Raw genomic sequence first — 72089 nt, 5'->3', positions numbered from 1 at the left:
TATTTAAATTACCATTTTATTGTAAGTTCAGTCAGGTTCTGAATGTTCATTTATTGTAAGGTTCAGATACCTTATCATAAGATAAGGATCATAAGTCAGGAACTTGTGAAGAAAGAAAAGAGGAAACTTCTGAGGTCATTTTTGCCCATGCGTGGTACTCTTGAAACAATTCAGCAAATTGGGCACGTTTCATTCCATCTGTTGTCACTTTTCAACTAGTTGTTACTAGGAAAATGGGAGTTAGGATTCTGTTGTGGGTTGCATCCTGGGGAAGGTCTGTTGTGGGCCTGTTATAAATTGTTAGGTTTAGAGCCATACGTTTATCAGCATTAAGCTGCATCTCTAGTCCTTTCTCCAGTTTAAAAGGCCATCTAAGTAGTCTTTTAGCAATTTGGATTTTTCAGAGTTTATTTTCTGCCATATTTTAGTGTCATCGGTAATTTTTTTAATGTTGCTATTCAGTTCTGTATGTAAATAGTTCATTTATGCATATTTGATTCACTAAGAATCTGAATGCAAGCTCTTAAAACTTGTCTGTAAATATATTTTTAATGAGTTTAAGAGATTTATCAGTGCTCAAATATGAATGGAGAATTAAGTAGTGTTTATAGTACTACACGTACAAGTGCTTATATAAATATTAATGGAGCTAAAAAATCTGATTCACCAAAGCACTGACACTTTATATTTCCTTAATCTAAACTATATGATATATTTCACAAATAACAATCACTTCTTGCAGGATCTTGAGGAATGGGTTCAAGGTGCTGGCGACGATGGCTTCATATACTTCAGTCTTGGTTCAGTTGTCCCAGGATCCACTATGCCAGAAGAGTGAGTATGTTGTTTCAGAGCTCTTTATATTCCACTTGAATTTATGGCCTGGTCGGCACAGGCGACGACCTTGCTTCGTGCAGGGTCGCTGTTCGATCCCCGATGAACCAAGTGGTTGGGCATAGCTCCCTCACTCCGTTCTCAAATTCCAACTCATTGTTCGTATATTCCCTAAGAGAGCGGTAGTTTATTGAGTACCCTATTATACAAACAAAAAATTCAGTAAAGTTCTTTTGCGTTGACTTCTTAAAGTTATTTAGTACATATCCTACAATACTAACAAATTGCCCAGAAAATACAAGATACATTGATTCAATGAGAAAATCTAAAGGACGAAGTGTGGCTAAAAATGTAGAATGCAAAGAGTTGTCATAAACAGGGAAGAATATGACTGCAATTACGTTTTGAACGAAGTTCCTCAACATGTACTTGTACGTTCATAGCAAACGGCGCCATCCATTTGAATGCCGCTGCGTTTCATACGCCATCTGTATGTAAACAGAGAGAACGTGCAGGACGCCCACCATGCTTGGTGGACTCTTCGTTCAACCTTGATGACGAGCGGACGTCTGGACAACTCCTCCGTCTGGGAGCCGCCGGATTACGTTCTGTTTTTGCGATTTTGGATTTGATACTGCCGTTTGGCATCCCTCTTCAACGGTCCGTACGAATAAGGATGCCTATTCCGTGTAAACCATTCAACGATTTGTACGACGCCTGGCCCACATATCGCCTTGGGTCACAGGAGTGTTGATAGAATTTGAACGTTTTCTGGCTGTTATCTGGCGGGGTGACGCCAGATAACAGCCAACTCCCGGCGCCGGCTTGGCCGAGAGGTGGTGGGAGTTGGTGGGGCTCCTGGTGCGCAGTAAGCCGTGGTGGGCGTCTGCTCTGCCAGGGGCGCACTGGATGACTTTTGCGTTTTAGTTGGTGGCCGAGTATTTGGTTTTGCTACCCAGAGTTCTCTGTGAGAGGTGGGACCGGTGCATGTCGCCCTGAGGTACTCCTGGGGGCTCCCCAATCATCTGCCTGTCATTCGGTTTTGCGATTAACCCTATACGGGTACGCCGGGGCGCATCCGATCCCACGATCGTCGTCGCCCCTAAATCAACACCACCATGCTTGCTGCACTGCTAGTCATGTATTATAAGTATCATTAAAGTCAGTAAGCAAGCAATGGCTTTATGCCCACCCAAGACCCACGACCATCCACAGCAACGCAAAATACCACCGTACCCATGTTAGATCCATCGATGTTTTGAGAAGTTCTTCAACAGGTACCCATGCAGCTTGTCCTTCTAAGGTTTCCCAACGTTAAGAAAACAGTCAGTTTAAAGTGTCCTCTCCTAACCTACCAGAGGATCCAAAACAGAGAACAGGACAGTACGTCACTTTCGCGAGCCGCTTCCATTTTCTATTACAACAATTTTTGGCCTTATGTAACGCATACGATCGAAATGCGACGTTCTTTGTAAGACGCATCAATCCTTGAGAAAGTGGACGGGAGGGGGGCTTGCTTTTTGATGCTGAGAAAAAAAAGAGACCTGGGGTGGTAGTGGTGCAGAGATAGTGACAGGGAGCTGGAGGGGGTAGTGGTGCTGAGACAAATGGAAAGGGTAGGGTGGAAGTGATGTTAAGATAGAAAGGGTTGGGAAAGGGGGTGGCCGAATTGGGGCTGAGAGACAGAGGAGGGTGGGGATGAAGTACTGTAGTAGCAAGACGGAGAGAGTGGTGGGGTGGGGGAAGAGAGCCGATCTATTAATAGGGAACAGTGACATAGAATATTAAAAAATATTATGTTGACAGGAGGCAGTGTGAAACGGTATGTAGTAACTAATCTGTTGACAGGAGAGAGAGTGATATAGCACGTTAGTAACTAAACTGTTGACAGAAGACAATGTGATACAGTATGTTAGTAATTTAGATGTTGATAGGTGACAGTGTGATACAGTATGTCTTTAACTAATCAATTGAAAGGAAACAATGTTAACATGCTGAAAGTACATCTTTCGCAATGCACAAACAGGTACCGGAAAGTGTTCGTTGAAGTGTTTGGATCCCTGAAGCAGAGAGTGTTGTGGAAGTGGGACCAGGACACTATGGAAGACCTGCCCCCAAATGTGCGCATCAGCAAATGGCTCCCTCAACAGGACATCCTCGGTCAGTCAGCATCTGTTATGTTCACTACTTTGTGCATTGTATCAAACTGTGAACGCTGAATGTTATTGGTATTTATATTCTAGTTTTGAAATGCTTGCTTTAATATGTGTTCAAATTGTTTCCATGACTAAGAATTTTAGGCAATTCTTATATTTTAGTATTACAGTATTAGGCAGAAGGTGCAGCAGTGATTATCACAAGCTACAAGAACTATTATGACGAAAGGCGAAGAAATTTATTTAATTGATTTTCATTTTTATTTAGTTGCAAAATATTGATGTTTGTTTACAGTGTACTTAGTCAGCCCATCCTCCTGTTTTGGTAGTACTTATAGGAAGGATGAGGACCATAGTACATATACCGACGTACAACGCAATTAGAAAGTAGAAATCGGTACTATTGAATTTGGAGAAACCGGAAAACTATTTTTCAGTTTTGTTGCAAAGACAAACTAAACTAACCTTGCCTAACCTAACCTTCCTAGGCCTAATACACGCTATCTGAGGCTTAATATAGAACATATGTGTGCTATACTAGGCCTAGGAATATTTTAGTTTATTTTTTACCTTAATTTTTTCGGACTATAAATTGAATAGTATAACGTTCTAATATCTAATTGCTTAGTACGTCAATGTTTGTACTATGGTGCACATAGTTATCTAAATAGGAGAATAGATTGACTTAGTACAGTTCAACCAGAATTGTTCGTTATAACCCTTTTACAGGTGATCGCCGTCTGCGTTTCTTCATCACACACGGTGGTCTACTCAGCACCCTGGAGTCCATGTACCATGGTGTACCCGTGGTGGGCATGCCTGTGTTTGCGGACCAACATGCCAACATGGCCAAGGTGGAGAGAGATGGCCGGGGACGTGTGTTGTTATGGGATCAGCTCACCTCCGAGTCTTTTAGAGACACGATAAACAAAGTTTTGAATGACTCCAGGTATAATATTACAGCCCCAAGTGTCGTGTAGTGTAGCTTAGTTTTAATGAATAACATTTTAACATCAATATCAAGGAGACTCCAGCTAACATCTACAATCCAAAGATTTCGCATTTTATAACATTTCTAGTTAGAATATTACAGGATGTGATTAATTTAAATGTTCATAAGGAACTTGGCTTGACTGTAGTCCTTGTTTGAGAAAGGCAGACAAGATTAATCCTACAGTTCTGGATAAAGGGTGAATGGGGTGAAATGAATTGGCATACAGGTCGCTGCGTTCCTTCAACCTATAATTGGAGTCGATATATGCATAATAATAATGAAAGTTATATAAATGAACCAGAAAATTCTACTGGTTCATTTAATAAATGCAAGTTTTACAAATTAGTACACTATTGTCACAAGGAAACCTGATTACTTCAACATTCCTCATCTAAGATTTGATGTTTTGCCGCAAAATCGGAGGAACAAAAGGTTCCTAGAAGTACCATCACTTTCCTTTGAAAATATGAAGTCTTGTGTGTCCTCCAGGACGCCGTCTTATAACTTCGAGGTATAGTAAATGGAACAGATAGAACGTGATAAAGAATTTAGTCAGACCCTGTGGCGCGTCTGCTGTCCTGCCCGAGGGAGTGGTGGAGACAGCGGCCCCAAACGCCACAGGATTGACAGTTCCACCTAATATGAAACTAATTAATATTACTATGGCATTAGCCTCGCTCATTTTTTACTAATAATTAAATGGAACAGGTAGCTCTTTATTGTTAAATAATATCGTTACGCTCCAACAGATTCTTGTTAGCGCGTATCGCGTAACTTCACTTTTACTCGAAGCCTATTTTTGATAAGTGTCGATTAATGGAACAGAATAAATTATTTTAATCAACTTCATTCGTTATCAATTTCTCTGTATATTCAGTGCCAACCGCACCAGATAATATTTCTGGTGATGAACATTTATAGATTTAAATAATAACATAAATCATTGACAATTAGTGAGGAATATTAGACACCTTACGTACAAATCTGAAATGAAGAATTGACGTTTCGGTCCGTCCAGGACAATTATCAAGTCAAATATAAATAGTGTAACAAGACTCATCACATAATCTTTCCAAGACACTTCACTAAATCTTGAAAATTCAGTTTGATTTTCCTCTTGAATTGGATGAGCCAGTCAACCGACACTGAGGTAAGCCCCAGACTCGTATTTTGAGGTCCGGCTTCCTAAACTGACGACTATTCCATCTTATAAGGGACACCTTACAACGAACACCCATCCTCAGTGAGCTCTGAGACAGGAATGGGGTCTCTTAAGTCCAATCGGAAGCTTCCTAGCCTCTCCTCGGACTCCGGTGACCTCGATTCACGACAAGTCTGTAACAGCATGTATATATAACGAACACTAATAGGTATATATAGGCACCTATGGGAAGGAATAGCTACTTGTAAAGTTCTATAAGAGACGACACAAGTTCACAAGTATTGGTAAACTTATACATCACGGTTAGGTGCTTAAACAAGACAAGAGGCTCGCGAGATAGTCTGTCTTCCTAAAGGACAACAGCTGTTGAAATATTTATCTCCACAAGAGACAATCTTGTGGAGCTACGCTACCTTTCTGGTGGTATCTTAGCATTTCAATATTATTTTTTATTTTCATTGACAAATTAAGTACACAACAGTGTGACAGAACACTGATCAAGAGCTACTTATAAGTTGATCTAATATCCCCATCTCACAGGATGGTTAGTCATACGTGAAATCAGGGAAAAGCATGAAATGAATATTATCCAACTTACACCAATAGAAAGGTTATTCAGATTATATCACTAAATGCAATACTCTGTATTAATCGAGTAACGAGATTGAGAACATTGAGTTATTAGATTAAAATTAGTTTTACAAAAATGGTGTTTCTATTTTTGCACATATAACATCAGATTTAAACACAGCATAGTATGAGATAAACTTAGTATAATTTCAATTCCCATTAACTAATGTTATATTTTGACCCAATCCCTGCTTGGCACTTGTGGACGAGTCAGCATGAAAGCCGAGGTTGAAGCAAGCTCAAAAGTAATGAAGGACCAGCCACAGGATCCTGCTCAAGTGGCACTCTATTGGATCAAGTATGCCATGAGGCACAACGGTGCCCCTCATCTCCGCTGCCCTTCTGTCGACTTGCCCTGGTCAGTATCATTCACTCACTCACTGTTCCATTTATTTTATGTGGTAGTTGACCTGTAGTAGGTTTCGAGAGTTTTCAACTTCCCTTTCGAGAGTTCTTCTGCTCCCGAAACCCAGTCTGGGGCTAGGATTGCCTGGTGTTAACTTGATCGTCTAAGTTGTTACTATTGGTAGCCCGCAGGCCTATATATCCATTGCAAGCTGGTTGATATGGCATTTCTGGCGGAAATTTATCCAATTACCTCTTGAAAGCTATCCGTTTTGTTCCACTTTCTTGTTCGGTTCTCTTAAATTTAAAATTAAACTGGAAAAAGTCCTCGGGAATTATGGTGGGACCTTTGAGAAGCCATTCCCATCCTGTGGCCTTCGAGCCCACTAGAACATAATCAGTTATGGAAATGAGAATTGCGGAAGTAATTTACCTTATTTGTTGTAAATGCTTATTGACAGTTTTTTTGGAGAGGAAACATTCAATTAACGGTTTTCAGACATTTTGAAACCTTATGAGAACCTCCTGCCCTCCTAACCTACCAGAGGACCCTTAACTTGCTGTTTTGGAAAACAAAACAAAAAAAATGCAATATTTATTTTAAATTATTTTTCATTTTCAAATTACATCTATTTTCGGTCATACGGGCAAACGGCAAAATTCAGACGTAATTTATAAGAGGACTGGTTGAGTAAACTGTTTTCATGAGTAAAGCTTCAACTCCTAGGCCTCTCAGCTGCCAGTCGACTGGTATGCTTGTTTATTAATCCTTTTAGGCTTTCACATACTTGCCTTTTTGACTCCAAGTGTCTCTCTCAAAGTCTGTCTCTGGCTTTGCCTCGACTTTAGTTTCTTAATGCTGAAGAAACTTCTAATAAATAATAATGGAAACAACATTGTAATAACGTCAAGAACTTTGTGGTTATTTTGTCACAATGATGTAATAATGCTAACACCGTTGTGTTGCATTGTAATAACATTAACAAACTTGTAATTGCATTAAAACGTTAACAATGTTGTAATACCGTTAAAACGTTAAGAACCTTACAACGTTGGGGTTACGTTGAATATGTGCTGGGAAATTAATAGCTATCCATTTATCTTGAATTAAATGTTCCTTCACTTGTCACTTTACTTCAGCCTTACTTTCCTATCAAATGTTGAGAGTTATGTTGCTTGTCTTAGTGTCAATATTGTGTTTCTTGCCTCACTAACAATGTTTTCATTACAGGTACAAGCTGTACAATGTGGACGTCTGGGCAACTGTGCTTGTAATTGAGCTCTTCTCTCTCTACATCTTCTTACGTCTAGTAATAGCCTGCTATTCTTGCCTCTTTTCCTCCAAATCAAAATCCAAAACTGATTAAATAGTTTAGCACCAAGTTACTTGATGTAGAGCAAGTTTACAATCATCAGGACACTCTACGAGGTGGTATGTGACTGTTGGTGGATACACAGTCTGAATCCAGGAGGTTTATTCTAATGATTTGGGCAACACATGATATTAAGTGCCAAAATAGTTAATAAACTTGATAATGATCCCTATTAATATTCTATAAAATGTTACGGGTTGAATTCAGAATGCAATTTGGTGAAGTAATCTGGCAGGTGGAAATTAGTTTTAATTGGTTTATTTTATATTGATAAGAACGGATAAGTTATGTACTATGAACCTGATCCTATCTTATCTGTTCTTCTCAATACTATAATGGGTTCGGGACCCCACAGTGGGTTCAGGATACCACAGTGGGGTCTGGACACTAGTGGGTACAGGATTCCAAGGTAAGTTCAGCATACCAGAATGGATTCTGCATGCCAGAGTGGGTACAGACACCATAGAGGGTTCAGGATACCTCAGTAGGCCCTGGATACAGCTCTCTACATGTGAAACTGTTATTATACTGGGTTTAGGTGTTACCAATACCATGTAAACACTAAACTACTATGACGACTATTTGAGTGATACAGCTAATACATGGAAATTCAAAAAATTTAATGGAAATAACACCAAAATGTTAATGAAGTAAAAAATTATTTGCATTGCGTATAAAATGTGATGTTATTACATATTACACAATTGTTTTGAGTTACAAACTAGACAAATATCAGAGTAAAAATACAAATATACGAGTAAAGTTGTTGGATATGATTATAAATGCGGCTATTAAAAAATAAAAGAAAGAAATATGCGAAAAAAATGAAGAAATAATACATGAAATTTGTAATTCGTTCATGTCCTAGGTTACATATTTAAATATATCTTGTGTTAACAGTGCAACACAAAAATTTACATCTTATCACACTTAATAGAATTGATAGTACAGGGATATGTTCACCGAGAGGTGAACCCTAGCTGCTTCTCGATGTATATACTGTATACTTAGTTTACTTTGGCTCTGGACTATGTCCTGATCCAAAGTAAACTCTTGCTGGTTGGCCAGTAAACTATTGCATTAGTAACCCTCCAGAGGTTAATTGGTCTTAAGCCCAGTACCAAACCAAATAATTTTTTATCATAAAGACCATAAATATACCCAATACATCCTCGACACGCAACCGAGGGACCCAGGTTCAGTCCCCAGGAAGAACAGAAACGGTTGGGTACGATTTCTTTCACCTGATGCCTCTGTTCACCTAGAAGTAAAACAGGAGTGTTGGAGTTAAGCAATTGTTGTGGATTGCATCCTGGGGAAGGTCAGCAGTTGACCTGAGCCTAAGTACAAATTTCCTGTCCCCCGTAATGGGAATTATTAATGTGGATATTTGATGTGCCATACATTTTAAATAAAGCTAAATACAACACTTTTTTCATTTGCTGTAGTCAACAACCACTTGGGCTGGACGGTAGAGCGACGGTCTCGCATCATGCAGGTCGGCGTTCAATCCCCGACCGTCCACGTGGTTGGGCATCATTCCTTTCCCACCGTCCCATCCCAAATCCTTATCCTGATCCCTTCCAAGTGCCATATAGTCGTAATGACTTGGCGCTTTCCCTTGATAGTTCCCTTCCCTTGCTATAGTCAAATTCCCTGTACATATAAATTCTTACGGGACACGATGTGGATCCAGGACCAAAGGGATGAGGCTTTTATGATGGTAGAGCCTCGTTATTTATATTTACGTGTTTTCGCCCCTTTATGGCCATAGTATAATGAATAAAATAGTTGTTAATTTTCCCTATTCAGTACATAATGTGTTAAATATAAAATAAATTTTAGATTTTGTCAAAGTGTATAAGGAAACGGGTGCTGGTGCCACTGGTAAAATAACATCCTGGGGGTATGTGATCGTATTACACTTCCCTCTCAAAATTCTGGCGACCCCGACCCAACCTCATTGGGCACTGGGCAGGTAGGTACCAGACAGGACTTGGGGTGCAAATTTGGCCGACTAGCACCAAGCATTTGGGCTCAAATCTAGGACAGAATCACTTGAGTTATAGGTATAAATGTATATAAATCAACAAGAGAATGAGTATTTCCTAGTCAAATAATATACAGTATACCACTGGCATAGGCTACAACAAATGCCTTTCACAAAGCAATTAGTCAGAATTAATGTGGAAACTCTACACACATCTCATACAATTATGAATGCACTACCCATAAGCCTTATAATTAACCGTAAATTTCTGCCGTTATCGTACCACACTATCAAGCTTGACAGGAAGCCCTAGAGCATCAGTGATAAGTAATCTCATGCAAGACGGTCACCTCCACCCAGCAATGTATACTGTAATAAGGTTTTATACCGTGCTGGTATTAGGTAATTAGAGTTCTGCAGTTACTTTTTTTTATCTACTGTTAAAATACAAGATATGTAAGACAAATGTAAGGTTTTGAGGCTAAGTAACGAAGATAGTTACAAGATACGAGCCAGGTGGTGTTGAGATTGCAAAAGGGATTATGATAAGAACTTAAGCCAAAAAATCAATGCATAAATGTTCGCAAATGAGACTGGGATTTATTTCTCGAAAAGTTAACAATAAAATACGCTTTCTAGTTCTTTATTTTTTAAATTAAGACCAGGGAGGCTGTCTAACGAAGCTGCAAGCTAAAACACCGTTATCCTATAATGTTCATCTGTAGCTTGACCCTAAATACTCGTTTATTAAACGAATTTATTGTTAGAGTTCATTAGGGGAATTAACTTTGTTGAAGGCAGAGTTTCCAACAAATACCTTCCTGTGATTGGCTATTGCGGGGAATGCCAACGCTTATATGAATAAAATGCAAAATAAGAAATACGTCCTTTTGCTCAATAACGTTGTTGTTGTACAAAAGAACAACAATTTCTGTTTTATACAAGACAGAAATTTCCATCTAACTGAATAATGTAGACCAATAAGAGGGCGGAGGCATTGTATCGCCGATATGTTTTGCGTGAGGCAACTCCCACTGATGACGTCACAAGTTAGGTAGCCAGCCCGTTTCCCTACCCGAGCACAACAACCCGCCTTATGGGTTGCTGTTTGGCTATTTATAGTGCGTTGGAAAAAAACTAGATGGCGTTAGTGGTATTTTGTAGGGTAATTTGTTATAGGTGTAATTTGATGTCAACAGATGGCGTAAGCTGTATCTTATGGCCACTGTTGACCAGCCAGTTGATAGTGTTCTCGTCTGCCGACAGATGGCATCAGCTGTGTTATTATTACTTCCGAATTCCCTTTAAACACTGATCTACAAATCCCTTGGCTTATGATAAGGTTTTATACCATTTATGATAAGTATTAGATAACTGGAGTTCCGCAATTACTTTTATTTATCAACTGTTCAGGATATCATCATATAATGTCTGGTTAGGACATACTGCTCTCGATTGATGAAGATTAAGCCACCCAAGAGGTGGCACGGGCATGAATAGCCCGTAAATACTGCTCTCGTAATATTATTCAGGGGGTGGGGGAACTATCAAGTGAAAGCGCCAAGCCATTACGACTATATAGCACTCGGAAGGGGTCAGGATACGGATTTCGGATTGAACGGGGGAAAGGAATTTTGCCCAACCTCTTGGGCGGTCGGGGATTGAACGCGGACCTGTAGGAAACGAGACCGTCGCTCTACCGTCCAGCCCAAGTGGTTAAGCGTAATATTATTAAAACAACAATTTATGCATATAATAACAGCATTTCACACTAAAAATACTTGGATATATCGAAATTTGGTAGTGAATTCCAATCTAGGAATCTCCTATGACTAAACTGTACTTTTTAATTATTTTTATGTACTTACTACTTATTGTTAAATTATTAAGTACTTACTATAATAATTAAATTATTTTATTTAATATTTAAATTAAATGATAAAATAATAGGTAATAATAAATCATTGTGTAGGGGGACAGGCAGCCAGTGTGTATATATACATGTTAGGCTTATACCAAGGTCCCTTCAAAGGTGCCACAAAGGTGCCAAATTAAAGACTGGGTGCTGCCGGGGCGGGCCCAAGGGCTGCTGGCGGCCCTGGCCAGGCTGAACTTCCGCGCCCTTATAATCACCATTGTTTAATAATCTTCACAGGAAGAAACAACTGTAAATATAGGAATAGTTTATTACAACATACACGGTAAAGAAAACAGCTCGGAAACTAAAGAAATAAAGCTGCCGAAAAAAACATTGAAGTTCATTTCAAGTTCAAGTATGTTTATTGTCGGTTCGTTCATGCTAGGCTTGCAGTTACACAACTGGTCGGGGTCCGCTTACACAAGTGGTCGGAGTTCGGGGTGCACAATAAACCACCACTCACTGGTTGAATGGGGAATGAACTATCCACCTCTGGCGGCAAAAAATCAATGTGTGTAGATGTGCAGAAATAATATTAATAAAACAATTAACATCGTGTAGTGTACTCTATATATCAAAATATATTGCTTTGAAACCCATATCATTCACTAAAAAAAAATTGGGCTACTCAAATTACAAATTCGCTACTTTTTGACCGTCAGCTCGCTACTTTCAGCAATTTAGATCTGGCAGCCCTGGGATGTACTTGCTCGCTGGCAGTGGCGGGGTGTGGTCATGGCCGGAGTGGCTGGTGTGGCCCTTTTCCTCTAGCTAAGTACTCTTAATTAATGTTGAGTATCTGGGTTAGTTAGCAATAGCTTCACTCCTCACTTGTAACTATAGTCTCGGGCCGTCGCACAGGTTACACATATTTTATTTTCTCTTTTATTAAATAATATACAGTACGAATGTCATATATACATTAATTATATTTTATTTTCTCTTTATTAAATAATATACAGTACGAATATCATATATACATTAATTTACAAAAGAATTGCTTCGCCAAGACTAGGCTAGAGAGATGTAGAGCGTGTCACTGGTTCAAAGTCGGGAGAGTAAGTGTCTTGTTACTCCCGTAGCCAATGAGACGGGCTGACCTACATAACTTCATGCTTGTTTGGCAGTTCTCACTGGCCAACGTCGTCTCGTAAACTTTTTCAAGGCTACTCGAATCCGTTTGAATACGCGTTACCAATAGCGACCTGCGAAACAACACTCTGCCTGTCTGAAAACTATCCTATACATGGATAAGATGGGAAATAACTCTCACAGGTGATGTTTCTCTTATGAAGAACATTTAATAATTAACAAATCATTTATTACATCAATGGTGAGTCGCACAGTTACTAGTCTTGCTGCACACCCACCCAACATGTAAAGCTGCAGCATCCTGGGCGGCAGCTTTACATGTCGTGTGCATGCATTACCTACTGTAAGCAAATTTTGGATACTTCGCTAAGATTCCCGGCAGCACATTATGAATGAAGTACTTACACATTTCTTGGACACCATTGATGGTGTTATCTCTGAATTCTGCGATTTTTTCACATTCCATTATATAATGACGCAAGGCATGAGAATAGTTCTGCTGACAGAGTTTACATTTAGTCAAATCTACATCAGCAGATGTTACAAACTCCCAGAGGTACTTGTAGCCGAGCCTAAGCCTAGCAGTGGTAACATCTAGAAGTCTACTAACTTTATTGGATGACCAATAGACGTGCGGTTCTTCTTACATAATAGAATGATGATAGATAGAACTGGTGTGAATTTCACATTGCCTCAAGTCTACGAGACTTTGTTGATGTTACCGGAATATTACTGCCCTCAGACTGCTCAAAGGCAGTCCAAGATGGTAATCAATTCTCTCTTTATGAACAAAAGTCTTGGCTAACTCATCAGTTCTATCATGCATTCGGAGACCAACATGGGAAGGAATCCACAGGAGACAAACTCTGACTCCATCATTGATTATTTCATTATATCTGTGTCTAGCTTCAGAGATAAGCCCGTCACAGTTATGCCCTGGGAAGCTGAGGATGATCCGACTCTGAATAGGAGCAGTCTCTCGTCACAACTGTACTTAGGCAGCACCAATTGAGTGGTGGAGGCCTTGTGTAGGGACTCATGGGTACCCGAAAATGGAACAGCCTTACAGCAAAACAAATTAGAAATAGAGTTGAACTGGGCTTAATATATATTTTATAATATATAAAACACAATAATCACATTGAACTTCAAAAATCTGCACTACATCGTATCCTTAATGTTCATGATAAAATTCTCGTTGTCGAGGTCACGTTTAGGCTTATTAAGGTCCTCCGAAGCCAACTACCGACCTACGCCAGGATGCAATCCACAGCACTTGTCTAATTTCATGATACCAATTATACTGCTTGGTGAACAGAGGCATCAGATGAAGAAAACAGAACGTCTTCCAACTGTTTCTGTCCAGCACGGAGATTGAGCCCAAGTTGCTGGGTTGTGAGTCGAGGATGTATCCTACTGTGATTCAGGACCTATTTTGTAACTAAGGCCTATAAACGGAAACTAATTTCCTAGTATATATGAGAGACTGTGACAAACCGCTGGTTTCCTGTCCCCGTCGAAGCCACTAGGAAGATGTTGACCCTCAGGTAAATGTGTCTTTCCTAATTCATAAGCTTATGTCTTTTCAACCATGTGGAGGGTTATTAAGGCCACGACAATAGCTTACTGGCCAACCAGCAAGAATACTTAACTCCTGAACATTATCCAGAACTAAACTAAACTCTCAAGCGTACATATATACACCCAGAAGCAGAATACATCTCTGGAATTATATATTCCCGAGAAAAGTGAGGTACACCTCCCTATGTACATACCGTATGCATTCCATCATATCTCCAAAGTGTAGTATGTAAACTTACCTATTGCACTACCTCCAATTTGTTTTTATATATTCGACTAAAAACATAAGCAAATTACTCATTTTATGTTCGAGCTCTTCAATTTATAAACATACTTATTGTCTCTCTATCGCCACATTTATCCTCATATCCAAACAACTTTGCTCCTGTTTGTGTTTTTATTCTGATATTTATCTAACTTGTAATTCAAAATAATTATGTAATATGTAGTATATAACACATTTTATGTGCCATGCACATGCATGAGTTTAATTCATTAAAATTATGTTATTTCATGTAAAAAGATAATAATTTCCATGTATTGGCAGTATATTTTCATGTATTGGCAGTATCACTCAAATGTCCAGATATACCCAAACACAAATATTCGTTATAGCAGTTTAGTGTTTATAGGTTATTAGTAGCGCCTTAACACGTTAAAATTTGTTTTATTTGTAAATGGCTGTATCTAGAACTCAGTGTGGTAATAAGAATAACAATAGGCAGCATTATTAAATTTATTAACTTTTTTGGTATCGTCCAAATTACAATAAGTCTCTCGGGTTTAGACTATCCACCAACAGGCGCATACTGCCTCGTAGAGCGTCCTGATGATCGTTAACTGCTCTACATAAAATAATTCGCTTGGTGCTAAACTGTTTAATCAGTTTTGGATTTTGATTTGGAGGAAAAGAGGCAAGAATAGCAGGCTATTACTAGACGTAAGAAGATGTAGAGAGAGAAGAGCTCAATTACAAGCACAGTTGCCCAGACGTCCACATTGTACAGCTTGTACCTGTAATGAAAACATTGTTAGTGAGACAAGAAACACAATATTGACACTAAGACAAGTAAATTAACAAGTGAAGGAACATTTTATTAAAATGATAAATGGATAATTATTAATTATCAAGACACATGCAAAGTAACCACAGCGTTGGTTATGTTTTCACAACGTAAACGCAAAGTTGTTAACGTTTTAATGGTATTACAACATAATCACAGCATTGTTAACGTTATTACAATGTTGCTACAACAAAACCACAACATTGTTAATGTTTATTGCAACGTTGTTACAACGCGTTGCTAACAGTATTACAACATAACCCCAACGTTGGATGCATTATCACAACATAACCTCAATGTTCGAAACTGTATCACAACTTTGTTATCGTTATTACATCATTAATGTTATTACAGCGTTGTAATAATGTAAAAATCACATCAATAACATTTTGGTTTTGTTGTGTGTTTGCTGGGTTAGTGAGTTATACACCCCATTGGGTATTAGAGGGAACCCCATTGGGTATTCTTCAGTGTTAGATCTGCTAACACACAATGTAACAGTCTCTAGGATTCCCTTGTTATAACGTTTTTATGATGTATTAGAACGTTGTTATAATTGTTAGAAAGTGTTAAACCTTGTAGCAATGTCGTAGTTTCGTCGTGTGTTTGGCGGGAGGAAACTAAAGTTGAGAAAAAAGATAGAGACGAACTCCATACTTGGACTCGAATGAAAGTACGAGAAAACGAAGGGTTAGTGAACAAGCATACCTAACGACTGAGAGGTGGGACCTAGGAGCTGAAGCTCTACTCATGCAAGCACACACAAGCATATTTTGCCAGAGAACCCCACGACTCAGGACACTACAGTATGATGACATGACAGAAGAGGTGATGATGTACTGCAGGGAGCATAACCAAAATCTAAGTTTTTTGTTTCCCGTTGTCAGGGAACGAAAGCCAGATGTTAGGCTTATTGAGGTCCTCCTCTAATCCAACGACTGATCTTACCCAGAATGCAAACCACAACAGTTATCAAACTCCAAGTCGAATCTGGAACTTTATGTAATGCTGACCACTGCATTACAGATCACTTATTGTTATAATACATACAGGGAAGTGCTTCAAATTAATGTACGTTTATGAAATGTTGAAATTTAATACATTTTTGCCAAAAATCTTGCAAAGTTCTTCAACTGAGTTTTATAAGCTAAATAAAGTTACCATTCATAAACATTTTCAGTGATCGAACCTTACTTTCACCTTTGGACTCTGAAGAACTAGACTGCAGCCAAAAGGAAGCTGCTAATGAGGAGCTAACAACAAATCACTTCCATTATAAGGTAAAATATTTCTGTAATTCCTATTTTTTCTACACCTGATTATGCTTCGCTCCTTATATTTACCTAAATTTATCTAAGGGCCACAATCTCCAGTGGGGACTGTTTCATGGTATTTTACGCTAATACCATGACATCATGCTCCTGGACACAGTTTTATGTGAAATAATATACTCCTCTTTGCTGGACCACACGTGGATGTTTTCGTGATGTACTTTGACAAACTTCTGCAAGAAGATCTGCAATCAGCCTGGCAGTAATGGATATGTGGGCCACTAAGAGCAACAACCAATGTGATATGATCAAGCTATATGATCAGAGTAGAACAACTTTAAAAGAAATAGAAGAACTCTCGGAACCTACTACAGGTAAACTATCACATAAAATAAATGGAACAGTGAGTGATCGAATGATACTGACCAGGACATTTCGCCAGCAGGGCAGCGGAGATGAGGGGCACCGTTGTGCCTTATAGCATACTTGAGCCAATAGAGTGCCACTTGAGCAGGATCCTGTGGCTGGTCCTTCATTACCTTTGAGCTTTCTTTAACCTCGGCTTTCATGCTGACTCGTTCACAAGCGCCAAGCAGGGATTGGGTCAAAATATAATATTACTTAATGGGAATTGAAATTATACTAAGTTTATATCATACTATGCACTGCACTATTTAAATCTGATATTATATGTGTAAACATAGAAACACTGCATGTACTATGTAAAACTAATTGCAGTGTAATGGCTCAATATTCTCAACTTTGTTATTCGATAAATACAGAGTATTGCATTTATTAATACAAATTTATATAATTTCCTTTTATCTTTATGTATATCATTAAGGTTTAGTTCCTATAGTAATTCCCCTGGAGAAGAAAGGTTTCCAGACATCCTTGTCTAAATTATCTGAATAACCTTTCTACTAGTATTAGCTGGACAATACATATCTCAAGTTTTCCCTGATTCCATGTACGACTAACCATGCTGAGATGAAATTAGGTGAACTTATAGCTAGATCTATGCTCTTTAATCTCCCATACACAATAGCATAGCAGCACGCTGCTGTGTACCAAAGTTTGTTGATAACAAATAGACAATGCCTAAGTCACCACTTGAAAACTATGATTGTTTTCAATGGGCATAAAATCTTTGATTTGATCGTCCAAGTTACCGATTGCAGCTGGTGTTAAACTTTAAGAAGACAGACTATCTTGCCAGCATCTGTCTTGTTTTACAATCTAAAAGCAACATATCAATTCACAAGTGTTTTCTACAGGCGCTTATTTATTCGATTACAATATTCTTATATATATGTACTGTTATGGGCCTGCCGTTCATCTTTAATTTTTTTTCCTCTTCCTACTTCACAAGACATCCTCTCGCATTATAGATGTGTCAGACGACCCAGAATAACTTTAGATAAAATTAGGAGTATGTAAGTAATGTATTGATCCATTTTTTATTTATGTTGAATTTACGGGGGAGAGGGAAGGAGCCTATCCATTAAGGATCAAAGTCGAATTGGGCGCCTCTGTAGAGGTACTGGAATCTCTTTGGTATTGTTGCTAAAATGTTATTCATTAAAGCTAAGCTTCAATACTCAACACTTGGAGGTGTAATATTATACCTAGAGTCATTCATAATCTTGTTGATCGTGTCTCTGAGAGACTCAGAGGTGAGCTGTTCCCATAACAACACACGTCCCCGGCCGTCTCTCTCCACCTTGGCCATGTTGCCTTGCTGGTCCCCGAACACAGGCATGCCCAGCACGGGTACACCATGGTACATGGACTCCAGGGTGCTGAGTAGACCACCGTGGGTGATGAACAAATGCAGGCGGCGATCACCTGTAGAAGGGTGATAACGAGATAGATCGTTCGTTATGATACCATACATGAATACTTAACTAAATTCCCAATTTAAGTAATAATATGAATACATAATTTATCAGAATCAGAAACTTTATTCAAAACAACTTATACAGATCGTTACAATTCTGGTTGGACAGAACAAGTATACAGCAATGTAAATCAAACTTACATTTTTGTTTGCATTGTGCAAACTCATACTGTTGTTGCTGTCCTTTTTTACCTGGAAAAGGCATACGACACCACCTGGAGGTTCCATATTCTGTCCCAACTCCGTTCTTTTGGTCTTCGTGGTAATTTTCCTCTCTTCCTGCAAGGCTTCCTCTCTGGTCGTTTCTTTAGAGTGAGGCTTGGTACCACTCTCTCTACCTCTTTTCGGCAATACGAAGGTGTGCCCCAATGTAGTGTTCTTAGCACTACTGTTTTCCTGGTTGCCCACAATGGTCTTCTTTCCTCTCTTTATTCTCGCATCTTCTCAGCTCTCTATGTTGACGATCTAACCCTTTGCTGTCAAAGTGATGATTCGCCTTTCCTTTAACAGCGGCTTCAATTTGCGATTGATGCCGTGTCGTCTTGGGCCACCAATCATGGCTTCAAGTTCTCATCAACCAAAACTTGTGCTATGACTTTTTCTCGGAAGCAGGTCGTTCTTCGTCCCCCTTTGTCGTTTTATGGTCATCCCCTTTTGTACAAAGATTCTGCTAAGCTTTTGGGGTTAATCTTTGACACTCGTTTGTCTTGAGAGATCACATCTCTTACCTCCTAGTTTAATGCTCTAAGGCCCTTAACTTACTTAAGGTCTTGTCTCATACTTTTTGGGGAGCTGATTGGCGCATGCTCTTCTCTTTACATTCCTCTCTCGTGCTGTCTAAACTTGATTATGGTTGCCCTGCTTATTCGTCTGCCTCTCATTCTACTCTTCGCCATCTTGATGCTCTGCACCATACTGGGTTACGCCTCAACTCTGGTGCCTTTTCATTCAACTCCTACCCTAAGGTTGAAAATGGCGTCCTGTCTCTACAGGATCGCCGTGATCGCTACCGTCTTCGCTATCTTGCACAGTCCTTCCAACTCCCTCACTCTCGCTTATGTCGTGCTTTGACCTTTACCCCTCCTGTGGTCCCTGTTCCCCTTCACCACATACCTCTGTCTATACGGTTGTCTAGCTTACAAGATTCTCTTTCGGTTCGTGTTACCAATATTTCTCCTCGTGTCGTTCCGTCCTTGTCCCCATGGAGGGTCCCCCTTTCGAAGTTTTGTAAAACCTTGATCCATGTGACTAGAGCTTTTACCCCTCCTACAGTTCTGAAACGCTTTTTCCTTGAACACTTTTCTTCACACTCCCGCTCCATTTCCGTCTTCACCGATGGGTCTAAGTCTGCAGGTGTAGGCTATTTTGTTGTTTTCCCTAACCACACCTGTATGTGTCGCCTGCATCCAGAGACTAGCATCTTCACGGCAGAACTTTATGCTATTTTGTATGCTCTTCATCAACTGCTTTCTCGCTGTCAATCCTCCTTTGTTGTTGTAGTTGACTCTCGTAGTGCCCTCATGGCCCTAGAGTCCTTTAATCCAATCCATCCTGTGTTAGTCGAAATTCAACATTGGTTGTTTCTTATCTCCAGGAGATTTAAGACAGTGGAGTTTTGCTGGGTTCCCAGCAATATTGGTGTCCTTAAACGAGCATGCGGACGCTGCTGCTGAGGAGGCTATCCGCACTTGTCCCATTTCCCGTAAAGGTGTTCCTTATTCCGACTTCTACTCGGTTATTAATTCCTCAATCCTTGCCCGTTGGCAGGGTCGTTGATCTTCTGTTACTGGTAACAAACTGCAAGCTCTTAAGGGTAGAGTGTCCCCATGGCCTTCCTCCTACCACCGAAACCGGCGGTGGGAAACGGTTCTGGCGAGGTTACGTATTGGCCATACACGTTTAACTCTCGGACAGTTAATGGAGCACCGTGCTACTCCTCATTGTCCAAATCGCATTGTCCTTATTACGGTCATGCATATTCTTGTGTGTCCGGACTTTCAGGTCGTGCGTGTGTCTAGCTTCCCGACCGTCCCTCACGGTCACTTGTCCCTCGATGGAATTTTTGGTGAATCAGATACTTTGATATCGTTTCCCTTATGGGCTTTTGTTATCGTATTGGCATCCTTAGTGATATTTAGCGCCCTATAAATATCCCACACATTTGATAGTGCTACATAGCCTTCCCAGCTTGGTGCCTTCTTTTGATAATTACTTTTTAAATACTAGAATATTAATACCAATAACATTCAGCGTTCACAGTTTGATACAATGCACACAGTAGTGAACACAACAGATGCTGACTGACCGAGGATGTCTTGTTGAGGGAGCCATTTGCTGATGCGCACATTTGGGGGCAGGTCTTCCATAGTGTCCTGGTCCCACTTCCACAACACTCTCTGCTTGAGGGATCCAAACACTTCAATGAACGCTCTCCTGTACCTGTGCATTGTGAAAGATGTACTTTCATAAGTCTCCAAACTCGATACATTAATTGTAAGTGACTTTATCATCCTTAATTGCTCTCAACTCTTTAAGACTTAACTGTAACATGCTCGTGTCTGAAGCTAGACACACAACAAGATTATTAATGATGGAAACAGTCCATTCCGTGTGGACTCCATCTCATGTTGGCCTTCGAATACATGACAGAGCTGATAAGTTAGCCAAAGAATCTGCCTTTAAAGGAGAAATTGAGTATAACCTTGGATTGTCAATAAGCAGTCTGAGAGCAATAGTTCACCAAGATCTTGTAAATCCGAGGCAAAGTGAAATCGACACCAGTAATTCCATCTATCATCATACTATCATGCAAGAGGAGCCACACATCTATGGATTATCCAATAAAATCAGCAGACTTATAGATGTTACTACTGCTCGGCTTAGACTCGGTTACAAGTATCTCTGGGAATTTAAGGATACTCAATAAACTACCGCTATCGTAAATGAGTATAATAACAATTAGGATTTGAGAACGGAGTGACTGAGCTATGCCCAACCACTTGGTTCATCGGGGATCGAACAGCGACCCTGCACGAAGCAAGGTCGTCGCCTGTGCCGACCAGGCCATAAATTCAAGTGGAATATAAAGAGCTCTGAAACAACATACTCACTCTTCTGGCATAGTGGATCCTGGGACAACTGAGCCAAGACTGAAGTATATGAAGCCATCGTCGCCAGCACCTTGAACCCATTCCTCAAGATCCTGCAAGAAGCGATTGTTATTTGTGAAATATATTTTATAGCTTATATCTGTATCTATAAAATATAATTGTCCATGGGTGGAGGCCAGACGCCTGGGGCCAATCTCATCCAACTCTTCTAGATGACATATGGGTGGTGTGGGACTGTCATAGGCTGGTCGAAAGTCGGCCATAGTGTTCCCATCCTCATTTATGAATGATCAGCTACTATATCGAGTCCCAGCTACTCCTACGAAGTCTGAAATAGGGGTGATGTAGTGTGGGATATCATGTCGCAGTTCCTGCTCAATGAGTTTGCAACTGGAGTGCTCAGGATAGGGAGATCCGTCACCTACAGCCACCTGCCACAGGTAACGGTAACCCAACCTGATCCTTGCAACCACTGTGTCGCACAGTCTAGTGGACGTTTTGTGCTGCCCATAGATATAGGTTTCAGATCTGAACAAATCATAGCTTTTTATACTGCTTACCTAGCACCAAGCAGCTACCTGGCAGTTAAGGGACTGGTGAGGGTCTGTCTGTTACCTAGAGGGAACCACTAGAAGCCTAACATCTGTTTTTGACAATGGCAGATCATAATATTTCCTATATTTTTTCTGCTCCTGTATTTTTCACCTCACCGTATGAAGCAACTAAACTGTAACCCACCTACCTGTGGCAGAGGCTTTGCTGGATGGATGTGGATTCCCCCACAATACACCACGTTAGGCACGATTGGCCGCGCTGGGTATTCCATAGTTTGTACACTGCAAATTTGTTTTCTTTATGAAATAATATACAATATAAAGATCATAGTTACATCAATTTACAGCCTTTACGGTATTTTTAAGTGGAAATAGATATTGCAAACCCAAAGCACGTTGCCACTGTGCATATATTCAGTCTAAGGCACCAAGCGATCATTGTATCGTTCCCATTGTCGGGAACAAATCATTATACACCTACACTAGTGGGCCGAGTGCCGGCTGAACCACACTCTACGGCATTTAAGATGGCGGGCTTCTTTGCACTTTCTGGCAGCAATCTGGGATTCACAGAAGACACCCCACATGATAACTCCAAGCCCATGCATATAGTGACTATAGAACAGTGCACCATCTGGCTCGTTCACTCTGAGGTGAGAAACATGCTCAGGGCGCAATACAATGTACCACTCTTAAATGAGCTGTGGAAACTTTTCTCACAGTTGTTGTTGTTTTAGATTCACTAACTCGGAACAAAAGTTCCAAGTAGCACGGGCTATGGTGAGCCCGTAGTGGACTTGTATATTAGAATAGGTTTGAATTGGTTATGTTAGGATAGGCTACGATATGTTGTTACGATTAAAAGGTTATGATTTTGTTATGTTCGTTTAAAAGGACTACCGTCAACCTAGAGCGACATATTTTAGGCTGTTTTTAACCCTACTATATTACCTGCAACTGGTGTTAGCTAACCCCACATGTTATAATCTTCATTTGTGGTTAACCGATCCTACTGTTACTACTTACAATTGGGGTTGACTAACATAATTGACCTGAAAATGTTTGATAGCCACATTTGAATTGATTGTTTTGAAAACAAAATGTCAGCACAAAGATACTAATCAAAACCCGTTTAATAGTAAAAGAAGCTAATCCAAACCTGTATAGCAGTAAAAGAAGCTAATCCAAACCTGTTTAGCAGTAACAGAAGCTAATCCAAACCTGTTTAGCAGTAACAGAAGCTAATCCAAACTTGTAGAGCAGTAACAGAAGCTAATCCAAACGTGTATAGCAGTAACAGAAGCTAATCAAAACCTGTTTAGCAGTAACAGAAGCTAATCCAAACCTGTATAGCAGTAACAGAAGCTAATCAAAACCTGTATAGCAGTAACGGAAGCTAATCCAAACCTGTTTAATATTAATAAAAGCTAATCCAATCCTTTTGGTTACTAAAAGAAATTAATCCAAACCTGTTGATCAGTGCAAGACTTGCATTACGGCTCACTTCAGCAAACCCTGGCATATCATCTGGACACAGTCCACGGCTCCGACATTCCCCCTCCATGCTGGGGAACACAAGAGTATGTTTTATCACTATTAAATTCGAATGATTTTTTCTAATGTCATTCATTCGCAAAGGCTCTTCCTCTTAGGCCACCACACGAGAAAAAATATTTTTTGATACTCGAAAAGTTTAACGAAATTCAATGCAAATCAATTATACTGTGGCATGATTTTTAATTCATGATGTGGGATGATGCTGACGATGAGTCACAATAACGTGGCTGAAGATATGATGAGCAAACTCCACATCAGATGATGATCTGTCTGTCTTGGATCATTATCAACTCTGAGTGATGCAATCTCAGGACATTAGGCTATCACACGCCTTGATAATGGTCCAGAATGGACTGAAACGTGTTTTTTTTCATTTTCTGTGGCAAGATCTCCCAAATGTGAGTATTTTTCTTGAGTTTAGCTCATTTATTTTGCACCCTATACCCATCCTGGGTATCATGTAACAAGTTTCACTCCCATTTCCTCATCCCAAATAAGTAAATTTTGTGTTTGGCTATTACTGTGAATATTAAATATTATAAATATATGTACCGATGCTAAAATTACAGATTCTATATTAGAGTAGTCTTTGCCTCTTATCATTCATTATCACTTAAAAATGGTATACCATTTGCTATAGTTCTTGAAAAATACATTTATGTTGGCTTACTTCTCATTTAATATTAAGTGGGTTACCCCATCGAACTTATAAATCATTTAACTGAATTATTGTAAGTGTATTTTAAGTTATGCCCGAAATGCTTTGCGTATTGTTATTATTATTAGTAGTAGTAGTATTATTGTTATTATTATTTTACATACCATGAGGAAGCGTAGGTGAACATAACATTTGTTGCAATTTCGGACAGCGTGCTGATTGCTCTCTCCACGAAAGTCAGGGGATGTCTTGACGATAACAAGAGAGACGGGTTATATGACGGGAAGCTGGGGTTGCCCATCAATACTGGCAAAGGTCCCAGCAGCCCTGCTGGGCTCACAAACGCAAAGGGAACCTGGAAAAGAAGAAATATTACAATATGGTTTCTCATTCTTTTTGGAGGGGGAGGGATAGGTTAGTCAGTTAAGGTTATCGAACCCAAGAGCATTTGGTTGTGAACCGAATGCGTTGACTACTGTGCTACAGAAAGCTACATCAATGAGGGAATAAACTTTGTATAATTTTGTGACCTTTTAATTGGAGTTTAATTCATATTATCATGTGAATAGTTGTTTGCATTGACTTGAAACTTCCACCGCTTATGAATGCTTGTAAAACTAATCTTTATTTTGAAATAGTGCGGTGCAGCTTCCAGTGGATGTTTGAAGGTGAATAAACTGGAAGGTGGCCTCCCAGTCAATTGCTTTCAAATTTAAGTCCCCAGTCAATCACAGTCGTGATTTATCTTTATCTGCTTTTACTATAATCTCTCTCGTGCCCATTATGAGACCCTCTCGTTTGTCATCTAGGTCCTCATTTGTCCATGTGTTGCTTACTGGTGGGCGGTAGGCATTTACGATTATCAGTTTATCATCCAGATTCCAGGCCTGCAATGTCATTATGTCAACTTCTCGATGGTTGTCGATTATTAATTCTCTTACCTTCAGGAGTTCTTTCACCAGCACAGCCACGCCTCCTCCCTACCCCCTTCCTAGTTTTCCTATCACGTCTCCAAACTGAGTAACCCCTCGGGAATACGATCTCATTTAAAATATTTTAAGTTTCGTCTCTGTTAGTGCGACTATATCTGAGATCTTAAGCTGAATTTTATATTTTAGCTCCAGTATTTTTTTATCTCACTCCATTTATGTTGGTATATACATTTTTCTGGAACCTGTTCCCTTTCCCTTTGTCCTTTGTTTCTTCCTCTAATGATTTTGTTGTTTTGTTTGTATGTACCATTTCACTAGCTTTCCAAAGTGTGTTTACTATTCACTATTATATTATACACACTATTCACTAGTGCATGTGTGTGTGTGTGTGTGTGTAATTACCTTAGTGTAGTTACAGGATGAGAGCGCTACTCCTGTGGTATCTCGTCTTCCCAGCACTCTGTGAATTATGACTTTGAAAATACTAATGGTTTTTGCCTCCACCACCATCACCGCCACCTCACTTAACTTGTTCCAACCGTCTACCAGTTTCTAAAACAGAACGTTCTCATATTTTTCGGCACCTTTGTATTTTTTATCACTGCGTATTGGGTTTCAAGTTTATTGGGCTCTACAGTGTCGAGTACTGTTGAATACCTGTACTGTATCTGTACAATTCAGTAACTGATAATTAAGAAAATATTAAAATCGAACATTGGAGAATGTCTCACCTTCAGCTGATAGACCACTGACAAAAAGCAATCAGACATAAATGCGCTCAGAAGAATGAAATCAAAATCCTCTTTCAGCAAATTCTGAACCTCTTCCTTTCCCAGAGCATCGGAGCAGAGTTTTGGTGTAATTGATATCATTGTCATTGGAGCAGCCATTCGATTTCCAGTAAATAAATTTGGTGTATAATCTTGTATATCTACGCCGACTAAGGTCACCTCACGCACATTCTCTCGGACCTTAGTAGGCTTCACTGAAGACACCATTGTAACCTGTAAATATGTAAATCAAAATCAATAATAATAAATTCAACCATGAATGTAGCTCGACTGTTGTTCGTTGTGGGATTTATTAGTAATACAAATTTCACTCATCTGAGTCAAATGTTATGTTGATTATATCCAGGCATATATGAGCAGCTTACATCACATGTGTCAAGGGATGTACACTGAAGTGTACCCAGTTTCTCTATATACGGACCATATATAGGCGGGGACCAAAGAGCCAAAGCTCAACCCCCCCCCCCCCCGCAAGCACAACTAGGTGAGTACACAGAATTTACTTTAGTCCTCAACTATGTTCAAGACCACATAGACCTACTTCAGTATTACTTATTTCTTAAGTCATTTTCATATAAGGTCAATGCAGTTAACATTGTAGCTGTCTCATCTACATGCCAAAGTTTGTAGCAAAAGAAAGTTGTCTTATTTTTAGCAAAATAGGCATGTAAATATTACTTCTCATCTTTTCCTAGAGTTGTATTGCATTTTATTGTGGGCAAGACCATTTAAATTAAATTTGTCTGAACAGTAAGTAAGTATTTACTTAAGAACCTTTGAACATAGCTATTTTTTTTTCCTAAATTAAATTGCTTTCTTCCCGTTGTCTGGGATCTCACCGACACACCATTATATTTTTATATCTCTCCGTCATCTAAGACTCACTTGGTTACCATCACCTACGACACACCAGACTACCACCATCTTCGACTCATCTGTTACCATCATATTTGACCCACCTGGTTGCCATCATCAGCCAGGGCGTTGACAATGCCCATATAAAAGTTCTTGTGACTCCTAGAAGAGAGAGGTCCCAGGAAGAGGAACTTGCTGGCCTGCGCCACCTGCAGTACGGCGCCGCACGCCACCACCATCACCCACAACTGCATCTGCAGTAAACATTGTTTGGGATCACTAGTGCAGAGAACCTAATAAGGTTGAATATTCCTCGACAATTCACAGCAACATCTTATATGGGAACTCGGCATCTTATGTAGCCGTAGCGACCAGTGAAGTACATTTATATATCAATTTATCTATATGTTCTTAGCAAGAACAGTTGTGTGGATGTGCCTATGATGTGTGTATGGCTGAAAAAGTAGCTAATGTTAGATGAATAATGCTTCATAGGACCTGCCACAAATTACTCATTAGGTCTACTGTAGTGTTCATTACCTCCTTGTGTCCTTACGGGGGTAATAAATCTTAATTAATCACTGTATCATCAACTGTTTCACACAGAATGAAGAATCACTCTAATACAGCATCGGAATGTTTCGAAAGTAGCTTGAGCGAAATTACCCACTGGTGATCAGTATGTAATCTTATCAGGAGTTTCTGATAGCTCTGGATATCAAGCAACGTCTTATCTGCCTTGTTGAACCCACACAACCTATTATAATAGGCTGTTGCTACACTGAACTGCCTCAGAGCGTAGGCTACCTATTATAATAGGCTGTTGCTGCGCTGAACTGCCTCAGAGCGTAGGCTACCTATTATAATAGGCTGTTGCTGCGCTGAACTGCCTCAGAGCGTAGGCTACCAATTATAATAGGCTGTTGCTGCGAACTGCTGCAGAGTGCAGGCAACCTATTATTTGTTTATTTATATATACAAGAGTTCTTACATTCTTGTACAGCCACTAGCACGCATAGCGTTTCGGGCAAGTCCTTAATCCTAATTTTCACACACACACACACACATGATTGACGGTTGAGAGGCAGGGACCAAAGAGCCAGAGCTCAACCCCCGCAAGCACAAGTTAGGTGAGTGCATACATTCTCAGGAAGCAGTCCATAGCAGCCTGTCTAACTTCCCAGGTACCTATTTACTGCTAGGTGAACAGGTGCGTCAGGGGGAAAGAAACTGCCCATTTGTTTCTGCCTCCGCCGGGGACCGAACCCGGTCCTTTAGGACTACGAACCCTGAGTATGCTTGTCTGTTTGAGCCAAGCATATAAAGGTCATCTGATCATAAATAATAGTATTCATATAGTTTATCGACTTACAACCGAATGGTTCTGGGTTCGACTCCCGGACATGACGAGATCATTTCGACACGTGTCCTTACACCTGATGCATCTATTCACCAAGCAGTGAATAATATACATGAGAGTTAGTTAACTGTTGAGTTGCATCTTGAGAAAGGTATGTCATTGGCCTTATATGATCTTTCAGATTTCCGACAAACCAAACATCAATCCTCGTTCGAATCCTCGTCACGGCCCTTGTGGATTTGTTCATTTGATGTATCACGCTATTGTGATTTCTGTGTGTAATCAAAATAATAACTGATATTAAATAGAGTGCACAAAATTAAGTTGAGGTAAGACAACGTTCTCCTAGTTCTCTTCTGCAGTATGCCTTACTAGATGCAAATTTTAGGAAATAATCATTAAAAAAAAGTATGAATAATTCCTAACCAGAATATTTAAATTACCCAATAACAGCAATATTAAAGGCGACGAGTCACAATAACGTGGCTAAAGTAATGTTGACCAGACCACACACACTAGAAGGTGAAAGGACGACGTTTCGGTCCGTCCTGGACCACAATCGACTTGAGAATGGTCCAGGACGGACCGAAACGTCGTCGTCCCTTCACCTTCTAGTGTGTGGTCTGGTCAGCAATATTAAATATTATATATTACCAAAAATGACGTATCTCTAATGTGTAGTAGCGCATTACTACTGAGCTCGTTCTGTCTGTTCTTGAAGATGAGGTGACACGTGCATATTTCCAATCTAGGGAGGATTTTCCTCTATGATTTTGGATTCAATTTTATTCACGCCTGAGACTTTAGATTTATTTAATTTGCCAATCCTCTTCCAAATTATTTCGCACATTATGGGAATATATATATATAAAATACAACACATAACTAGCTCAGCACAAACATAAATTATTTAACTGAAAGAACTTAATTTTGGGAAGGCGTTGGGGTTCATAATATATTTACAGAACTAAAAGGCACATTAAGTGTTCAAATTACCTTCGTAAATTGGAGAGTATAAGCACTGTTGGGAGAGCAAGCAAGGCACTCGGGAGTAGAGAGCGGCGTCTGCAGTACCTCAGGTCACACTGGTAACTTTAATCTTTTTTTCACGACAAACACTCATAAGCAACATATAATCATGACCGAGCACTTATTACAGAACGTGCAACGCCATTTCAAAAGCAGTGCGAGAATATTAGATATTTTGAATACTGAAGCACGAGGCGCTGCCCAATTTGGATACAAAACATTCAAAAAAGAATGTTTTCTATATACTTTCTGTTTTCCGCATGGATATGGTATTTGGATAGAAATAAAAAAAAATTGTAACTGCGCTAGTATGCCAACAGTTAATTCGACCGGATAAGGATATCACATCCCTGGTAGGATGATGCAAGATGAATATAAACGAGATATTAACGAAAAAATCAACATGATAGCACAAAAAAATGAGTTGACATCTGTAGGAACAGGCAGGATCTACACTGATGCTTAAACTGATCCTATTAATGTACAGCAGTGTACACTGTAATTAGAATAATGTCTTTCAAAACGGAAAATATAGAAAAAGTACGCATTGAGAGTTATGCCTCTACAACGTGAGCAGAGCTTACGGACAATATTATGGTACTATATTAAGATACCTAGATGGAAACACAATAGTGATATGCACTGATTCAAAAGCCTCATAACAAATTCTTAGAAAAAGCAGGCAAAAAACAGAGTGATAATCGCTGAAATCAAGAGAGCTATTAAGATACTAACCAATCAGGGAAAGGTGATCAAGTTCCCCTGGATTCTCTCCCACGTTGGAATCTGTGGAAGATTAAGATGGGGCGAGGAGGGAGGGGGAATTATCAGGGGAAAGCGCCAAGTCATTATGAATATGTAGCACTTGAAAGTGGTCAGGATTTGGGATGAGATGGGGGAAAGGAATGGTGCCCAACCATTTGGACGGAGGATTGAACGCCGACCTGCATGAAGCGAGACCGTCGATTTACCGTTCAGCTCAGCCTAAGTGATTGGGCAGGAAATCTGGAAATAAACGAGCAGATGTGCTGGCTGCTTAGCATCTGCTGCCTGGATTATCTCGTCACTGGTCATGACCCTCTAAAGGAATACCTTTTTGTTTTTATAGAACTGCATTTATAGAATAGCATTTTTGCATTTATAGAATTGTGGTTCTAACAGAGGACGTGAGCAAAGCACTTGTTCCGGAAGTATTCGGACGTCATCAGTTGTGAGTCGTGTGTAAACTGCCTTTCAATCATAAACATGGTGTTTGGCGACTGGATTAACGAGCTAGGATATTTATTTGCGAGAACGGACTGCTCTGGTAATATTAAGGGTTCAGGTAGGACAATCGGGTTCGTTCTCGACTCACAATCTTGAATTTCGGCGGGACAGGGATGGTTGGGCGCGTTTCCTATCACCTAATGCTTCTATCCACCTAGCAGTAATTATGTACCAATAAGAGTCAGCATGTTATGGCGTTGCATCCTGGGGAGGGTCAGTAATTCGACCCTAAGGGTAGACCTTGATATAAACCTAACATGTACTGTATGTATAAACTGGCTGGTTGTCCTAATGAATTATTATTCATTAGGATAATTGTTACCCGAAACGCTATGCGTATTAGTGGCTTTAGGTAGTGTATATACTAGCTCTACCTATAAATCCAACATTATGTTTGTAACTCTTTTACTATATATGTACCGTTACCTGAATAAAAATCTGAATCTGAATTTGAATTATTAATTATAATGTCCGCCTTGTGAAAAGGAGGAAATGTATATGTTTATCTCTCAGAATGCTTCGGTAATATGTTTATTGCTTGTGATGTGTGTCTATGTATGTATTAACACGATTTACTGAACGGGGTGAGAATAGCTTGAGCTACCTCATCCCTTTGTGTGTATTTTACCTCAATAAACTTATTTCAATTTCAATTTCATGTCCGCCTTGGACGATGGTTCGCGGGTCGGGCAGAAGGTGGCGCGGTCGGTAGTGGCTGATGCTGCCTTGGACGAGGGTTCCCGGTGCGTCCGTCAGGCGGCGCTGGTGGTTTGTTTACCATATCGGCGTCGAGCCTGGCGTGACACTCCTTCCCTCGGGCTCATCTCAAATTGGGCTGAGGAACATCTGTTTTGGTGAAGGAATTGAACGTAGGCATCGTTATATTTTGCAGAAACAGTTCAAACTATCTAAAAGATAATCCTTGATTTCCCTACATTGACCGTGGGCTTGTACTAGGACTACAGATAAGAGTCGTGCAAATTTAACAAAATGTTGAGAAGAGTTTTGTTTCCTTTTTATTTACTTTAATAAACTGTAAACTGTTTCGTAAGGTATGTTGATCAATTAAGTCTTGTTGCACCACTTCCTTACTGGAGAGAGTTTATCTTGAAGTTAAGCGGGTCCAAGCATGGGGACTTTGTTCGAAAAAATAAAATTAAGGTCAAAGTTTAGTTTAGTGACAAAAAATCGTACGTTGATGTAAACTATTATTGTCTGGGGTTTACAAAAATGATGTCAATATGGGTATATTAATTCTAAATGGATGTAGTGAAGTTTACTTGGCAGATGAAGAAATCCAGCTGTCATTTAGTGATTGCTATGAGATTAGATTTAAAGAAGCAAAATGCAACATGAAAAGCACATGGAAAACCATCTTTAATATCCTAGGAACTAAACAGCACTCATATAACTAGATAAAACTCTAAGGATGGCTATACACCTGCAACTGATTTAGAAATGGCAAATGAATTTAATAGCTTCTTTTCATTGGTTGGTGCTAACCTTGCCAGTAAAATTCCACAGACTCGGACACACATTAACACATATTTCTCGGGCAGCTATCCAAACTATCTTCTCCTTTCACCAGTCAGCCCGACAGATGTTGTGTCCATCATACACTCATTAAAAACCAAAGCTGGGAACATCAGTGAAATACCATCCATTGTATACAAGAGTGCCTCCCATGCCCTTGTGCCACCCATAGATCTACTGTTCAACAAATCTTTAGTGTGTTATACCTTCCCTGATATCCTTAAAAAAGCAAGAGTAACGCCAGTTCATAAAGGAGGCAATCCGGCACACACAAACAATTATAGACCAATATCAAACCTACCCATACTATCAAAAATATTTGCAAAAATTATCTACAAACAGCTCTGCTCCTATCTCGGAAAATTTGACAATTGGCCCCTGTCAATTTGGCTTCTGCTCCCAAAAAGAGTACCAACTATGCAATTATTAGTCTCCTTGATATAATCTACTCAGTCCTTGACAAAAATGAGTTTCCGATTGGACTCTTCATTGGCCCGAGGAAGGCCTTTGATACTGTTAATCACAACTACCTTGTACTTAAACTCCATCATTATGGAATCCGAGGCCATGCCCTGGACTATATCCGATCCTATCTTAGTGATAGACACCAATATGTAGCCTTCAATGATATAACCTCTCCCACTCTTCCAATAACTGTTGGAGTGCCACAGGGCAGCATCTTGGGACCTCTCCTATTTCTTATTTACATCAATAGTCTGCCTAATGTCTCTAACTTTCTTAAACCTATATTGTTTGCTGATGATACTACCCTCATCTACAAAGACCCCAACCCACACACATTTAATGTTGTGAATAATGAATTAAAAAAAGTCCACTTATGGATGTCAACCAACAAACTAACACTAAACATAAAAAAGACCTATTACATCTTATTTGGAAGCAAATCAACAAATGCAATTCAGCTTAAGATAGACAATGTTAACATCAGTAATAAAAATGATGGAAAGTTTCTTGGCATGTTCCTAGACAATAGACTCAATGGGGTTTTCACAACTCGTATGGGCCAATAAGCCCATATATGAATGAGCTTGGGAAAATATAAATAGGCAGCAGCTCCTATTTATATCCTTCCAAAGTCATATGTGGCCCTATTGGCTCATACAAGGCAGCTTCTATTTATATCCACAATATAGATAGGAGCTGCCTTTTATGGTCCAATAGGTATTTTGCAGTTTCCTTAGTTCTCATTGATACATACATTCATTGATACATTAATTGATTCATTCATTGATATCTATATTCATTAATTCATTGATACAAGATTAACATGACAAATCAAGCAAAGCCCAACCCAAATTGCTTCACAGCCACATTAGGAGGAAAACAACAGTGAAGGAACAGACAATAAAAAGACAGACAGGTTCAGAGAATGATAAGGTGGTGTGTGCAGAACTAAACAAGAGCTTGCAGGTCTTCATCATAGACCAAGAAGAAGTTCCTGAACTAAGAGGGGGGACATCTAACCAGGCACCACTGGAGGAATTTGAGATACCAGAGGTGAGGTGAGGAAGCACTTGCTTGAATTGGATGTGACAAAGACTGTTGGCCAAGACAGAATCTATTCATGGATACTGAAATAGGGAGCAGAAGCAATATGCTTATCACACTCAATGATATATAACAAGTCATTGGTAACAGAACGACCCAAATTTTGAAACACGGATAATTTAGTCCCATTATTTAAGAAGGGACACAGAAGACACTGAATTACAGGTCAGTGTCCTTAACAATACCATGTAAGGTGATGGAGAAGATCGTGAGAAAAACTAGTAGAACATCTGAAGAGAAAGAACATAGCACATTACCACCATAGGGTTCAGGAATGGCAAATCCTGCCTCACAGATTTAATAGTTCTATGACTAAGCAACAAAAATTAGACAAAAAAAGAGAAAGGTGGGCAGTCTGCATATTTTTGGATTTCCAGAAAGCCTTGGACACAGTACATCATAAGAGGCTAGTGCATAAGTTAGACATACAGGCAGGAATAATAGGGAAGGTATTCCAGTTGAATAAGGAGTACGTAAGCAAAAGAAGACAGCAAGTCACTGCGAGGGGTGAAATTTCAGAGTGGCGAGATGTCACTAGTGGAGTCCCACAGGGTTCAGTTCTTGGACCTATCTTGTTTATCATGTATGTAAATTATCTTCCAAAGAGAATAGACTCATTCTTTTTTATGTTTACCAGTAATGTGGAAATTATGAATTATGAGGAGGAATAAGATAGAGGGAAACAGCAAGAGGCTACAAGACAACCTGGACAAACTAAAGGAATGGTCCAACAAATGGTTTAACTCGACTAAATGTAAAGTAACAAAGCTAGATGGAGGAAGCAAAAGGCCAGATGCAAGGTACCAGATGGGAGATGACATCTTCCACGAAATGGACAGAGAAGAATCTAGGGGTTGATATCACACTAAATCTGTCTCCTGAAGCCCACATAAAAATTATATCATCAGTGGCATATGTGAGGCTGGCCAACATCAGAACTGCCTTAAGAAATTTATGTAAAGAATTATTTAGAACCTTGTATACACATTTGTTAGACCAATCCTGAGGTATGTAGCTCGAGCATGAAGTCCATATCTAGTCGAACGCAAGACAGAGTTGGAGAAGGTTCAAAAGTATACCACCAGACTAGTTCCAGAACTATGAGGAAAGGTTATATGAATTTAACCTTACATCGTTGGAAGACAGTAGAGTTTGGAAAGATATGATTGCCACATACAAAATTCTCAGGAGAATCGATTATAGGGTAGAAAAATCAGATCATTTAACACAAGCGGTACTCGTACAAGCAAACACAAATGAGCCAGTGACATTAGAAAGAAATTTTTCTGTGTCAAAGTAGTTAACAAATTGAATGCACTAGGCAATGACATAAAGAGATGCATTTTGTTAACAAAGGCAGAGTTTGAATGATTACAAAGCTTCTTACTGCATGATATACATCCAAGGATGAGGTGAAGGTGAAGCACCTCACTTAAACGACCATTACATCTTGTCAGTCTCCACAAGGAAACGGCCTGAATTAATTTTAGCTTTTTTCTATTACTGTACTACAACATCATTGCTTGAAATGCTTAATGTTCCATTATTTAAATATTTTATTAATTTTTTTTTCAGTTTAGGTTTACTAGATAATTCAGTTGGTGTATATTTTGACTTTCACACACTGTCAACATGAGTGGAGATGATGTCATGAAAGACATGAAGGAACGAGCAAAGTTGCGTCGTCAGCTGCTTGCCCAACAGGTGAGGGAGATCTTGACAATCATTTTTACTAATAATGAATTGCATTATGCTTTTAATTTTGCCTTGGAAAATTATTTTTACAGAATTTATTTGGTATTTCTTTTCAGGAATACCCTATGGTCTGTTCAGACATGTACCTCTTCATATATATTATACACTACACTCAAAGCCTATATTTTTATGTAATGTGATGTAAAACTGCAGATAGATGATTGGCTATTCTCCCCATACATAATTGCGAGCATTTTTTTCTGCACTGTATTAGAACCTTTTCTATATTTTTGTTATCCAGCTAGGAGTTGCCAGTGCAGACAAGCTGGGTCAGGCCTTAGGCAACATTGGCAAACTTCAAGATGACCAGGATCGCATAAAGAGACAAAGAAGGTCACGGCAGCAAGAAGAACTAGAAGGAGAGGAAGCCGCCAATATGGTGTATACAGACTCCTCTACATTCCTTAAGGTGGGTAAGAGTATCTTTGAAGATCACTTTGTAATTAGATTCATGCTATGCTGTGGAAAGAAAAAGACATGAAATAATCATAGTACAGTACTGTAATTATTATTTTGATGTCATTATTTATAGTATGGCTTGAATAAAATTGTCTTTTGAATCTTTTCCATTTGTTTTCTACTTAAAGAAAAGTATTTTGCTTCATAAATATGAAAGTGTTTGCTTATAATTTATTTTTAACAGTTATCTATTGCAATGACTCCCAACCCATTTGCTATTTTTTCATTATCAAATTGTATGGGATGTTATTATGATGTACAGAGGGAATGGACAAATAATACATCTTTCTGCTCTCTTGTGCCAACAACTCTGCTTTTTGTGACCTCCTTGTGCTAGCCTCATGGAACAGCAGAGGCAACTCTGCCTTCAGGCACTATACAGCTTGAAGGCATTTACAGCTCACTTAGCTGCCAGACTTGGCATTCCAATACTTTATCCACAGAAGCTTCTCATAAATAATCATCCACACTGAGCTTTCTCTTCCAGGGAATCACTCTGGACACTATACAGTAAAAATCTTAACTTACTCTTCATAGCATACAGGTCAGGGGACCTTGGCCACAATATAAGCATGCTGCTCCAGTTCAACTCTGCTGCCTCTGGCCATGTCATCCTTGTTGCCTACACTAATTTATCACTATTCACCTCTTGACTTTCAATTGTTAAGTTTGTAAGTTTTAAAAGTTGTATCATATAACCCTACTATTTCACCTCATAGTTTCTTCCATTATTCTTCCACAGATACGTGTGCTCGCACACCCCTCACCTCAGTTTGAATATTGAATATTTTTGTATCTCAAAAAGCATATTCAAAAATTAGAAAATGCACAAAGACATGCTGTTAAATACTACCAGATTTACAAAATATGAACTAAAAAACAGAGGCCAAAACATAGTGTAGGATGTAATGAAATGCTCTTTTTTCCTCATTAGTTTCCATTAGTTTTTGTACTAGTATTTATTGGCCATGCCAGTTTATATGTGGAAAGCACATGGGGATCAGAGATCACCTCATTGCTGAGATGAACCAACCACAAAAGCATTGAAGAGAAATCACAAGCACTGTCTTCCTCCAAGAAATGTTTTGACCATCACTAAACTATCTAAACAAAGCTTTGACAAATAGCCAACAATCACATTAATGGTTGCAACACACCTGGTGGTGATACAGCCTACCCAGATCCTGGTGAGAACACCACCTCTCTCTTCAGCCAGTCTGACCTTGCCTACAGCCATGGGGAAGAAGCATGAGACTGCAGAAATGCAGAGATACTGAGGGGCAGCCCAGATAGAGTTCTTTCATTACATTCAACACACTTATTTCTTGGTGGCCATTCTCCTCACCACATTGTCCTGTTAGAAGTTACCCAACATTTTGCCCCAAAGCAAAGAAGGGAATCAGTCAAATAATGGAAGGGACTTGGCTTTGGCAGAAGCCCCTGGCAACAGGACTCGGGCCAAGTGCCATACGTTTGCATCAAGGACGAATGGGATGATATAAATCTGCCAACACCCAATTTGAAAGTTGTAAACCCCCAGAGTCTGATGTAGTTGTGGTCCTATTTGACAAAAGTGCAGCTAAAGCAGCATATTTGCAAACATGGATCCTAGGGTTTAGTTGAATTGCATGTTGCTACACCAGGATCAGAAGAGTGCTACTTGTTCCCTTGTGTGTTCTATAGCTGTTCCCGCCACAGCTATGGAACACTTAAGATTCCTATCCCAGTGCTCTTGGTATGGATTCTAAACTGCTTTGATCTTCTTAAACAGACATTCTGTGTACCTCTTTAGTTCTTGATGGCTTTTGTATTTGAGGTTTGTGTCTCGACTGAAGCTTTCTTCTTTCCTCGCCTTCAAGTGGGTTGAGTGGTACTTTCCTCTTCAGGGTGAGTCAGAGGCTAGTATGATGCTGCTTTCACACACTGGGGATGAATTTTGCTTCTTGGAAGGACTCTGCAGCCAGCCCCACCTCTTTCTTAGTTGAGGTGGTGGTCCAGCTTAAAGCATCAAGTGAAGAGGCTTCCTTTTGATCCACTTTGGTACTGTTCCCAGGAAGAATGGTACTTATGTCCAGACTGGTGAGATTCTATACCTTCCAGTTTTGCTTGAGTTTGATGCTTCTTCTTTTCTATCTCAAATTCAGTATATTATTTTCTGTTGGGAAGTAACAGTTTTTATGTGTATCTCCAACTTGACTGGAAGGAAGTTCTTCCTATAATATAATTAAGATTGGGGAAAATTTCCTTTCAGTCAAACTGGAGATGTACATTCAAAAAGGGAAAACTTTCTTCGAGTCAAGCTAAAGACGTACATTAAAACTGTTATTTTCCACCAGAAAATCTTCAATGTGGTGTTGTAACACGGGAGAGTACGTTCTTGCTTTTTAATCTGCTTTTAACCTCACCCTGTCCGTATTCTTTATTCACTTCTCAATACCAAGGGACCCCCAGAAGCTACACTTGAGCCGACCATTTCTTTCTAACCATTTCTAGAAGGATGTTCTGAGTCCATTTATTGCCCTTTCATCTGCATTTTCATGGTAATAACAGATAATGTGACGAGGGAACATCTACAGGAATTTTACCAGGTTTAGATCAGTTATTCCTAGGCATGGGTAGCATCTCGAGTTGTTACATATACTTGGCAAAATTTGTCTCCCCAGGAATTTTCTTGATAGCAGGTTAATGCTTATCTTGCTCCTTTGTGCTTATTTGTCAGTGCTTACCTATCAATGACTACAGGGGCATAAGATATAACTCTTTATGCCCTCTTAGCCATTTATACCTAGCACACTAATTACCCCTCACAATATCAAATTTTTTTGTCATATTTCTCTTTAAAGTTGTGGATGGAATTGAGTTCAGCAACCTTTTTAATTCATTCCACTTTCCCACCATCTATACAGGGAATAACAACTTTCTTAAATCTCTTCAATTCATTCACATATTCAACTTCCACTGATGTCTCCTTGTCCTAACTGTTTAATTTAAATAGGCTTCATTTATCCACTTTATTTATTCCCCTCAAGATCTTGTATGCAGTTATCATATACCCCTCTCTTTCTTCTCTCCTCTAAGCTGAATCCTCTCAACATGTCCTCATAGGTGATTCCTCTCAATTCTGGTATTAATCAAGTTGCAAATCTCTGAAATTTCTCAAGTTTCTGTTTGTTTCTCAGTGTGTATGTTCCATGCTGGAGTTACATACTCAAGTAATGGTCTCACATACTCAGCAGTGTGTATAGACTAGAAAGCCTCCTTGTTTAGATTCTTAAATTACATTCTTATGTTTGTTAACGTCTCATATGCTGCAGTTATTCTGTTCACAAGAGCTTCTTGTGTTAGTGTTGGGATTATGTCTACTCCCAGATTTTTTCTTATTGTTTCATGTTCAGAAGTTCATATATGAACCCTGCGAGTTCAATCACCCCTCCTTTCTGTAGTAAAAAGGTTTTCTTCCTACATGAAAATGACACTTGACTTGTCTGGACTTGTCTGGAGTTAACACTAACATTCCAGGACTGGTTTATCAGGTGATTTCAAGTCACTCATGACTAAAGTGTCTGGATCTCCAGGCTTGGCACCATCCATCAAAGATTCAGGCATTAGTTGAGATTTCAGCTAGGTTATCCCTGCCACTTGGCAATCCCTTTTGGGCTCCATTTGTGTGTTTCATCCAAACTGGATGACTAACTTCTTGGGGCCCACAGTTTCCTTCTGTCACCATTCAGATAAGTGAATTGATCTCTATTGTTGCATTTCACATCAATGCTGAGGAAAGGACTGCAGTGCTGATTGTGATGAAATGCATCACTTTCTTGAGAATTTTTTCTCTGTACTACAACTGTCTCAATAATGAAGTGTGGTAACCAGAAGGACCTTGCTCTTCAGGCACCCCCAACCTGACTTCCTGTCTTGCGCTTCTCACACAGAAGAATGCTGTTTGATATTATAAAAATGCTTTCAGGTTCCCCTTCAAAACTTCTTGTATGGACTTTGGACTTTTTAGGTCCATTTACCACTGTTTTTATGGGGGAACAGATGGCATCATTTCTCATTCAACACCTTAGAGCTTCCTCTTGTTGATAGTATAGTGTCGCTTGCCAGGATTTCCGTAGTTCTTTGCAGCCCACCAGTTTTCTTCCTTGTCGTAATCAGGTGTGGGTTTGGGTGTCTGTACGTGGGGCGTCATGGCATGCAGGATGCTTACCTCCACTGCTGCTCCACCTGGCACTACTATGCAGTACAGGTGAGTTGAGCCCTCTTTATGATTATTGTAACAGAGCTGGCCTGGCTATTGCCAAAGAAAGCATCTGGTATAGCTCAGAAATCAGGCTTTGGGTATACAGTATAAAAAAGCTACCTTCTGACCAGGACACCTGGTTACTCCTGCTGCTGCTGTCACTAGGTAATGGTCTTGGGTAGAAGGCAGGAAGGCCAAGTTGAGCTTGGAAGGGCTTTGAGTTTGCAAATGAACCTTCTAAATGTCATTTCAAGCAGGATTGAGTTCTCTCCAGTGCCTCCTTGACACCAGTAAGACTTGGCAGGGGCTCTGGAAAAGATCAATGTACAGAATATCAGCCTGCCATGACTGTACATAATACTGTCCATGGTGCCATCAGGACCTTGTTTTGTGAAGCAGCTCATTGTCATGTGCAGAAATATGTTTCTCATGTACCTGTACAGTATACTCTAAAATGTATATTATATTGTAGTAAGTTTTTTCTCTTAATAGGGCACTCAATCAGCGAACCCCCACAATGATTACTGTCAACATTTTGTGGATACTGGACAACGTCCACAAAATTTTATTAGAGATGTTGGGCTGGCAGACAGATTTGAAGAATATCCAAAACTACGAGAACTAATAAAACTTAAGGTAAGGCACAACATTTGCTTTGGTATAAAATGGTTCAGGATTTCCAACATGATCTATGGAAGGAATTTGGAATGAGTTCTGGAAGTCATGTGGCAAGTTTTAACAGTGCCCTCAATTCGCACAGATGAACTTAGAAAACTGCTTGAAAATAAAAACCAGACAAATTTAATATAGTACCTGTATGCAAAAAAATAATAAAGGCATTCCAGACACCTCCCAGATTCCAATTTTTTGTCATTCAAAATATAGTGTCAAGTGTTAAGTAGTCCTTTCTGAGAGGCACCTCATTAGTTCTTCAAAACTTACTTTATTGGCCCTTCATGGACACCCACAAATGCCAAGGGGCAGAAACTTTGAGCCTCCTGGGATCAAGTATCGATGTCTTGCCCCCCCCCCCTTCCTATAAGAGTAGGGAAGAATATGGGAATCAAAGATCAACTCACTACCAAGGTGAATTGCCCAGAAAGCCAAAAAGTTTTTCCAAGCAATTCTCATCTCTCTGAAAGAGAGAGATTGGGAAATTCAGTGAACTCGACTAGTAGTTGGAGTAGGCAAACTACTCCTATCACATCATCCCTGGCCATCGCCATATCAAGAGATACCAGATCACTCGTCATCCCGGCCACTTTTCCCCCTTCACTCAAGATACAGCTTCCACCCCCACCATCCCTCTATATCCCCAGCCACACGGGGATCAGAGAAGATGGTGAGTATGGGGGTTATTGAGATACCACTGAGAAGGAAATTTCATTCCTCTTGAATAATTGTTGTTGCTCAATAAATAACAGTAATTGTTATTAAAATGAAGTTTTCTGATACAGCTGGGCCTTATATCCTCAGTGAGGCTTTATTACAAACAAATTTTGTGTTTGATAGGTCTTTGCAGAGTTATAATACAATAAATTATTTAAATAGTGATATAGAAAAATATCTTTATAGCCTAGATGTTCAAGATGCTGCAGCTAATGTATCATGCATCTGCATAATGTTGTCTGTAGTGTTTCATACTTTAAATATCTGGCCTAATTCACTTATCTAAACTTGTACTGAAGTATACAAATAGAGTATTTGCAGCGAGTTTTCATTTTCCAGGATGATTTAATAGCTACAACTGCAACACCACCCATGTATCTCCAAACTGATCTCCAAACATTTGACCTGCGTGAGCTACCTACAAAGTTTGATGTGATACTGGTCGAGCCACCACTTGAGGAATATCAGCATACAGGTGTAAATAACGTACAATTCTGGGATTGGCAGAAGATAATGGACTTGGATATTGCACAGGTAAACTTATTGTTATGTAGTAAGTTTAAATGCTGTTGTGCCTTTACAGTTGTGTATTATTGAGTGAATAAAGACCAGTAAATATTTTCTTGAAAGAAACGAACCATACGAATATAAATTTTGTTGTGAACAATGTTTCAGTATTTTTTTGTCCGGTGAAATAACACTAAAAACACTTGAACAAATTTGTTCATGTGATGCATCACGTTAGTGTGATCTCTGTGTGTGTGTGACTAAAAACACTTGTATGTGCTGAGGGCACACAGTCTGCAGAATTTTCTATCGAGATGATTATTCTGCCGATCTTTTTCAGATTTTTGGCAGTAGTTCTTGAAATGTAGTCCTATGTCTGTGTATCTACTTTCAGGCTGTCCAGTGCATCCCTGGAGCTTGGGTAGATAGCAAATTTATTCATGCAATATTGTGAAGGGGGGGGGGGTTGAATGCAAGAATTGCTACACTGGTGCAGGATATCTTGTCTGTTGCAAAGGCTTTTTTAAGTAGTTTGGTGCATCATCTCCATGAACACTTTGAATTTTGTATAATTCCTATAATTGATTTAAAGTAGATATAAGGACTTCAGAGTTTTATATCCTTTGATTTTTGAATACATGTTGATTTGGCTTAGGGACAGCATAATGCCAGTATTGGGAAATAGATGAAGAGCAATAGTAATTCAATAATCTACATAATTATATTTAATATTGTAAGTATATTTGATACAGGTAGGAAGGGCTCCAAGAGATGGAATGGGGGGGGGGAGAAGAATTAGGGGAGTAGTTATGAGGAAATAAAAATGGAGAAGGTATTTATTCTTTAGTATTTCATTAGTTCATACTTTAATGGCGTTGTGATATTGTGGATGAATTTGAAAGAAGACTGCTAAGAGTAAGTGTGAAGAAAAATAAAGTATTGTGAGGGAAAGAGGAGGTATTTCCATAAGTGAAACAGAAGTACACAGAGCAGTCTTAGAAGTGGTCAACCACTCTAAATACAGCCCAAGCTCTGTAATTCAGAAAAGAGCTGTTTGTGCAGGTGAAGGAGAGAGTAGAGTAAGCTATCATGCACAAGGCTGCACTTCATAAACCGCAAATAGAGACCTGGCCTTTTTAAATTCCGTTGGCTTTAAGAAATAAAAGAATCGCCACAAGCCATTTAGATTAATGAGTACCAACTGCATTGGCACAACAAACACCATGAGCTTACCTTTGTTGAAGCCCCATCACTTTCATCATGATGAGCATACTTGTGCTACTGGTGCCCATGAAAGCTTGTTGGATCAGCATTATACATTTGCTTTCCTCTATATTAATGCATCACTATCACTTTGAGCATAACAAGCAAAGATCTGATCTTTTGCCTTAAAAAACTGTTCTTGGGATGCCAGGCTCTGCTTCTTTCTTCAGTTTTAGATTACTGTAATTAAATAAGAGTTACTGGTTGAGTGTAATCATTGATCTTCTAGACAACAAATGAATACCTTCACAAATTTTCAGGTTGCAGCACCACGCAGCTTTATTTTTTTGTGGTGTGGCTCTTCAGAAGGATTAGATCTTGGCCGTCAGTGTCTTCGCAAATGGGGTTTTCGACGTTGTGAAGATATATGCTGGATACGCACTAACATTAGCAATCCAGGACATTTGAAAAATCTTGAACCGAAAGCTGTATTTCAACGAACAAAGGTATTACACAAATATTTTGTTACTTAATGGAATGGATAATGGTAGTCTGATGAAGAGAAAGTGAGTGAATTTGGGCCAGAGGAGAGGAAGGCATGGATGAAGATGGGCAGGCATGGGATGTGAATTGTGCGAGGATGCGGGGATTGAGTGCGAAATGAGATACAGCACGTGCCTCCTAAGGAGCATCGTACACCGGCTTATTTATTTGTGATGTTGTGTAATGTAAATGATGTAACAAATGGACAAGTAATTGTTTCCTTTTTACTGTTTATAACCACCTTAGTATTATTTCTCCCTATTTCATGAAAGTGGGAAATGGTATTATGAGAATTAAAAGGGAATAAATGCATCATTAATATTTAGTACAATGATGTTTTCCACTATCTTTCTTCAGCACACTTTGGTAGACAGACAACCATAAACATTTGGGTAGTACTTTGTCTGTGTCTTGCTTTAATACTTGTAAAGAAAATTGTATTATTAAGGTCATACCTTTGAACTGATTGCTTAATAGTATATTAAAATAAAAAACACAATTATGATCAATGCAAGAAAACCAAAGGGGCATATATAAATATATATATATAGCATTGTTAAATGTATATGTTAACCATTAAACCAGAGAGTGCTAAACATTTACCACCTGACATTCAACTTGAGCATTCACTGAGCCCACCCAGAACACCCAATCATCAACCACCCAGTCCATTTTTCTCAAGTTAGAATTGTCATCAGAAGTCTATACAGTGTGTAGCTACAATACAGTTAGGGAGGAGTAGATAAGGTTATGTATAGACCACCAGTTCCAAGGTTAAGTGTAGCTTCCAGTTCGGTTACTCACCAATAATTGAGCATATTTTTAATGTATTGAAGTAAATGGCCAATAATTACATATGATTACATTATATCCCAGTATTTACTTTTTGTTTCTTGCTAGAACAACATACAGTGAATAGCATTAAAATGCATTGTGTGCATGAGTTAGGTTTCTAATTATCATAGAGGTACAGTATACTGCATGATGATATATGCAGTATACTGCAGTATACTGCATCTTGGCTTTCGTTATTGTCTTCCAGGAACATTGTCTAATGGGAATAAAGGGTACTGTACGTCGGTCAACTGACGGTGATTTCATCCACGCAAATGTTGACATTGATCTTATAATATCTGAAGAAGCTGAATATGGATCGCTAGAAAAACCAGTGGAAATATTTCACATTATTGAACACTTCTGCCTTGGTCGTCGCAGGTGAGTGGATTTAATGACTATTCCAGAGGTAGTTTCTTTAATTTTTTGTTAGAGAAATGTACAGTATTTATAAAAAATACTTCATAGGATTGTGTAAGGCCATTTTGGGCAAGTCTACAACAAGCATATATAAACTTCATTATAATTTGGATAAAAATGTAATTCTGACAAAAGTACATAATGCTAATTAACATAATTAAAACTGATAATACAGTGCCTAAGATTGTACTGGTACACCCCTATCAAATAGGTGAAGTTGTGTTGAGGAAAAATAGATATCCGAACCGGAAACCCAGAAGCTATAGAACTCAGTTCAATAGTTTCAGGGAGCCTCCGGGTTTCACCCAAAAAATGACGTTTCATTTCATTCAAAGTTTTTTTTTTTCATGGAATTGTTCATGTCACTCGCTCATCAATTCCCTATTCATATCTTTTAATGATTCAATTCAGAACTTAATCAGGCTTCTGTTTTCCTTTACTTTTAAATTAAAATTATAGCAAATATGGAAGAAACAGGATATTTTAATAAATACCTATCATAATTATGTGTGTAGCATTGGTGTCCATAAACTGTATGGTTAGCCTTGACATAATCCTCCTGCATAGCAGCATTTAAATGTGGATATTTAGTAATCTTTACTGCCTTCCCTCTACATACATGAATGTTATTTTATTTTGTATATAAATTTCTCTTGCAGTAATGGTGTGATTTATATTTTTTAATCTGACTTTAGGTATACCTTTAACTAAGGTTAGCAGCCTGACTACCGATGACCCTACTCATGGTTGGATTAGTAAACAAGATTCTTTTATTCTATCTTTTTATGTTATAATATTTACGTGAAAGTCACAAGGCAATACAAATCAACACTGATATGCAAGATATAATTCAGGACAGTTTTAGTGCCAATGGGCCCCAAAGCTTCATTTGAAGATGGTACTGTTGAGCACTGTAGCCGTTTTGAAATACTGTATATCTTTTCTCTCTCAAAGTGAGTTTTAATTGTTTTCGTTCATAGAATGCTGTCACTTTGAAACTCCAGATAAGCAAACTTTTTTCAGTTGGTCATTATTTCTTTGTTTATAAATTGACTTAAAAAATATATATTTGGATTAAGAAAGAATCACTGGATCTCATTAATAAATATAGACAAATGGTTTGATTGATAGGTTGCACGTGTTTGGCCGTGATAGCACCATTCGTCCTGGCTGGCTCACCCTCGGCCCAGGTCTCACCAGCAGCAACTTTGATCCTGATGTTTATGCAGGCTATTTTACAAGTGGCCAAATTACAACAGGTTGTACCGAGCGCATTGAGGCTCTGCGACCAAAATCTCCTCCTCCGAAGGTAAAAGGAGGACCAGGTGGACGAGGAAGAGGGGGAATGTCTTCGCGAGCAAATTTCACCCGTGGGCGAGGACGAGCAAGATAACCAATTCCTCTCTGTGGTTAGAATTTACTCTTGCCACTTGTATAGAATATGCTACAGGTTGCATCCAACATGCCTTTGATACCATAAATAACTATTTTTGTTGTATGTTTGAAATTACATAGAGGTTATAATACATGTTAAAGTAATTTGTCTAATTTTATTGATACTTGTATAAAACTTTTATACCAAAGTCTGTAATTGAGCTTCTAGGCTCATGTTGTTATAATTAATATTAATTTATGAGTGTTGACCTATGAATATTGCTAGCTTATGTATATGGACAGTATGGCCAAATATCATTAGCAATAGAATCAGGTTTTTATAATTATGCCAGCCCATTAATCATTAATGGGATCTTTTATAATAATGATTCTTAAACAGTGAAAGCAAACAATGTTTATCGGTCACCTTGTGAAGACAACATACATGTATGTAAACAGTGCGCCCCCATAAACAAGAAATAATTGTTAGTTTTTCAAGACTACCTCTCAACCATTTTATCTACAGATTACAATTGTAATGCAAGCCAATAAATTATACAGTGCAGATTCACTTGTTTTACTAATTAGTAATTTAATTATATTTGTAGCTCAGTACAATATAAGATATAAAAAGTGCTCTTGGGGAGGGCTTGTATTGGTGCCTCCTTAATGCTAGCTACCTGGATACCTGCACCCAGTTCAATCCATGCCAGACCCTTGCAAATCACTGTAAGCTTACTGGGGACAAGAGGCCAAAAGCTGAGCCCCCTCTAAAGAGGTACATGGAGCAAGGAATACTAGATCGCACTAACCAAGAAAATGGCACTAGAAAGGTAGGTAAGCCTAAAACATTATCAGTAATGTAAACAAGCATAGACAATGAGACAATGAACCACCTGGACATGAAGCAGTTCTCTTGTCGAGGAAGCACACCATCAAGGGACTGCTTGCCTTCCTCCTTGATCTCTTAGCTTTGACACATCATTCATTTGATAGAACACCAGATCCATGAACAATGTTTTTCCCCCCCTGCACCACTAGTTGCATGAAGTAATGATGCATGATCACAACTGGACATATTAAGTGATGCAAACTACGCTGAACCAATAAAGCATCAAGCATAAACCACCAAGGATTCTTCCTTAAAACCAGCCATCTTATTTTTAGCCTGGAAGGAAGTAGATTCTGTAAGTGAAGAAATGACCTCCAGGATCAAAAGAGCAAAACTCCTGCTTCGGAAGTAATGTGTGAAGCTCGCCAACCCAACAATCGGAAGTGAAGGCCAACAAAAATAAATCCTTGACACACAAAACTGAGGAGAAGAAAGAACAACCAAAACCTTGTCTAAAGAGCAATATGACTCGAGAGCATAAGTTCTCGGAAAAAATGAAAAAAAAAGAGGTGAAAGGTGAAAAGAAAAAACCTTACAAAATGGGTCCAACGATATGTTGACACCGAATGCCAACAGCGGGACTCCTTGAAAGTCAAATGTCGATGAGAAAGAAAAGGATGGAAGAAGCATCAAGAAACCTCAGAAAAATGTTGCTGCAATGAAAGCTGCACGCAAGACACCAAACGATAAGCCACTTACAGACCGTACAGTGAGTGGTACAGGAGAGCCTTGAACCATCAAGAAACATGTTCAGGCCAATTCTTGGAGCCACAGAAAATGACATGGGTTCAGACAATGAACCCTGAGCTAGAAACCACAGCTTGGCTTGCCAAAAATGAGCCAGCATAAGAACTCTACCAAAGAACATCTACAGTCTGAACAGAATCTGGGGCAACAGCTCAACCAGAATGAAGAGATTAAGAAACTTCATAATATTTCAGTGACAAAAGACACGGGTGAGACACCAATGATTCAGCAACCTGCGTACTGTACAAATGGTGGTAATCAAACATTAAAAATTCCAAGCATATGGATCGGCAGTGGTCAAACCAGCAACGTACTTCACTGCAGTGAGCCTCTGAAAAAGGTGGAGCCATGAAAAAATGCCCCTGCTCAAGCACCAAGAGCTCAGGCATTTTTCAGAAGATACCAGAAGGGTATGGAAACCAAGGCTCAGCCGACAATCAAGGAGTCAGAAAGACCACCTTACCCGAGTGTGCCTCCAGTCAGGGCGATACTCGGAGCAACAACTGAACTGGATGAACCACACCCTCACCTCGATCAGTCCAGCTGGAAGGCACTCATCATGAGAGCCTCGATCAAGGAACAGAGCCACATAGAGAAGATACGGGATCCACGCTGATACGAAGACGTCCACCTCAGGGCAACCAACCGTTCCGCAAACCCAATGAAAAAAGTTTTGTACTTTTAATATTTAAGTATTGAGAGCAGTTTTGTTTTGGGAAATTGATTACTACCTTATATTCCACTGATCAATTAAAAAAATCAAGCAAGGTTGTTTTGACTTATGGTGGATCTTGTTACATTATTAGATCTAAAATGGGTCTTTAAGGATTGATAAAAAATAACAGAACACAATAACAGTTGTACTACAAGTATACAACTGTTCTAATTGAATTATATAATTTATTATGTTTTAGTATCCTCAAAAGGAATACTTTATGATTGTCAGATTTCCTTTACAGGATCATATACAGGTAGTATTATTCTTACCTTTACAACATTTGTGGTGTCCTTGCAATATCTATGGAATGCCTTTGTATCAGCTTGAAACTTTCAAGCCTTTAACAATGACGGTCCATTTTGATACTGTATTGGCTATGAAGCTCTCTGAGGGCAGGGATGAATGTAAGTGATGCCAGTATCTTGGAATTAAATGAGTTGCTACATCAATCTTTATAAACATAAGCTCACAACACCATATGACATGACACTGAATTATATTATTGGTCACATCAGAAAATCATTTTGGTCATGCCAAGATTTAAGAAAAATCTTAATAATGCTTACTCTTTAAAGAGTTAAACTAAAAAAAAACTTTGATGGTATGTTTTAGTCCTTAGATTTTATAGACTGTATATTGAACTATGTGTGAAGTGTTCTTAGTCTTATGAATTAGGGATATTGTAAGGTAGAGGGGAAGTGGGAAAAGTGGTGGATTGTGTGTTGATGAACCGACTATGTGTGAAGTGATCTTACAGTGTTGTATAGATTAGTGATGATGTAGGAGAAGAGGGCAGAAGGGGATAGACACACATATTTTTCACTCTTGATTTTGACAGTCTTTAATAGTGTTCTCAAAGTCCAACTTTAACATAATAACCAATCTATGTTGATAAATGCCAGTGATAATAGGTGACTCTGGCCCATTGTTAATTTTAGCTTTTAATCCTTTTAGGGTTGGAAAATTACCTCTCACCTGCACAGCTTTTACTGTACCAAGTACAGTACAGTGTACTATATGAGCTCTGCTATCTGAACCCTGCTGAACTTTGGGTTATTCAGCCAAAATTGGGTTTGGATGAGATTTTGCAAAACTTTGCAGTATCCAAACAAATTCAGATACAGTAACCAGAGATTTGGTCGGATACCGCAGACTGGCACAAATTTGGATAATTTTCTGCCAAAACTTCTTTGTATCTGAACAGAAATTTGGATAACTGGAGATTAGGTCACAAAAATGTTCAAGATCTACAGTATCAGACAAGAAGACAAACTACAACAAGGTAAGCTGCAGTTTCTCTTTTAAATTATATTTTTTTATTTATAATGTGTTTGTGTAAATAAGAATTATGGTGGTACAACTTTTTTTTAAATACAGTATGGTAATTTTTGGACTTTCCCTGTAAAAATTCTGCTTATCTGAATGTCTGGCTTATCTGGCAGGGATCCTTCTCATATAATTCTGATAAGTGAGCTTAGACAGTATTGACAAACATTAGCATGTTGAAAGACACAACATTTTGGCGAGGAAAGAGCTTAACCCGTGTGTTTATTATTGCACAGGGCACTCCAACTCTTTCCATGAAAAGTCATGTTCTCATTAGGAAAATTTTTGACAAGTAATTTGGTTACCCAAGTTTTCAGTAATTCTGCCACCGACTTAGTGTTGTGAAACATTTATTTAAACAACAGAAACACCACAGTGAATATGGATTCAATGTCATCTGTATAGACATCCATCAATTTGCCAGCTCTACTTGAAATAGTTTCCACTAATAATGAGGACTCAAGGCAGAAACCAAATGCTTTTCATGTGCTTGGTGTGGCATCTTTATTTCAATCAGTAGCTCATCAATATTAAAATGAATGAATGTGTTGAAAATCTAACCCACTGGTTGCTGTTTTCCATGGGTTTCAGCACATGGAATTGGCAGGATGTGTGAAGATCATGAAAGTAAAATATGGCACATAATAGTGCTTCAGGAAATTTACAAAATGCCTTAATCCATCTCTGTCTGAAACCAAGATTTTGTTTAATACTATGATGTCAGTGTTTATCTCTCAAATTGAATTCTTGCAGAGGACTGTTCAACTAACTGTATTGAGCTTGTTTTTTCTCTCTCTATGGAGAAACATTCTTATGTTAAGAAACTTTAAGCTGAAGATGTAATTTTCACACATTTCATTAGCAAGGTTGTTTTGACTTATGGTAGAACTTGTTACATTATTAGATCTAAAATGGGTCTTTAAGGATTAATGAAAAATAACAGACCAGCATGTATATTATATTTTAAAAATTGAGTAATTTACCTGAATTTTCCTATAATAAGGCTGTATTAATATGAGAAATGAAGATTACGTACAGTTTTGTATAGCGATGAAATCTCAGTGGTAGATACTTATTCCCTAAACATACATGAATATGTGCTGCAGTGTTAATTATTTTTTAACTTATTTTTAATAAATTATTGCTTAAAAAGACATGAGGAAGGGTTAAGTTAGGATAGATAAATGTGTCATTTTACAAAATAGACATACAAGTTTATTGTTCTTTTACAGAAGCAGTTCCTACTTGTTCTGTTCTCTGGTTTTCTAAGCTAACTTTAAGGTTTGGTCTTCCCATAGGTATAACTTTAGATAGCTTAAAAAAGTGGTTAAGTCCTATGTAATTTATTAAGTAACTCAAATTCTCTTTTTGGGTCATCTTTGTCATTCTTGCAGCCGTCAACCAGTATTGTTTACCCAACCATTAATAATTTAGTTGGTAATCTCTGTACAGTAAACTCATAATATTTAAACAGGTATAAAAGCAAATCCTTATATTGCAGCCTATTCTCTTGATTTGGCACTATGCAAAATAAATGCAACAGTTTTGTCTTACAATAAATGTACAAAACAAAACATAGGCTTCAATCTATTAAGGTAAATGACTGTAAAACATTAATTTGTGCTTTAATGTTGATATGTTGCTTCTTTTAACGCATTGGTCGATTCCATAAAAAGGCAACATATTAGGCTAGAGAACTGGCTGCATATTAACAGGTATCTCCACCCAGCATATGCATTATATCCTTAAAAACCCTTTCGTATGTGATGTGGGGTTGTGAAGCACCATTGATAAAGTGGATGTTGTTAACTGTGTTGCACATCTGGGTGAAGTGTTGCTCATATTGAGGCCAGGCACACAGTTCAAAGTACTGTTCTGAGTTCATACTGACATTGGTGAACACCCTCATCTTCCTCCTCTCCAAACATTGTTCCTTAGTTAGGGTGATAAAGTAGAGGAGATCACAGAACTGGGGCACCTCAGGATGATTGAACAACAAAAAGCCATCCAGAAGCAGTACTGATGAAAGATGTGACTTTTCCTTGTGTCCAATAAATGGCGGTCTTGGTATATTTAATGCTGATCCAATAATTTTACTCCGATTATGTATCTCGTCATAATCCACAAAGTTTATATCTCTTCCATCTGTTGCCAGAATTTGCTTGATATCTGCAATCATCTTTGTCATGTCGATGCTAGCTAAAGAATCTTTGTTATAACCCTTTAGAGGTTCAGGAGCTTTCAGATGAGCATTGGAGTGGTCAGGGAGTATATACTCATCTTGGGTCAGATAAAGAGTTGTGGTCGGGAGGGACGCAAGTAATTGGTTCGCTAGAGTAGTCTTCCCACCACCAGTTGCTCCTGACAAGCCAACCACTCTCCACCCAGAGCTACTAGTCTTAGCTTGAAGTTCCTCATGCAGTGTGTAAAGGTTCAGAAGCGCCATATTTCTCTGGAATCCGTATCTGAAAGTAAATTCTTGTATTACCTACAAGGATATAACAAACTAGAGTGTGCACGAACTTACATAATTTTTTGATGGGTACAATTGTGATTCTGTAATTACAGTATTGTGATTGGAGTCAAAATCCACCACTCATTAAAAGTTGAACAACAGGTGGGTGCAGCAGTCAGAAAAGCTAACCAAACTCTTGGGATAATCAAGCATACTTTTGACTATAAGGAAAAGAAGGTAATGGTTCAACTGTATAAATCAATGGTGTGCCCCAATTTGGATTACTGTATCCAAGCATGGAAGGCCTCATTTTCAGAAGGACATAGCTGCTCTGGAGAAGGTGCAACACCAAGCAACAAAAGTCTTTCCAGAGCGAAGTCATCTCTCGTATTAAGAGTGCTTGAAGGCCACAGGGCTAACAACACTGCAAACCAAGCAATTAGAGGGCGGCTCTCATTGAAACTTTTAAAATACTTAACAAGTTAGAGGATGTTGATCCTAATATTTTCTTCAGAAGGTCAGATGTACCACAAACGTGGTACAACGGTTTCAAACTCAACAAGCCACAATGTAGGACTGAGAACAGGAGATGCTTTTTCACCCACAGGGTTATTAACCCATAGAACCGCCTACCCGCTGATGCCGTAACTGCTAAAACTGTTGGGTTTTAAAATATACCTGTAAAAGATCATCAATGCAAATGGGGGACCTTCGACAAGCCGCCAGCTTCCTGTCCTCGTCGAGGCCACTAGGGTTAGTGGCTCTCAGGTAAAAAAATCAGGTAATGTGCATTTTGGTGCACTGAAGGGTTTGTTAAAGATTGTTCTGTAATTGTTCTTCATTAAGGATGCATAAACCCAGGAGACTGCCTACCCGTCAAAGCCGTAGATACCAGTACTGTTTAATTTTAAAATCCAGATGGAAAAAATCAGGGCAAATGGGGGACCTTTGACAACCCGCCGGCTTCCTGCCCTCGTCGAGGCCACTAGTGTGTTAATGGCCCTCAGGTAACTTGAGTTTAATGATATATAGACAAATATAGCCATAAAAAAGTATTTGAAAGTGTCGAAAATTTAACAAGCTGAACTTTCCATAGTATCTAATAACAGAAACATGAAGCCTACGGAAGTCTCCCTTGTGTCTGATAATTTGGAGTCAGGGCCACAACATGGGGTGAAGGGCTCGGTGCACAGATATGGACAAATTTCGTAGCAGTGAACTTTCCCTGGAGACTATAATGCAACAGCTTACACTCAGCCTCTCTATTGCTGTGGTTAGTGAAGTACCTCTGATTGTATTATTAAATGTCTAGCTAATGAAAATGATTATTATAGAATTTTCATTGATTTACAAGGAGCTTTTGATAAAGCCAACAAAGAGGTTATTTTATATGAATTAGCTAGTCTTGGTGTTAAAGGAAAATTATTGCGCTGGATAGGGGATTATCTTTACGACAGGAAGGCTCAGGTGTGGTATCAAGGTTGTATGTCAGGTGTGAGGTCTTTTGAACTCGGCACACCTCAGGGAGGAGTGTTGAGTCCCACCCTGTTTAATGTACTAATGAATAAGATAGCATCTGAGAGATACTCAAATGGGGTAACTCCGATCATATATGCCGATGATATTTTGTTTCAGGGCAAAGATATTTCAAAGGTTCAAACAGTGTTGGACAATTTCGGAAACCTGTGTCACCATATGGGATTGGTGGATAATGAAAACAAAACTAAGTTTGAATGTAGAAGTCGGAGCCCCATTGTTTTGAAAATAAACGATAAAAATATAGAGAGAGTTAATATATATAAATATTTAGGCTTATATGTTGGATAGGTAAAAAGAGAGCTTGGTACAAAAGGATTAAAAATGGGGAGGTCACTTTAGAACAGGAATTCGTACAACTGGTTAGAAATGTTAAAAAAGAGATAAGGAAAGCAAAAAGAAACTATGAAGTTCGCATAGCAGGGCAAGCAAAGACAAATCCTAAAGGGTTTTTTCAGTTATATCGTACTAAGACTAGGGAAAGGATAGGTCCATTAAAAACTGAGACAGGTCAAATAACAGATAGTGATGAAGAGATGAGTAGTATTTTTAATAAATATTTTGTATCTGTATTTACTAAAGAGGAACTTAACAATATGCCTTCAGCCGAACAAGTCTATGTGGGTGGGGACGAGGACAGGTTGACGAGTTTAACAGTTACCAGGGAGGATGTTCTTAAACAAATAGTAAAACTCAAACCAAACAAATCCCCAGGGCCGGATGAAGTGTTTGCCAGGGTGCTTAACGAATGCAAAGCGGAGCTTTGTGACCCACTGTCAACCATATTTAATAAATCATTAGAGTCAGGCAGAGTGCCAGAGTTTTGGAAAGTTGCTAATGTGATACCAGTTTTTAAGAAAGGAGATAGATCACTTGCGTCTAACTATCGACCAATTAGCCTAACGTCTATTGTGGGAAAGTTACTCGAATCTATAATAGCAAATAAAATTCGTCTTCATCTTGAAAAACATAAATTAATAATTGAGTCGCAACATGGTTTTATAAATGGCCGTTCATGTTTAACAAATTTGTTATCTTTTTATTCTAGCATTGTTGAGGCAGTTGATAGTGGTAAGGATTGCGATGTTGTATACCTTGACTTTAGCAAAGCTTTTGATACAGTGCCACATGAAAGACTGATTAAAAAGATAGAGTCTCATGGTATTGGGGGTGCTATATTAAGCTGGATTAGGGCATGGCTATACCAAAGGAAACAGAGAGTTAGTATAAATGGAATCAAGTCAGAGTGGGAATATGTTGTAAGTGGAGTGCCTCAAGGCTCTGTCCTGGGACCTCTGTTGTTTATAATATATATAAATGATTTAGATTCAGGTTTGAGTAGCAACATTTGCAAATTTGCCGATGATACGAAAATCGGTAGGGAAATTAATTCGGAGGAGGACTCACTATCACTTCAAGTTGATCTAGATAGGGTTTTGAAATGGTCAAAGGATTGGCAGATGCAGTTTAATGCTGATAAATGTAAAGTTCTGAGGTTAGGTAATGATGATAGAGTTACAAGATACGAGCTAGATGGTGTTGTGATTGCGAAGTCGGATTGCGAAAGGGATCTGGGAGTTATGATTAGTAAGAATTTAAAACAAAAGGATCAATGCATAAATGTTCGTAATAAGGCAAATCGGACACTTGGATTTATTAATCGCAGCGTTAGTAACAAGACACCTGGTGTGGTTCTCAAGCTATATCTTGCTCTAGTTAGGCCCCATTTAGATTATGCAGTTCAGTTTTGGTCGCCATATTATAGAATGGATATAAATTCACTTGAACTACCCATGAGAGTTTGGAAGCTGAGATGAACAGACTGTTGTGTCAATGACGGAAGAGATTACAACCTCTGAAGGCTTTGGCATGCTGTGGAACGGGAGTGGGAGTCCCTGTGCTACGAATGTTATACTTGAGGTTGTTGACCAGACCACACACTAAAAGTTGAAGGGACGACGACGTATCGGTCCGTCCTGGACCATTCTCAAGTCGATTGTGATGAGGACAAATTGATTGATTGATAAAGATTAAGCCACCCAAGAGGTGGCTTAATGAGGACAGGTAGGGACAGGCAATAAATAGGCTAGAGAAGCTGAGGAGGAAAGTAAGGTGTAGGGGATAGTAGTAATAATGAGAACTGCAGAAGGCCTATTGGCCCATACGAGGCAGCTCCCATTATAACCACCGAAGGAGATAGTAATAGGAATAAGAAGAGGATAGCAAGGGAGCGTTATACTTGAGTACTGTAAGATCTCTTATTGATTATGCTGTACCTGTCATTTCTTGTTTTGGTAAAGGTAGGATGGGCAAGTTGGAGAAGGTACAAAATGAAGCAATGAGAATTATCTTAGGATGCCCAAGAAATGCTATGATAGAGATAATGAGGATGGAGTTGAATCTGCAGAGTATTGGGGATAGAATTTCAGAGATAAATGTAGCCTCTGCCATTAGATTAATGAGAGGTGGGGGAGCTAATGAATTAATCCTCTCGGTTCAAAAGGTGGGAAGTAGTGAACAGTGTATGATGAAGAAGAGAGTATATATATGAATAAATTATGTTATAAAGTATGATGTTATTACAGAGTGTATTGCTGTGCCCAAGAGAAAATTTACACCACCATGGGAGGATTGTAATGTAGATGTAGTAATTACTCCTTTGCATAAGAAAAAAAGTATGTATGAAATAGGAGAGCTGAGGGCAACATATGATTGTATAATTAGAAAACTGCCTACGGAAAACACTCTACATGTATATTGTGATGGGTCAGTAGCTAGGGATGGGAAGGCAGGATGTGGAGTCTTGATCAGGGAGTACACTGACATCGGCACTGTAGATACTGTTATTGGACGCTGCTTAACTGACAATGTCTCTTCAACGCAGGCTGAACTCCAAGGAGTATTAGCAGGATTACAGGAAGTAGTCAAATGTGGTAAAAATGCTTGCTTCTTTATTGCCAGCAGAGGAGCGTTAGAGTCTTTAAATAGCAGACGCCCAGTATATCAGAATATTGTGATAGAGTGTAGAGAGAATGTTAAGAGACTAGAAAAAACTGGGTATAAAGTAAGATTCATGTGGATCCCTTCACATGTGGGAATACTGTTGAATGAGGTAGTTGATGACATAGCGAAGAGAGCCACTGAAAAAACTCTTGTTGATGTTGTATGTCAGTTAACCTTGAAACAAATAAAAACAAGACTCAAGGTGATTCAGGAGGGTGAAGAAATGATAAAGAGAATGGCAATGGTGGACAGTAGTAACACACTTAAGAATTATTCAATAATAAATACAAATTCGTCCTTCACTTAATTATGGTAAAGGAAAGTCTACTTGGAAGGATTCAATTTACATGAGATTACGATTAGGATATAAATATATCTGGCAATACGGTGTTGATGTCAGTGAAAAAGATAAGGAGTGTAAATTATGTAGTATGCCGTACGCCCACACCTTAGAACATTATGTATTAGAGTGTCACCTTATTGAAAAATATAGAAATAAGGAAATAAATAGTGTACCACATCAAATTGTTTGGATGTGTGATAATGGTATAATAGACAGTATACTTAGGAGCTACAAGAATGTAACAACTATATGCTGTACTTGCTGTATGCAATGTTAAATGGGATTCTTGTACTGTTATATGTCTATTTGTACTCACTGAATTTGTGCGCCCCTTGAGGGACTTGAAGTAGAGGGGGGTAGAAATAGCCTAAGCTACTCTATCCCTTTGAGATGTATTTATTGCTTATCTCAATAAACATACTTGAACTTGAACTTGAACGTAGGCTTCTGCATTCCAATAGGGGCCACGCCGTCTCCGTCCCGGTTTATATAACCTTGGCTCAATGCGCGCGCAGCTTGGGGCGGTTAAAGTCAGCTTCCAGACATACGTTCTCTTCCACTCAGAAAACCCACCGTTTTGGGGAATAACAGTGTTCTTAAATAGTCGATTTACAAACCTAATATTGGATTTATAGATAGAGCTAGTACATACAATACCTAAAGCCACTAGTACGCATAGCGTTTCGGGCATATTATTGAGAGAGGAAAGATATTTATATTTAAACAATTTTTTTTTTTTACCGACGCTCTCCCTATTGATGAGAACTACAACCTAATGAAGATAAATGTTGACCAGACCACACACTAGAAATTGAAGGGACGACGACGTTTCGGTCCGTCCTGGACCATTCTCAAGTCGATTGTCGACTTGAGAATGGCAGATATATACGACTAATGGCAGATATATACTTCAGCCACGTTATTGTGACTCATCGCCTGCAAGATAAATGTTAATTTTATGTAGATACTGTAATAAACGAAAGTTTTTAATGTCATCAGAGAAGCAGAAATATAGGCAAATTTTAAATCCCTTGTCATAAATATAACTGAAGTGAAAGTAAAGATATATGCATTTTGATAGTTACAAAGACAGCTCTTTAACACGGGTGGAACACGAACAAGGGGAACTTAGTACCCAAATGAGCCACAGAGATATTAGAAAGAATTTTTTCAGTGTCAGAGTTGTTAACAAATGGAATGTATTAAGCAGTGATGTGGTGGAGGCTGACTCCATACACAATTTCAAATGTAGATGTGATATATAGAGCCCAATAGGCTCAGGAACCTGTACACCTGTTGATTGACGGTTGAGAGTCGGGACCAAAGAACCAAAGCTCAACCCCTGCAAGCACAAATTAGGTGAGTACAACTAGGTGAATACAGCTGAGGGGCGGGACCAAACAGCTGAAGCTCAATTCCCTACGCATAACTAGGCGAGTCCATAGGAATTACCGTTTGTCCTGGCGCCATCTATGTTTTGACAGCAGTACTACTAAAGTTCCCACGTTATGTGATGATCGCTATACGTGTTACGGTCAGTTGCTCTTCTATATATGTTTATGGACAACGTAGGTGATTTGAGGCAATTTGCGGCCAGAGTGAAATAGTATCCACGCGGTGAGTGATGGAGGAGGATATATACTGCTGTGTACTCGACCAGCGGGTGAGAGGTAAGTTATATCGAACAATTATGGGGAATAGATGGGTTATTTTAAGCGTAGAATGTCAGGTAACCGGTAACTACACAGATTGGGTAGTGTTTTTTTAAGTCTTTATTTACTAAAGTGGAACATTACATTATGCCTTTAGCTGAACAAGTCTACTGGTGGGGGAAGTAGACTGGTTTTATGGAAGTATTTTACCTAAATATTTGTATTTGGTTAACTAGTTCAGCCGTTACCAGGGAGGGTGTTCCTTTAATCTAAAAATTCTAGCCGGACAAAGTGATTAAATAAATTGAATAGAACGAAGTGGTTTGCCAGGGTGCTTAACATTTAGTTTAGTTCACTTACTATGCAGCCCATGCTTAAAGAATGCAAGTTTATCATATTGAATTTACCGTAGTTTTACTACATTTAATATACCGTTTTTACCCTATTTAATTATGTCTGGTAAAGGCCGGTCGTGGAAAGTTCCTAATATAGCAAGTTTTAAAGGAAAAGTTTGAATTAACTTTAACGCTTAAGTTAGTGACCAATTAGCTTAGTCTATTGTGAGGAAAGTTACTAGAATCTAACATTGCAAGTGCCATTTCTCTACTTTTTGAGAAACATGACTAGATACATGAATCTCATAGTTTTATTACTAAATGTTCGTGGATTAGGTTGCATAGTTGAGGAAATGGTGATAAGGTTTGTGATTTTGTGTACCTTGACTTCAGCAGAGATTTTGATAGTGGCGCAAAATTGATAGGGGCTCGGATCATTGGGAATGCTGACTGAAGTTGATTAGGTCATGGCTATACCAAAGGAAATTAGTATAAATGGGGTTAAGTTGGGAGAAGTGTTGTAAGTAGTGCCTAAAAGCTCTCCTTGGACCTCGGTTATTCGCAAGATTATGGTTTAGACTGCAATAGTTGCAGAATTGGCAAATAAAAAATACCGATGCCCTATATAGTTTTGAAATGGTTAAGACTACCAGATGCAGTTTAATGCTGACAAATGTAAGGTTTGGGGGCTAGGTAAAGATGAGATAGATGGTGTAGATTGTTAAGAGTATTAAATTTTTTGCAGGTGGTAAATTCTCCCCGAGCTGGCACTGCTCTCCAGCCTGGGATGTTGATTTGTTGGTCTTCAACTGCCTCCCAACATGGTAGTGAGGTCCTGAGCTGACATGCAGTGAGGAACGTGGAAAGCTTCCTGAATTGGCACATGGTATGCCTCTCTTTCAAACCAGCAGCTGGCACAAATGTTCCAGCTAACATCAGAATAGTGGATGAAGCCCACACTAAAATGTAAGTGGTACGGTAAATGGACACCCCCCCCCTCCCTTTTGACACTGAACAGTTGGGAGGAAGGGGGGGGGGAGGGAGAAAGTAAGTGTGGCTTATAGTTCTATTGGTACAGAATCTTTTGCCATAAGCCAGTGCCTATTGGCACTTGCTATTCAGAATCTCTCTCTTACATAGTTTGGCTTTAAATCTGAAATTAATTTGTTGAAATATTTTTCAGGTGAAAGTGATTATGATGCATGGACTGGCTTGGAGTGAGGCTCCTTTACTCTGCAAAAGGAAATCTACAAAAGTGGGCGAGTTTGAATTTGATGTTTTGGCTATATCAATGACCTAATCTTAATTCTCTTATCTAGTCCATTTATAGGTGTGTAACCATGTCCTCCTATTACAACCCATGGGGGATGATGCAGTTTGTACTGATCCTACCCCCATTTCATGAAAGGGGACCAGGCAGTCCTGCAGAATTCCCTGGCTTGGCTTTTTCAGGGCTTTGCTCTACTACCCATCTAATAGATGGACTAGATTTGCATAGGTTTAGGGACCCTTAACAATGGTTACATTGTTAATTCTCACAGGGCTTGTTTGCTGAATGGGTGAATGCATCTAAAACCTTAGTGCCTGGCATGCATTGTACAGTGCTTTCAGTAAAGCATATGTACAATGTGTTGATGGCACTAAAGTGGTGGATGTAATGCACCCATTCAGGGAACAAGCTCTGCACTAAAATCAGAGGAAGGGATAGGCCTTGCTGAGCCAATCTTAAAAGATTGGCTGTTAGGATTTTTTGGGCTTATTATTAGGCATTGGTGATAATAAAAGTAGTGTCCCTGTTTAATGTTTATTTTTCTTTTACAGGTGATTGTCTCTTGAGTTGTCTTTGCCTTTTGGATCTTCTGTTCATCTAGGAGCATCTGTCCCACAACCTGAAACAGTAATAAATATTAGATGTATTATAAATACTATATGTAAAACTTATTTAATAAAAATTTTAATGAAACTACTTTATATACCTTATCCTGAAATTATGCTGAAAATTATTGTTTACTACTATTGATGCAGTGTTTAAACATCTGAATTTTTTTTACTTTTGAAAATAAATACTTGGTAAAATTTACACCTATTTGTAACTTGTTACATAGGTGCATTGAAAAGATGTAAAAGTGGACTACCTACTCAATTTACATAAACTAACAAATACTGCAAATTAGTCTGAAATATTAAAGTGGAAGAAACTTTAGTCAATATTTTAATTTTCATATTTGAAAGTAAATTTAAAGCTATGCAACACCCAAGCTTTAGTTAATTTAATCATAATTTGTACAAAGATCATTGTTAAATTTACAAAACATTAGAAAAGTGACATTGAAGCATCTATACAACATGGTTTTCACAAAGTCTTTGGTAACTTAAATTTAATCAAAGCTCTTAAATGATTTGTCTGCTGAACTTCAGATATTCTGAAATATTTTACCTAGATTAAAACCATCATTGTTTGAAAGGGCAAAACAGATTACTGTAAATTAGTTTGACCTAACATCTGCAAGGTCCTGAAAGAATGGAATTTTTTTTGTAAAACTTTTTGCTAAAAACAAACCCTGCCTAATGAACCTGCTCATTTTTTTTAGAAATGGTAATTGCAACATTACCAAAGGCCATTGTTTTAATAGCCAAAGTACCAAATGAAAGACCAAGAAGCAACAAACAGGTACATGGTAGAAAGGACAAAAGAATGGTTACGAGGACCCTTTCATTTGTTAAAGAAATGACTGGGAAAAATGCTGTCATACCACAAGGGGTCTTAACCCTTGTCATATACATCAGACATTAATCTAAATATTACCAACCACAAAAATTGCTGATAACATGTTATAAAAAAAATAAAGAATATAATATTGAGGCCTTAATGCAGATCTCTAACTCTACAAATAGTAACAAGACTGGCAATTTCTTAATATAAAACAGAAAAAAATCAAAGACCTTGCACGTGAGCCAGAACAATCCATATCACAACTACCACATTAAAATGAAACAACAATGAAGGTAAGGTAATTACCAAAAGAAGGCACCAAACCGGGAAGGCCATGTAGCACCATCAAAGTGCGAAATAATCAGAGGGTGCTAAACATCACCAAGAATGCCAATACGAGAACAGAAACGCATAAGGTGAACGATATCAAAAGTATCCGATTCACCTAGAATTCTATCGAGGGACAAGTGACTGCGAGGGACGGTCGGAAAGCAAGACACACGCTCGTCCTGGAAGTCAGAACATTCAACAAGGATATGCACAACTGTAAGAGGGACAACGCAATTCGGACAATAAGGAGCAGTGCGGCGCTCCATTAAGTGACCGTGGGTTAAGCGGGTATGACCAACCCACCGCCGGTTACGGTGGTAGGAGGAAGGCCACGGGGACACACTAAGTTTGAGAGTACGCAGCTTGTTACCAACCACAGAGGACCAACAACCCTGCCAACGGGGAAGAATGAATAACAGGATAAAAGTCGGAATAAGGAATACCTTTACGGGAGATGGGACAAGAACGGATAGCTTCCTTAGCGGCAGCATCCGCACGCTCATTGAAACACCAATATGGCTGGGAACCCAGCAAAACTCTACTGATTTAAATTGGCTGTTTTTTATTTCTAGTAAATGTTGAATCTCAATGACCACCGGATGGACAGGATTAAAGGACCCTAGAGCCATGAGGGCACTACGAGAATCAACTACAACCACAAAGGAGGAACGAGAAAGCAAGAGACGAAGAGCATAGAGAATAGCATAAAGTTCTGCCGTAAAGACGCTAGCCTCCGAAGGGAGGCAACACATGTAAGTACGGTCAGGAAAAACAACAGAGTAGCCCACACCATCCGCAGACTTAGACCCATCAGGGAAGATGGAAATAGAGTGGGAGTGCGAAGAAAAGTGCTCAAGGAAGAGGCTTTTCACAATTGTAGGAGGGGTAAAGGCTTTAGTAATACAAGTCAAGGACGTAGAAAACTTGGGAAGGGGGACTCTCCACGGAGGTAATGAAGGAACAATACGAGGAGAAACATTAGAAATATGAACAGAAAGAGAATCCTGTAAGCGAGATAACTGGACAGAAAGTGGGAGACAATGAAGAGGAACAGGAACCACAGGAGGAGGAAAAGTCAATGCACGACAGAGGCGAGAGGAAGGATGTTGGAAGGACCACGCAAGACAGCGAAGACAGTAGCGATCACGGCAGTCCTGAAGAGAGAGAAAGCCAGTGTCAACATACAAACTAAGGGCGGGAGTCGAACGAAAGCCACCAGAGCCGAGACGCAACCCAGTATGGTGCAAAGCATCAAGATGGCGAAGAGTAGAAGGAGAAGCAGAAGAGTATGCAGGGCAACCATAATTGAGTTTAGACAGGACGAGAGAGGAGTGCAAATAGAGGAGCGTGCGCCTATCCGCTCCCCAAGAAGTATGGGACAAAACCTTAAGGAGGTTAAGGGCCTTAGAGCATTCAACTCGGAGGCAAGAGATATGGGCTGACCAAGACAAACGAGTGTCAAAGACTAACCCCAAAAGCTTCGCGGAATCCCTGTACACAATGAGATGACCATAAAGCAACAACAATGAAGTAAAGGTCCTTTCAGTAAGAATCTATCATTCACTGAAAGTTGCTGCAGTTAAAAATAAAAGAAAATACAAGTCCCTAGAAATAAACAAGCAACCTTTTTGACTAAGGAAAAGAAGGTAGTTATTCTACTGTATAAATCTAAGTATTCACTTAGATAACTGTATCCAAGCATAGAGGTTCCCCCCCCCTTCCCCCTTCCACTATTTACACACGTTATGTATAAGTATGTACATGTTTTATTCATGTACATACGTACATACTTGCCATCTCCTCACCTCTCTCTCTTGCCTACTTAATGCTCTTGCTTCCCTCATCTCATCACAATCGACTTTATAATGGTCCAGGACGGATCGAAATGTCGTCGTCTATTCAATTTCCAGTGTGTGGTTTGGTCAACAATGAAATCTTCATGCAAGATCTTATAAAGAAAACCCCTAGAACGAGTTTTGCAGATACGAAAGAGTTTAAGGTGAGTAGGGGATGGTTTGAGAAATTTTGAAAAAAGACGTGGTATTCATAGTGTTGTGAGGCATGGTGAGGGTGCCAGCTCAGACAAAGTAGGGGCTGAAAGATTTGTTCGTGATTTTAAAGATTTTGTAGATACTGTATTGATGGATATATTCCACAACAAGTGTTTAATTGTGAGGAGACATGGCTATTCTGGAAAAAATTGCCGAAGAGGACATACATTACCCAAGAGGAGACGTCACTGCCCGGACACAAGCTAACTTGGGCTAACTTGTGTCAGGATAGGCTAACTCTTGTGCTGTGTGGCGATTTGAAAATTAAACCCTTGCTCGTGTATCATTCCGAAGATCCAAGAGTTTTAAAAAATATATAAAGTGCAGAAAAACTGTGATGTGGAGTGGTTTGCCCTGCCATCAAAAAATATCTGCAAGAGAAAAGTTTGACACTCAAGGTCCTGCTTCTCGACAATGCTCTTGCTCATCCTCCAGACTTGGAGGATGCATTGTTGGGGCCACTTTTTTTTTTTTTTTAGGGATATTCCTACATGAGCCCTGAGTTTCTGGCTAATGTACCAATGACATGAAGGAGGAGTTTTCAACCTACCTTGTGTTAGGTGTGCAGAGGTCAATGGTTGAACATAATGTCAGGAGCAAAGGGGGGCGTTTGCCTCTTCGAACACAATTGCGGCCATCTTCATCTCTTCGAACTACCCTAAATGCTCTCTTCACCTATCTGACCAAATTGGGTGTCCAGACCACCTTTGAATCTGAAATTGTAAAATTAATAGCAATTTCAGAATATTCAGTCCATTTATACTAACACAATTATACATACAGTACTGTAATTGAAATTTTACAGAATGATAAAGGCAATTTAGCAAGTTTGTTAAAATGCACATGGGGGAAATACATGAAAATAGGTTAATATTGTTTGTAAGGTTGATGGGAAATGTTTATTACTTTTATGATTTAAAAGATGTATAGCCCTGATACTCCATCCTGGGTGCATTCCACCAGGTAATGACCACAGCAAAAGTTTTCCACGAGGCTCTATTGTCACACAAACTTTTCACATTTTCAAACTTGATTCATCTTTCCCCCCCCCCCTCGTTCCAGGGGTTTCCTTTAAAAGGTCTTCATGCAAATGCCTTGGTTTCTCACAAATGATGGCCTCTGAAATGCTATCACCTGCTAACTCCTTGTTGTGTATCCAAATTAATAAAAACTTTTTAACATCCTCAAGTGTTTGTGTTCTTTGTTTCGGGATTGTTGATATGCCTTGTGCCACTTTAATGCTCATAATGTCCTTTTTCTTAGCAAGTACAGTGCATATTGTTGACATAGATTTGTTGTACTGCCTAGCTAATTCAACAACCTGTGCACCATTTTGATGTTTATGAATGCTCTCTTGTTTTTCCTCTATGGTCATTCTCACATGTGTTTTCTTGGCTTGAACCTTACCACTGGCTTTCTTGGGACTCATGGCAAGATATATCATAACAAATTTTATGTTCAAATAGCCAAAAATCCCAAAACAAATGTAATGCTTTACAAAGAATTCAGGCGCGATACTTACTAGGCAGGAGACACTGGTAAACTGAGGCGCGATCACCATGCCACCACGCGCTAGGTCAGCCCATACGTATATCAACAAACTCCTTTCCCGAGGCAAAGTTTGTAACCCGATTCAAATTTTTTGAAGAAATTAGGCTCGTAACCCGAAAAGTTCATAAATATTCATTCGTAAGCCGAGGTGACACTATATATAAGTAAAAAATTAAACTCAGGATTACTTTCAACCCCCACCCCTTTTGCTCTACTCCATCGCCACCTACCTTCACCCCCCTCTATGATGTACTCTTCCATAGACACCTACCTTTGCCCCCCTCCTCCCCTCTACTCCTCCATCATCACCTACCTTCACACCCCCTCCCTTCTCCTCCTCCATCGTCACCTTCCTTTCACCCTCCTCTATGATGTACTCTTCCATAGACACCTACGTTCACTGCATATAATGCTCCCCTCTACTACTCCATCGTCACCTACTTTCACCCCCCCCTCCGCTCTACTCCTCCAGGGTCGCAGACAATTTCACGAGCGTGAGAACTACGAGTTCTCTAACCACTCTCACACTCCTACTCTCTCACCAGTGAGGGGGAGGGAAGGAGGGAGGAAATGAAGGAAGAAAGGTGGGGGAGAGAGAATAGGCAGAGGGGAGGAGGGCCTAGATACATTTCTTCCATATAGATAGGTAGACTGAGGGAGAGCTGCTTGCCAAGAGCCCTATCAGACAGGCTTCCTATTCCTCAACCCTCCCTAATATGCCACATCCTGGTCAGGACAACTTGCTCGATTGTTATTCTTGGTGTGACTCGAGAACTGACCTCGAGGCGGGGCATGGGCATGGATTATCTCCCTGGGGCACGCACCTCCCTGCCCCAGCTCTCTCTCTCTCTCACATAATCTATCAAGGGTCTAACATGAGGTCATTGTGCCTACCAGAAGTGTATATGGCCAAGGCTGGCCACCTGTCTGGACCATTCAAATGTATAAACACGTAATTAGTCTATTAAAATTATATATAATGCTACAATTATAAATTAATTTGTTCATGGTCATTCGTTTATCAGTATTTTAATATGAGGTATATATACGCATGTATGTATACGTTGATGTACACATATATGATTATGTGTATGGAATGATTATGATTATGTGTAATCATATATGATTATATCTAATGGAATGCATTAGTAAGTGATGTGGTGGAGGCTGACTCCATACACAGGTTCAAGTGTAGATATGATAGAGCCCAATAGGCTCAGAAACCTGTACACCTGTTGATTGACGGTTGAGAGGTGGAACTAAAGAGCCAGAGCTCAACCCCAGCAAGCACAATTAGGCGAGTATATGAACGAATGCACATGTACACTTTCAAATGAATTAAGATACCTTGAGATACACAATGACTTAGTTTAAATAGTTTAAACACATTATGGTACTGATTTTGACATGCTGATGTCTGGAAGGGAGAGGGGGTGTGGGGGGTTATTGTCTGAGGTGGAGGACCAGAGGAGGGGGTCAGTGGAAGGATGGTGGCTGGAGGGATGCCATTGTTCTAATCGTTATGAAAACAATTATTGATGGCAGGAATTCAGTGAGTGTGTACTTCACCCGCACCATCACCATACTGTGCCCTGCTACAACCCCTCTCCCCCCCACTCCACCCATGCTGTGCGGGGCGTATTACACATTATGGGATAACCGACTGTCTGTCCATTCCTGTCTGCTCGTTATGCTGACCTTCCTTTTGAAAATTGTCTGCTTTATCGACTTCCTTCAAGACCACACGTTAGCCTCTTATCACGCCCTCTTACCACTCTCAGGGAGCCGGCTCTTCTATACAATAGTTACCACTCAGTCCCCAAGGTGAAAGAGTGTCCGGGCATATGACTTGTTACGTGTACTTATTTGCGATTCGTTTGGGCTGTCAAGTGTGGTGATTAGTGTTGGGTAAGGCTAGGCCAGGTCAGGTCAGGCTAGGCCAGGTCAGGCTAGGCCAGGCCAGGTCAGACTAGGCCAGGTCAGACTAGGCTAGGTAAGGCTAGGCCAGGTCAGGTCTGGTCAGGTCTGGTCAGGTCTGGCTAGGCCAGGTCAGGCCAGGCCAGGCTAGGCAGGGTGAGAGAAGTAAAGCGGCAGGTACTTACGTTTCCGAGAAAGTAGCGGCGGTAGTATATTGTTGATTTAGATTCGACGACATCCTGAAGCTAATAGGTGGCGGCCTCATCGCTCTCGAACTTCTTGTTGTTGTAGGGGATACGAGGCACACCCAATATCCCCCTTACATTGATCACATCGCACACTAATATTTTTACTATTTCGGACACCAGATTTGTCTGTTTCGTATATGTATAATTGTTCAATATTAAAACCACAATAGAATGCTCTAAGTACTTTCGTATATTAATACATCTTCAGAAGGAATGGTTCGCTCTGAAGATGTATTAATATAAGAAAGTACTAAAGGAAATTCCTGTTTCAATTCTTCATCCGTGGTCTGACACTCTTATTATATATTGTATATACTGAATTATATATACTATGCTTATATAATATATACTGAAATATTGTTACATTTAACGTATGAAACAAAGTATATATCTGTATTTTTAATAAAATATAAAACATTAATATTTATCAACGTATCTGTGAATTACATAATTTATCAGTATTGTACAGCCTGTGATCTCCACCTGGCTGGCCACTGATACCTAAGTAGCTTTCATGTGTCCGGACACCGGCGATAGGATTGTATTATTTAACTTTAAAAGAGAGATATTTCTTGAAATGTTGTCACATTAACGTCTACATCTTCCTTCCTTCTGACATATAGATTTTAAGGTTAATTAGCATATATGGAAATAAATTACACAATTTATAGGCTGGTGTGAAGGGCTTCACACTCTTAGAGCAAGCCATCAAGAAACTGTACAGTATCAAATGCATATATCTTCGCTTTCACTTCAGTTATATTTATGACAAGTATTTCAAGTGTAGCTTATATTTCTGCCTTTCTGTTGACATAGAAAACTTTCGTTTATTACATTATCTAGATAAAATTAGCATTGATCTTCAAAAGGTTGTAGTTGTAACATCTATTATAAACAACATTATTATTGCAAACAGTAGGAGTTTCAAAGTCTCATTTGTATGGATTGGATGGATTTATCTCATATAGGTGTTGTCCAGCATGATGACACAAACAAGGCAGCTAAAACTGAATGTGATAAGCCTGAAGTTGAGTGGGATACGGGCATTCCAATCTCTTCTGTCAAAGCCGCAATATTTTAGGAAATTAGGGAAGACAGAAGAGCAGTCACTGACACACAAAAGCCAGAAAGCAAGAGTATAAAGAGCTATGACATGTTTATGTGCCTCTGTAACCTTTTCCACTACCGCCCACAAGATGATATATGGGGTGCATAATTAATGAACTAAACTAAGTAAACATGTTTAGAATCGAGAATTATATGAACGGACAGCATAAAACTTCCACTAGTGTCACAATGACAGTGTGACATTGTAATTGCCAGAATTAGGCTAGGATATCGATATGTATTGCAGGTAATGAATAGCCCCCTATGATGTATCCCTTGTTTCTTGTGATTGATTGATGAGGATTAAGCCACCCAAAAGGTAGCACGGGCATGAATAGCCCGTAAGTGGTGTTCTTGTTAGTCACATTTGATTTTTTTTTTATTGAGGCTGGTATGTTATCCCCTGATTCCATGTATAACTAACCATCCTGTGAGATGGGAATATTTAATGAACTTATAGCTAGTTTTTGATATACACTGTGTAATCTTTCATATAGAATAGGGTAGCAGCACATTACTGTGTATACCTAAGCTTGTTAATAATAACAAAAAAAAAGTTAGTTTCTATCGATAGGGAGAGCGATGGTTCAAAAATCCTTCTTTAAAATATGAATATCTTTCCTATCTCACTAAGATCTAATCTCTGTGATTAAAATGCAAAATTGACTTTGTCACTGCCTTTTTGATAACGTATACAATCATAAGCTTATTTGAATCTCTATTAAACAGTAAATCAGAGAGCGTGTAAGGTTCCGTGTTCCATGTCCGAAGAAACAGGGAGATTTTACATAAATACAGTACATGATAGTTTAAGTAGCGAACGCATACCAACAAATAACGATTAGTATCTATAACAAAAATATTGTTCTATGGAGTTGATTTAACTTCCAACCATGTATTTTTAAATAATCTTTAACGTTTTAACGGGGGGCACAGGAGACGGGGAAGGGAAGAAACACCAGGCAGGGAACTATAAGGAAAACCCTTAGTCCCAGAATGCAAAGGAGCAAAAGACGGGGAGGTGTTGGGGTCCAAGGCGTGGGGGTGAGAAGTGGAATGCAATGCACATGCAGACCTGCTTGAGAAAGAGGGAAGATGGCAAACCTGGCGTCTCGCCTCATGGAAAGATAATCAATCGCAATGTTTAAAATTGAGGATGGCTTCCTCTAGTTTGTAGTGCACATGTGTGGGAGAAGGCAGAGTGGGTGTCAACAATTTATGCAGTGAGCTTAGGGAGAAGAGCACTCCATCTTAGAATGACCTGAAACTCCATACAAGGGACAGAGATATCTCACTTGTGCACTTGAAGGGACAATGTCCACATCTCTAGTACCTAATACAGAGGTGAGGAGAGGGAATGTACTACTGAATGGAGCAATTACAGAAGAGACCTACTATCAAAAGTGATTTTTTACTATGCGCAGGCTGACAACGACCTCCACAAGGGGTCGGGTGAATGTATCAACCTGAAGGATATATCTAATATCCTCATGGAAGTCTTTGAGATCCTTATCACCAGTTGTGCCATGGTGCGGGAAAATAACTGTGCCAATGATGACATTTAACTGGACATTTTTGGAAATCCAAACTAGGGTCTTACCAATGGAGGACAACATAGCCAAGCAGTCAGCTACCTCTTGAGAAGGGGCTGCAACTATACATGTTCCAGTTCGGGTGGGGTTAAGTAACAAAGTTATCTACTAAATCAACGAGGTGTTCATGGATGAATAAATCATCAAGATGTGTATAATCAACATGAATGAGATTGAAACACTTAGTCTATTTAGCAGGACTAAACAAATCCTGGAATGAAGGAGACAGACTGAATCAAGCGTGTTTGAGTGATGTGACGGTACCGAGCTTCCCTATTAAGGAAGGATGTAAAAGGCACAGTTGTCATAATGAGAAATGGAGCCACTCCTGATGACAAGGTGGTCAACACTGGGAGCTCTGGGCTTAACCCTGCCACAGAGGTGGGAGGGTTAGTTAGGAGTCAAAGCAGCAGCTTGATCTGGGCATAATGTAGCTGGGGCTACATTGGGAAAAAACATTGAAAAACGTAAGAAATATTGAGGAGATTCGTGTTAGAATCATTGTACAAGAATGTAACAACTCTTGTATATATCTCAAAAAAAATAAATAAAATATTAATCTTACCCTTTCGGTCATATTCAACAACTTATATGAATATGACCATATATATGGTCATCATACATATTCATATATAATATATGTATGTATGTGTGTATATATATATATATATATATATATATATATATATATGTCGTACCTAGTAGCCAGAACGCACTTCTCGGCCTACTATGCAAGGCCCGATTTGCCTAATAAGCCAAGTTTTCCTGAATTAATATATTTTCTCTAATTTTTTTCTTATGAAATGATAAAGCTAGCCATTTCATTATGTACGAGGGCAATTTTTTTTTATTGGAGTTAAAATTAACGTAGATATATGACCGAACGTAACCAACCCAACCTAACCTAACCTATCTTTATAGGTTAGGTTAGGTTAGGTAGCCGAAAAAGTTAGGTTAGGTTAGGTAGGTTAGGTAGTCGAAAAACAATTCATGAAAACTTGGCTTATTAGGCAAATCGGGCCTTGCATAGTAGGCTGAGAAGTGCGTTCTGGCTACTAGGTACGACATATATATAATATTACACAACATTTCGAACTTACATGGTTCATTCTCAAGTACAGTACTTAAGGTGGCTGGGTGTGTGTGTGTGTGTGTGTGTGTGTGTGTAAATATATATATATATATCAACGATGCATCGTGAATATACACCCCACAATCGTCACCTTAAGAACCATTGGTGTCGAGATTGGGCTCAGCAATGATTGTAAAGTTTCCCCTCGCTAGGCCATATCAGATACCACAGTTCTGCAGGCGAGTGTGCC

At 39.1% G+C, this 72089-nt stretch overlaps 4 protein-coding genes and 2 long non-coding RNA genes across 11 annotated transcripts in view; 3 read left to right on the top strand and 3 right to left on the bottom strand.

Moving 5' to 3' along the window:
• The window catches only part of LOC123764782 (UDP-glucosyltransferase 2), an 18461-nt gene extending 9540 nt beyond the window's left edge, over window positions 1–8921 (top strand). For both annotated transcript variants that reach the window (XM_045752912.2, XM_045752911.2), the window contains exons 7-11: window positions 743–834; window positions 2861–2994; window positions 3720–3939; window positions 5991–6134; window positions 7353–8921. In XM_045752912.2, the coding sequence (XP_045608868.2) occupies window positions 743–834; window positions 2861–2994; window positions 3720–3939; window positions 5991–6134; window positions 7353–7488 (726 nt within the window). In that variant the 3' untranslated portion in view covers window positions 7489–8921. The remainder of the gene's footprint in view (window positions 1–742; window positions 835–2860; window positions 2995–3719; window positions 3940–5990; window positions 6135–7352) is intronic.
• A 5876-nt stretch (window positions 8922–14797) lies between these two features.
• LOC123764781 (UDP-glucosyltransferase 2) lies at window positions 14798–29253 on the bottom strand. 2 transcript variants are annotated; one of them, XM_045752909.2, is made up of 11 exons: window positions 29124–29253; window positions 26872–27021; window positions 25853–26125; window positions 24354–24544; window positions 23444–23539; window positions 22163–22256; window positions 21421–21512; window positions 20616–20749; window positions 18039–18258; window positions 16837–16980; window positions 14798–15089 (listed from the first exon to the last, which is right to left on the bottom strand). In XM_045752909.2, exons 2-11 carry the CDS (start codon window positions 27019–27021, stop codon window positions 14954–14956), a joined length of 1530 nt encoding a protein of 509 aa, XP_045608865.1. In that variant the 5' UTR covers window positions 29124–29253; the 3' UTR covers window positions 14798–14953. The 2 variants fall into 2 exon arrangements, with proteins under 2 accessions (XP_045608865.1, XP_045608864.1); XM_045752908.2 differs by lacking the exon at window positions 29124–29253 and adding an exon at window positions 27308–27430.
• A 1898-nt stretch (window positions 29254–31151) lies between these two features.
• Mettl14 (methyltransferase like 14) lies at window positions 31152–46818 on the top strand. 2 transcript variants are annotated; one of them, XM_045752913.2, is made up of 8 exons: window positions 31152–31291; window positions 35100–35228; window positions 35521–35688; window positions 40474–40617; window positions 41710–41904; window positions 43401–43586; window positions 44666–44838; window positions 46009–46818. In XM_045752913.2, the coding sequence occupies exons 2-8, from the start codon at window positions 35157–35159 to the stop codon at window positions 46268–46270; spliced, it is 1200 nt and encodes a 399-aa protein (XP_045608869.1). In that variant the 5' UTR covers window positions 31152–31291; window positions 35100–35156; the 3' UTR covers window positions 46271–46818. The 2 variants fall into 2 exon arrangements, with proteins under 2 accessions (XP_045608869.1, XP_045608870.1); XM_045752914.2 differs by having other exon boundaries at window positions 31157–31291; window positions 35105–35228.
• A 4058-nt stretch (window positions 46819–50876) lies between these two features.
• On the bottom strand, window positions 50877–57784 carry LOC123764779 (nicotinamide riboside kinase 1). Of its 3 annotated transcripts, none has more exons than XM_069302615.1 (2): window positions 57699–57784; window positions 50877–52399 (listed from the first exon to the last, which is right to left on the bottom strand). In XM_069302615.1, exons 1-2 carry the CDS (start codon window positions 57722–57724, stop codon window positions 51643–51645), a joined length of 783 nt encoding a protein of 260 aa, XP_069158716.1. In that variant the 5' UTR covers window positions 57725–57784; the 3' UTR covers window positions 50877–51642. The 3 variants fall into 3 exon arrangements, with proteins under 3 accessions (XP_069158716.1, XP_069158715.1, XP_069158717.1); XM_069302614.1 differs by having other exon boundaries at window positions 57693–57768; XM_069302616.1 differs by having other exon boundaries at window positions 57588–57757.
• Window positions 57785–58784: 1000 nt separating this feature from the next.
• LOC138351054 (uncharacterized) lies at window positions 58785–60624 on the top strand. The gene is made up of 3 exons (XR_011222349.1): window positions 58785–58941; window positions 60004–60224; window positions 60442–60624. It is a non-coding gene; the product is annotated as an uncharacterized lncRNA (long non-coding RNA).
• A 424-nt stretch (window positions 60625–61048) lies between these two features.
• On the bottom strand, window positions 61049–68331 carry LOC138351053 (uncharacterized). The gene is made up of 3 exons (XR_011222348.1): window positions 68006–68331; window positions 64903–65065; window positions 61049–61147 (listed from the first exon to the last, which is right to left on the bottom strand). It is a non-coding gene; the product is annotated as an uncharacterized lncRNA (long non-coding RNA).
• Window positions 68332–72089: the final 3758 nt, after the last annotated feature.

Source organism: Procambarus clarkii, chromosome 48 (genome assembly GCF_040958095.1).
Source record: "Procambarus clarkii isolate CNS0578487 chromosome 48, FALCON_Pclarkii_2.0, whole genome shotgun sequence".
Classification (NCBI taxonomy): Eukaryota; Metazoa; Arthropoda; class Malacostraca; order Decapoda; family Cambaridae; genus Procambarus; species Procambarus clarkii.
This window is presented reverse-complemented; position numbering and strand designations above follow the sequence as displayed.

What these genes read in the sequence shown, in the direction of transcription:
- LOC123764781 (XM_045752909.2), bottom strand. Translation starts at nt 27,021, where the DNA reads ATGCAGTTGTGGGTGATGGTGGTGGCGTGCGGCGCCGTACTGCAGGTG. An exon ending in TGGCTGATGATGGCAACCAG is followed by an intron (nt 26,126 to 26,871) that starts GTGGGTCAAATA and finishes ACATATTTACAG; the next exon opens with GTTACAATGGTGTCTTCAGT. An exon ending in AGTCTTGCACTGATCAACAG is followed by an intron (nt 22,257 to 23,443) that starts GTTTGGATTAAT and finishes ACAAATTTGCAG; the next exon opens with TGTACAAACTATGGAATACC.
- Mettl14 (XM_045752913.2), top strand. Translation starts at nt 35,157, where the DNA reads ATGAGTGGAGATGATGTCATGAAAGACATGAAGGAACGAGCAAAGTTG. An exon ending in GTCAGCTGCTTGCCCAACAG is followed by an intron (nt 35,229 to 35,520) that starts GTGAGGGAGATC and finishes TTTGTTATCCAG; the next exon opens with CTAGGAGTTGCCAGTGCAGA. An exon ending in ACTCCTCTACATTCCTTAAG is followed by an intron (nt 35,689 to 40,473) that starts GTGGGTAAGAGT and finishes TTCTCTTAATAG; the next exon opens with GGCACTCAATCAGCGAACCC.
- LOC123764779 (XM_069302614.1), bottom strand. Translation starts at nt 57,724, where the DNA reads ATGCAGAAGCCTACGTTCAAGTTCAAGTTCAA. An exon ending in ACGTTCAAGTTCAAGTTCAA is followed by an intron (nt 52,400 to 57,692) that starts GTATGTTTATTG and finishes ATTTACTTTCAG; the next exon opens with ATACGGATTCCAGAGAAATA.